Here is a 72,089-nt window from a genome sequence, read left to right as displayed (position 1 = left end):
TCTGGCAGCACCGACCTGCACCTTTTATACCTCACAGCTCACCTGCAATACGGTTGCACTTAACTTTGGTGCAACCATAACAGGTGAGTCTATCGTATCCACCAGCTCTTTGAAGGAAGCTGTTGTACCTCGATTTACTTACCCTATGAGCGCCTCTCTCACCCTTTGGCAGTTACCATACTGAGAATGAAAGATGGCAGGGGTATCTGGCAGATCCTGCGGTAACATCTGTTCCATCATGGGGTCCCCTGCTAAGTTGGAGATACCTTCAGGGGCACTGAGTGGCAAGGTTTCTATTGTGGCCCTAGGGGATGACCCTGTAATGTTGATCTGCCGGAGCGGCAACTGAAGGCCTACTATATCAGGCGCCAGTGTCTTAAGAGTGTTTCCCCCCAAAGTCTCTGCATAATGAGGGCGATGAGAGCATCTGTGCCCGTCGCATTGCATGACTGAAGCCGGTGCAGAGGGCGGGGAGGCCGATTGCAGCGAGGCCCATGTGCCGGAGGTGTAGGTGAAAGAGGCCTTTGCAGACACCATCGGGGCCCCATCGGAGATCCGGTCTGTGATGACAGGAGAGCCGGAGAGCCGGTTAGCAGGGGCATTTTTCAACTGTAATCGCGGCTGTTCCCGCGCGTACGGCCCCATCGCTTCCATCGGCGCCATCTTGGTGGTGCTGGCGTGTGGCATGGGCGGTGGCTGCTGGGAGAAATACCACGCTATCTGCGTTTTTGCCGGCACGAAGCAGGTCCCTCGGCGTCCAGAGCGTCTCACCATGCCCAAAAGAGGAGAAAAGGGCCACTAAGAGACTTGCAAAAGGTATTTAAGAGGGTCCAGGGTCCGGGAGCTCTGTACACAGGCTGCTCACACGTCCATGCTCAGGCCACGCCTGTAAAGCAACTTTTTATGGAAAAAAAATTTCTTTTTTTTTTTTCACAGCCAAGCATTTCCTAATTCTGTGAAATTCCTGATGGGTCAAAATGCTCACTACACACCTTGAAATATTCCTTGGGGTGTAGTTTCTGGAATGGGGTAACTTTTGGGGGGTTTCCACTCTAGGGCCACCTCAGAGTGCCTTCATATGCGACATAGCTCCCAATTACCATTCCAGCTAAATCTTCTCTCCTAACCGCTATATGGTCCTCCTTCCACTCTGAAGCCTGCTGTTCGGCCATACATTGTCACGGATGGTGTTGCAGAAAACTAGAAGACAACAAATGAAGATCCGACTGACTTGATGTCACGGCGGACAAGCACTCAGACACACAGAAAAACCAACAACCAGGCTCTGAGCGAGAAGCAGGGGAAGGGTCACCTCCTAGCTAATCCCTGACCTCTCTCCCTGCACTGCTCAGCCCACAGGCAGACCTTAGTGGTAGGAATGCTGTGTCCTCGTGCCTAGGCTAATACACCCTAAATTCCCTGAGATGGTGGAAAGGGGAAATATGAGCAGCCTGCTCGCACAGAACCTGGATGGGAGAGAAGATATCAACAAACTAAAACAGCAAACAACAAGAACAGAACCCACACTTGAATGAGAGCCATTTAAACTAATGACCCCACCCAGTGCACCTGATGGGAGGTGGATCCAGCACGACTCCAAAACAAACACTAAAGACGTGCTGCTATTCTGGCCGACCTCCGCACATAGTCAGAGCCGGGCATGACTGTACCTCCCCTTCTACGGGTGACCTCCGGACACCCCGGACCAACCTTATCCGGATGGGATCTATGAAAAGCCCTCACCAGTCGGCTGGCACTGACATCCCGTGCAGGAACCCACATCCTCTCCTCAGGGCCGTATCCCCTCCAGTGTACCAGATACTGAAGGGAACCCCCGAAGAACTCTAGAGTCGAGATCCCTGGAGATCTCGAACTCCAAATTTCCATCGACCAGAACAGGAGGAGGAGGCAATGGCGATAGTTCCACCGGTTTCACATATTTTTTCAGTAAAGACCCGTGGAACACGTCATGAATCCTCCAAGTTTGCGGAAGATCCAGCCGAAACGCTACTGGGTTGATCACTGCAGATATTTTGTACGGACTGATAAATCTTGGACCCAGTTTCCAAGATGGCACTCTCAACTTAATATTTTTAGTGGACAACCATACCAGATCACCCACACACAGGTCCGGACCAGTCACATGTCTCTTGTCAGCCATTCGCTTATACCTCTCACCCATCTTCTCCAAATTCCCTTGGATCTTCCGCCAGATGGAAGACAAGGCAGAAGAAAATCTCTCCTCCTCTGGCATCCCAGAGGAACCAGTCCCAGAAAAGGTACCAAACTGAGGATGAAAGCCGTATGCGCCGAAAAATGGCGACTTACCCGTGGACTCCTGCCTACGGTTATTCAAAACAAATTCTGCTAGAGACAAGAATGAGGACCAGTCCTCCTGATTCTCAGCCACAAAGCACCTCAAGTAGGTCTCCAGGTTTTGATTAGTATGCTCCGTCTGTCCATTCGACTGCGGATGAAAAGCCGAAGAGAATGAAAGTTGAATGCCAAGCCGAGAGCAGAACGCCCTCCAAAACCTGGAGACAAACTGCGTGCCCCTATTGGAGACCACATCCGAAGGAATACCATGCAATTTCACAATATTATCCACAAAAATCTGTGCAAGGGTCTTGGCATTAGGCAGACTAGATAAAGATATAAAGTGAGCCATTTTACTGAAACGGTCAACTACCACCAAAATTACTGTTCTCCCGGAGGAACTCGGTAGATCCGTAATAAAGTCCATAGACAAGTGGGTCCAGGGACGAGACGGAATAGACAATGGAAGAAGTGAACCAGCCGGTCGAGTATGAGCAACCTTTGACCGAGCACAAGTTTCACAAGCTGCCACGTAATCCTCAATGCTCTTACGTAACCCAGGCCACCAGAACACAAGATCAAGGGTCGACTTACCACCAGGATGCACAGCAAGGACAGTATCGTGATTTTCCTTAAATACCTTGTATTGCAGGCCCTCAGGAACAAACAACCTCCCTGGGGGACAAGAACCAGGAACCCCCTCCTGGGCTCCCAACACCTCCATCTCCAATTCGGGGTACAGAGCGGAGACAACCACCCCATCCGCCAAAATCGGAGCAGGATCCTCTGAATCACCTCCCCCAGGAAAGCTGAGAGACAAGGCATCTGCCTTGACGTTCTTAACCCCTGGGCGAAAGGTAACCACAAAATTGAACCTGGTAAAAAACAGGGACCATCTGGCCTGTCTAGGGTTCAGACGCTTGGCAGACTGCAAGTAAGCCAAATTCTTATGGTCTGTATATACCGTAATGGGGTGAGACGCCCCCACCAACCAGTGACGCCATTCCTCAAAGGCCAACTTGATAGCAAGCAACTCTCTATCTCCAACATCATAATTCCTCTCGGCGACCGAGAGCTTCTTGGAGAAAAAAGCACACGGGACCCATTAGCCAGGAGATGAACCCTGCGACAGTACCGCTCCAACCCCCACTTCAGATGCATCAACCTCCACGATGAATGGCTGAGACACATCGGGCTGCACCAGAATGGGAGCAGACGCAAAACGCTCCTTAATAGCCGAAAAGGCCTGCAATGCCTCATCCGACCAGGCAGAGACGTCAGCACCCTTCTTAGTCATATCCGTGAGAGGTTTTACATTGGTGGAATAGTTCGAAATAAATTTCCTATAATAATTAGTAAACCCCAAGAACCGCATCAAAGCTTTCTGATTCTCTGGTCGGTCCCATTCCAGAACCGCCCGGACCTTTTCGGGGTCCATACGAAAACCAGAGTCAGAAAGCAGATATCCCAAGAACGGAAGCTCCTGCATCGAAAATAAAAATTTCTCCAATTTAGCATACAATTTATTCTCCCGAAGGATCGTCAAAACCTGTCTCACATGATCCTGATGGGTCTTCAGATCAGGAGAATAAATTAAAATGTCATCCAAATAAACCACCCCCGAACCTCCCCACCAGGTGATGAAAAATGTCATTGACGAATCGCTGAAATACTGCTGGCGCATTCGTCAACCCAAAAGGCATAACCAGATTCTCAAAATGACGCTCGTGCGTATTGAAGGCCGTTTTCCACTCATCCCCCTCCTTGATCCTGATCAGGTTGTAGGCCCCCCCTCGAATCCAACTTGGAGAACACCTTGGCTCCCGCAATCTGATCAAAAAGGTCAGAAATCAAAGGCAGGGGATATGGATCCCGGACCGTAATACTGTTCAATTCCCGGAAATCCAAAAACATCCTTTTTCTTTACAAAGAACAAGTCTACTGCCACCGGAGACTTAGATGGCCTAATATGACCTTTTGCCAAACTCTCGGCGATATACTTTCGCATGACCTCTCTTTCGGGTTGAGAAAGGTTGTAAAGCCGAGATTTTGGCAATTTAGCCCCAGGGATGAGATTAACTGGACAATCATAGTCTCGATGGGGGGGTAATTCCTGAGCCCCACCCTCCGAAAAGACATCTGCAAAATCTGAGAGATACTGAGGTAAAATCGTAGTGGACACCCCAGAGATATACAGACGTGGACAAAATTGTTGGTACCCTTTGGTCAATGAAAGAAAAAGTCACAATGGTCACAGAAATAACTTTAATCGGACAAAAGTAATAATAAATTAAAATTCTATAAATGTTAACCAATGAAAGTCAGACATTGTTTTTCAACCATGCTTCAACAGAATTATGTAAAAAAATAAACTCATGAAACAGGCATGGACAAAAATGATGGTACCCCTAACTTAATATTTTGTTGCGCAACCTTTTGAGGCAATCACTGCAATCAAACGCTTCCTGTAACTGTCAATGAGACATCTGCACCTCTCAGCAGGTATTTTGGCCCACTCCTCATGAGCAAACTGCTCCAGTTGTGTCCGGTTTGAAGGGTGCCTTTTCCAGACTGCATGTTTCAGCTCCTTCCAAAGATGCTCAATAGGATTGAGGTCAGGGCTCATAGAAGGCCACTTTAGAATAGTCCAATTTTTTCCTCTTAGCCATTCTTGGGTGTTTTTAGCGGTGTGTTTTGGGTCATTGTCCTGTTGCAAGACCCATGACCTGCGACTGAGACCAAGCTTTCTGACACTGGCTAGTACATTTCTCTCTAGAATTCCTTGATAGTCTTGAGATTTCATTGTACCCTGCACAGATTCAAGACACCCTGTGCCAGACGCAGCAAAGCAGCCCCAGAACATAACAGAGCCTCCTCCATGTTTCACAGTAGGGACAGTGTTCTTTTCTTGATATGCTTCATTTTTTCGTCTGTGAACATACAGCTGATGTGCCTTGGCAAAAACTTCGATTTTTGTCTCATCTGTCCACAGGACATTCTCCCAGAAGCTTTGTGGCTTGTCAACATGTAGTTTGGCATATTCCAGTCTTGCTTTTTTATGATTCGTTTTCAACAATGGTGTCCTCCTTGGTCGTCTCCCATGTAGTCCACTTTGGCTCAAACAACGACGGATGGTGCGATCTGACACTGATGTTCCTTGAGCATGAAGTTCACCTTGAATCTCTTTAGAAGTCTTTCTAGGCTCTTTTGTTACCATTCGGATTATCCGTCTCTTAGATTTGTCATCAATTTTCCTCCTGCGGCCACGTCCAGGGAGGTTGGCTACAGTCCCATGGATCTTAAACTTATGAATAATATGTGCAACTGTACTCACAGGAACATCTAGTTGCTTGGAGATGGTCTTATAGCCTTTACCTTTAACATGCTTGTCTATAATTTTCTTTCTGATCTCTTGAGACAGCTCTTTCCTTTGCTTCCTCTGGTCCATGTCGAGTGTGGTACACACCATATCACCAAACAACACAGTGATTACCTGGAGCCATATATATAGGCCCAATGGCTGATTACAAGGTTGTAGACACCTGTGATGCTAATTAGTGGACACACCTTGAATTAACATGTCCCTTTGGTCACATTATGTTCTGTGTTTTCTAGGGGTACCATCATTTTTGTCCATGCCTGTTTCATGAGTTTATTTTTTTACATAATTCTGTTGAAGCATGGTTGAAAAACAATGTCTGACTTTCATTGGTTAACATTTATAGAATTTTAATTTATTATTACTTTTGTCAGATTAAAGTTATTTCTGTGACCATTGTGACTTTTTCTTTCATTGACCAAAGGGTACCAACAATTTTGTCCACGTCTGTATGTGCCAAGACAATTATCCGAACAAAACTCACTCCAACCATTGATTTGTCTCGCTTGCCAATCTCGCTTGCAACCCCAAAACTATAGGAGCTGGCAAATCCTTCATGACAAAACAAGAAATAATTTCAACATGTGCATCACCCACCCTTAAGTGAATACCATGAACAATGTGAGTAAGACTCCTTTGAGAAAGAGGAGAAGAATCAATTGCAAAAACTCGAATCTCATTCTCTAAAGTGCAAGTACTAAGTCCTAGATTTTGAAGAAAAAGAGAGTCAATTAGGTTTACCCCAGCACCACAATCAAGGAATACTTCAACAAAAAATATTCTTGACTCTAGCGCCACCACAGCTGGAAGGAGAAAACGGGAACTGCAGGGAGCTTGCATACCTGCCTGCTCCACCACACCATTCACACTACCAAGTGACAGGAAAGTTTTTTTTTCTTTCTTTTTCTCTTCCACCTGCGGTTTAACATAAGGACAAGCAAAAAGAAAATGACCACTCTTTCCACAATAGTAAAACAGTTTGTGCAATTTCCTAAAGTCTCTACTATTAGAATAGCAAGAAACCTGACCCAGCTGCATGGGTTCCTCCACTATCCCAGAGTTACCTGTAACATCACCCGGGGAGGTAGTAGAGACGAAACCACTCGCAGAAGTGATCCCTTGCGCGGAGGGAGCCCTACACCTTTCTCTGATACGTCTATCTAACCGTACTGCTAAAGACAAGGCATTCTCCAAAGAGTCTGGGTATTCATGAAAAGCAAGGGCATCCTTCAATCTCTCAGATAACCCTTGACAAAACTGACTACGTAACGCAGGATCATTCCACTCTGATTCCGTAGCCCATCTCCTAAACTCAACACAGTAAGCCTCAGCAGTATGTTCACCCAGAAATAAATTACGTAACCTCGATTCTGCCAAAAATTAACTTTGATGCATATGTAAATGAGGGCTTGCAAGTGCCCAGGGCGGCGTCCACCGCATTGGAGCCCAGGCAGCTCTGCCTCTTCGTCTCTTATCCCTGCCCAGCCTCTTCCTCTGCCCGCCCATCTGTTTTCTCTCCCCCTCAGCGAGATCCATCGCCTACGCGATAACTTCCTTGGCCGGGGCATGCGCACTGCGATGCCCATTGCTGGCACGGCATCGCAATAGCTTATGCGCATGCCCCGACCAAGGAAGTCATTGCGTAGGCGCGGTATCTCGCTGAGGAAATGAGAGCCATTTAAACTAATGACCCCACCCAATGCACCTGATGGGAGGTGGATCCAGCACGACTCCAAAACAAACACTAAAGACGTGCTGCTATTCTGGCCGACCTCCGCACATAGTCAGAGCCAGGCATGACACTTGATCCCAAACTAAGGAACATAAGGGTGAGCCCTGTAAAAGCCCTAGCTCTCTCCCTGACTTCTTAGCCCATGCAAAGATCTCTATGATAGATAATTGCATGCCTTCGTGCCTCGACTGTATGACACCTGAACACCCTATAATAGTGAGGGGACACGACCACCGGCTCCCTACACTTAATACGGAGGGAGTCAGGGTCACCTAGGATCAAGCCAACAGGAAAACACAAATAAAAGAACAGACTTATCTGTAGAAGCATCAGTTGCAGCATCCAGCATGCGCACAATCCAGGAAGTTGTATAAACCGCAAAGTGATGCAGTATGGGAGGGGATTTAAAGGGAAGCAATCAGTGCAACTAGATGACAGCTGAGAGAGGGAAACGAGATGACAAAACGAAAGCAAAACAAAAGAACCTCAAAGCAAGAGGTTCTGAAGAACGTCTGTCAGAGCTTCTCAGATATCTGGCGGTGACATACATAATTTTTTGAGCATATATTGGGTGTTGGCATATTTGGGGTAAAATGGGTAACAAGATGTGGGGGTGCATTTTGTCCTGTTACCCCTTGTGAAAGTGAAAAATGTGGGTGTAAAGCAACTTTTTTGGGAAAACTATTGTAATTTTTCATTTTCACATACAAGCGTTTCCTAATTCTGTGAAACGCCCAATGGGTCAAAGTGCTCACTACACACCGTGCAATATTCCTTGAGGGGTGTAGCTTCCATAATGGGGTCACTTTTTTGGGGTTTCCATTGTAGGGCCACCTCAGGGTGTCTTCATATGCGACATAGCTCCCAATTACCATTCTATCTAAATCTGCTCTCCAAAAGCCATATGGTGTTCCTTCCACTCTGAAGCCTGCTGTGCGCCCATACTTCTGTTTTTGAGCACACATGGGGTGTTTTTGTAAACTCCAGATTCAGGGTAATAGATTTTGAGTTTTGTTTGCCTGTTAACCCTTAATGTGTTGAAGAAAAAAAAGATTCAAATGTAAAATCTGCTAAAAAAATTTTTTTTACATTTTATTCCCATTTTCATTTAATTCTCACGGGGCACCTAAAGAGTTAATAACGTTTGTAAAATCAGTTTTGAATAGCTTGAGGGGTGTAGTTTCTAAAATGGGGTGATTTTATGTGTGGTTTTTAATATGTAAGCCCCAGAAAGTGACTGCATAACTGAACTGGTCCTGAAAAAATTGGGGTTTGGAAATGTTCTTAAACATTTTAAGATTTGCTTCTAAACTTCTAAGCCTTCTAACTTCCAAAAAAAATAAAATGTTATTTTCAAAATGATTAAAACATGAAGTAGACATATGGGGAATGTAAAGTAATTACAATTTTTTAAGGTATTACTATCTATTATAAAAGTAGGGAAATTGAAATTTGAAAATGTTTTCTATTTTTTGGGTAAATTTGGTATTTTTTTTATAAATAAATATGACATTTTTTTACTCAATTTTAGTCTTGAAGTACAATATGTGACAAGAAAACAATCTCAGAATTGCCTGGATAAGTAAAAGCATTTTAGCGTTATTACCACATAAAGTGACACATGTCAGATTTGCTAAAAATTACCTGGTCCTTAAGGTGAAAAATGGCAGGGTCCTTAAGGGGTTTATTGCATGTTTTGTATGTCTGGAGTTTTTTTCATAGCAAAGTGTGCCCATGTGTAATGTCCCTTCCTCGGTAGAGGTGTATGTGAAAAAAGGATTGGTAAAAAAAATACCATACAAAAACTCCATTAGAAAAACACCAAAACACATTGCACATTTTAAAATAGGGGGAATTTATACACTCTTTTCGACACCTTGCTACCATTTCCTATGTGCTAACGTATAATATCTAATGCAGGGGTGTCCAAACCTTTTTCAGAGTGCCAGATTTGATGAAGTGGACATGTGCGAGGGCCAACCATTTTGCCTGACATTCTTTGAACCATTAAAATTAAATGCAAATTAACATTTTCATTTGACTCACAGGCTCTTGTAAAAAATTGCTGTTGTGACATTAAAACAGCTGCAAGTTGCTTCAACTTTTCACTGCTGTCAGGCCCTGTAAGCTTGTCGTATGTGCTATGTCTCGACTGGTAGTGTCCTGTAACGGACCGTTTCAGCAGACAAGGGGTTAAAATCCGTTTAGGCGATATGCCCCTTTCTAAGAGACAGGCAAAGCTACTGCAGAACACCAACCTCCCGAACTGGATACAAAATAGCACTCCAAACTGGAACCTCGCAAATAGCTGCTGGCAGACGAACAGGAAAAGCGTACAGTCAGCTTACACTCCTGGCAATCAGTCTCTAACAGCATACAGTGAATCCCCCCAATAACGAGACAAGGCTCCGTGTTGAGGGTCAGCAGTGGTCTGACTGTACTTCAGATACAGCCCCTTTTATTCATAAAAAACAAACATAGTACTGCCCACAGGGTTTTGAAATCCAACCAATCAATATCTTACAACACACACAATGCAAGTACAGCAACCAATCGTTCCCGCCCCCTAGAGGACCAGAAGGGAGACTGCGACACAGAACAGATACAACACATCCCCACAATGCATCATGGTTTCCTCCTCTCTGTCCCAGAGACAACCGAGGGCAATCCAATTATCTCTCAGGACAAAGGGGAGATCGCCAATACACATGTGGAGACAACAGGACAGACATCAACATTTAAACACACAATGGGACAATAGAACCACACCCAGCATATTCCTCCCAAGCTGACAAGTTACACTTATTATAAATTGTTACAACTTTGTGAGGTTACATTGTCCATACATATAACTTACATCAATTTAAACAGTATAACTTGGGGACAAACCTATCCAAAATTCACTTGAATAGGTTCAGGGGTTTAAAAGTTAGCAAAAGGGCCGTAATCCTGGGGCAGGAGGCTGGCAAACAGCCCCCTCCAAAACACCGTGGCGAGGTTGGTTTCGCCACATGTCCCTTGACATTAAATTCCTTATAAACAGCCACAGTCTCTTGGCATATCAGACATACATAGCGATTCTGTATTTCAGTGAAAAAATATTCCACTTTCCACCTGTCCTGGAAGCAGCATCCCCCACTGTCAACTTTTCGTTTCTTATTTGTAGTTGCCATTATAAAAATTGCCCGGAAGGGGAGAAGTTATGGGGAGAGTACTAGGAGCACAATAAGATAATCAAATTATAGCACAGTGACGGATAGTGAGGGGTTAATGAAGGGTATGACAGCTTGCTACCACAGATTCCTATAATGCTACCTTGTCTGCTTTATTATACAATTATTCTGAGTTCATAGCCCTGCCTGCCTGTCAATATCTTTTTTTTTCTTCAATAGGCTCAATAGCCCTTATGGTCACACTTGTGGCTATGTAAGGGTAGAAGGAAAGCCCAAATATAGATCTTATGGACCCCCAGTGAGTCCCTGAGCGCTGCTTAGGACCTTGGATCTCTCTCAGCGGGACTTGATGTTATCAGCCGGCGCAGGGAGAAGGAAAGCCCACATACAGTATATGTCTTACAGCCGCCCCCAGTGAGTCCCCGAGCACTGCTCAGGACTCCTTTGATCTCTTACCACGGGACTTGGCGTCATCAGCCTGCGCAGGTAGAAGGAAAGCCCAAATCTCGCGACGTCCGAGATCTCGCAAGATTAGGGATTTCCTTATCCCTGAGCCCAAAGCTCAAATCTCGCGATATCTCAGATGTCACGAGATTTGGGCTTTCCTTCTCCCTGAGTCGGCTGATGACATCAAGCCCCGCGGTGAGAGATCAAAGGAGTCCTGAGCAGTGCTCGGGTACTCACTCCGGGGGCCATAAGATCTATATTTGGCCAACTTAGCTGTGGGGCCTTATCAATCCCGAACGCGGGCCGCAATTGGCCCGCAGGCCGGACTTTGGACATCCCTTATCTGATGTATTTTATGTCATCGCCTGATAATGTGCATATTTATTCATGTGTATTGTCAATCCGATACTGCTGCTATTCCATCTTCACCAAAATTCTGGATACTTCAGCTGCTATATTATTTTTATTTATTATATCCGCACCAATTGGGATATTTTTTGCCACCGTATTGATTGGTTTGCTGTGTTATTTGCTGTATACTATTGCTGCTATTTTATTGAATACCATACATATTAGATTTTAAGATTAATATTGTATTGCCTGTGTTTTGAACTTAACTGAATTAAATTGTTAGTATACACTCCAGAAAGTGGTGTGCCTATTCACGTTTTTTCTGCATATTTATTCATGAAACTGTTATGTTCAAGTGTAATAACATGGTCTACAGGCAGATGGCGGCAACATTGGCAGTATTAGTTTCTCTGGAGAGGAACCTTCTGTTTCCTTCCAGCCCTCTGTAGCTAGAGGGAGGAGTTCTGTGTTAGGGAGAGGTTAGTCGCAGTTCAGCCTTCCCCTCCTTGAGGACAGGTCGCGTTTAGTCTACCCTCCTTAAAGAGAGGTTGTGTGCTGGCTAGCACTGCCTGCGATATCTACATGGTTGCTTGACCCCTCCTGGGCTTGCATTGCTTTCACCTAAGCTGAGCCGAAGCTTGAGGTACTCTAAATCCAGGACAAGAAGTTCCTAGGAATACAAGTAAGAGACAGACTACAGCTAACTTAATTTCCAGCAAAAGAGGAAGAGTTTCCTAATTATCCAGCCAAGCATAGCAGTGCTGAGATTGTTGCAGAGAAGTATTTGTATGCCAAAGTTAAGCCAATACCTACGGATGATTAAGGCCTCTTTCACACTTGCGTTGTCCGGATCCGGCGTGTACTCCACTTGCCGGAATTACACGCCGGATCCGGAAAAACGCAAGTGTACTGAAAGCATTTGAAGACGGATCCGTCTTCAAAATGCTTTCAGTGTTACTATGGCAGCCAGGACGCTATTAAAGTCCTGGTTGCCATAGTAGTAGTGGGGAGCGGGGGAGCAGCATACTTACCATCCGTGCGGCTCCCGGGGCGCTCCAGAATGACGTCAGAGCGCCCCATGCGCATGGATGACGTATCCATGCGATCACGTGATCCATGCGCTTGGGGCGCCCTGACGTCACTCTGGAGCGCCCGGGAGCCGCACGGATGGTAAGTATGCTGCTCCCCGCTCCCCACTACACTTTACCATGGCTGCCAGGACTTTAGCGTCCCGGCAGCCATGGTAACCATTGAGAAAAAGCTAAACGTCGCATCCGGCAATGCGCCGAAACAACGTTTAGCTTAAGGCCGGATCCGGATTAATGCCTTTCAATGGGCATTCATTCCGGATCCGGCCTTGCGGCAAGTGTTCCGGATTTTTGGCCGGAGCAAAAAGCGCAGCATGCTGCGCTATTTGCTGCGGCCAAAAAACGTTCCGTTCCGGAACGGAAGACATCCTGATGCATCCTGAAGGACGGACTGTCCATTCAGAATGCATTAGGAAAATCCTGATGAGTATTCTTCCGGCATAGAGCCCCGACGACGGAACTCTATGCCGGAAGACTATAACGCAGGTGTGAAAGAGCCCTAAGATATTGTTTGGAAGCTGTTTGGATTACCAATTTATGCCAAGTAAAAGCAACTGTTCAACGTTACTACAAAGTCTGGACTCCATTTATTCTACTCATCCACCATCCAAGTTCACCTACCCCTTTTGCACTGCTTCAGACCACATCACGTCTGTAATCCACGGATATCCAGGTAGGAACACCATGACACATGTACATAACATCTACAGAGACTGTAGGCCACCCTGCACCACTCTAGCAATCCTACCTCTGGGAAACAACATTACCATCTACAGAGGGAGCCTTGTGCTTCCCCTGCTTAACCGCAGCTGGCGTCACATTTACTTGCTCTATAAGAGGGACATATTTAATAGAAACCTCCTAAGGGGCAAGGGATACACCAGGCGTTGTCTTAGTGGGCCCGTTGCATGATGAGTAGATAAATTTATCATCATACTCTCCCATGAATAAATTAGCAAAACTGCGGGCAAACCGGGTGCCCATCGATTTATGCAGATACACTTTTGATTGAAATTGGAAGACATTGGCTCAGATATACTAACCCTAAAGATGGCAAACGTTCAGACAGAGGCTCAGGCTGCATGATAAATCTGGTGCAGGGAGACGTTTTTCTCTGACTTTGTACCAACTATCAGTTGGCTTACTTTCAGACAGATGTTTACTCCAGAATTGTGGTGCAATTTTGGTGCAAAATGGTGCATCTCAGCCCTGCCCCTTCCAGTGAAGCTTTACCCCCTTTCAGCAAAGCCTGACCCTCATGTCTTGCTAGTCAGAATGCTGACCATTCACCTTTTATTCTGAGCTCTTGTCTTGCTAGTAAGAAAAAAAAGGTAGAAACCCTAGATGTGCCAAATTTGTGCCACTTTAGCTTTTTGGGACATTATGCTGAAGGATATATTCATACCTTAAAAGGGTTCTCCGGGTAGTAAGAAAATGTAAATACTTAAATATTATTTTATAATAAATATATTCACAAATACCTTTCATTAGTTCTAATGGCTCCTTTTGTCTAGAGAGCAATCATCAGGGGACATAAAATGTCCGCCGTCCCATTAGTACGAACAAAACCTGTCCTAATCACACAGGAGAATAAGTTATTTCACAACACTGAGCTATAGTGCTGCCTCATCCTCTCTGCTCTGCTTGTCAGGAATCATGATCCTGAATACAGGTGAATCTCTGTGGGAATGGAGATGATGAGGAGACATTAGAGGAGGTGAGGTGTGGCTAATGGGCAGCAGCACTTGTATACAGTCACCATTACCACAGCAACACATTACCACAGCCTGTCCTGTCTGTCCTCTCTGTACTTCATTTGTTCTCATGAACTAAATTCCCCAGAGATTCAGCTAAAGTTCTTATCATCTGTATTCAGGATTATAATCCCTGACAAGTAGAGAGGAGGAGGAGGCAGATCTTTACCTCAGTGATGTGAAGTAACTTGTCCTCCTGTCCGATTTTATTTCTCCTAATGATTGCTTACCAGACAAAACAAGCCATTATAAATAATGAAAGGTATTTCAGAATATATTTATTATAAAGTAATATTTAAGTATTTTCATTTTCTTAATTCCTGGAGAACCCATTTACTAAAACTAAATAAATACTTTCTGGCATGACAGTATGGAGGGATCCTGTTACAGATAAGTAGCTACAGATGCAAGACCTTTGGTATGTGGAATGTCAGAATATAAAGTCCAACCAGGGAATAGATTGTAGTGCACTCAACAGACTGGTGGATAGGATGGAGGATCCAAAACATACAGTATTTCTGAAGTTGGATACCTATGTATTGCAACAGGTTGCAAGTAAGTACATTAATGCAGGAAATTATCAGGCAACCTGGTGGATCAATGGTATAGTGTGTTTTAGTGAGGACTGTTTTTCAGGCTAGAATGCTGTACTCAGAGTTAATTAGCTGTTTAACCCCTTAGATGCCGCTGTCAATGCTGACCGTGACACCTATATAGTTTTACAGAAAAGTTAAAAATTAACTTTGCCCACGTATACAATCTATTATGGAAAAAAAGCTATAAAAACATATGCCACATCCGTAAGCACCCATAAACATGTGCATTATCTATCAGTCACAGATCACATGGTAGAAAAAAAAATCTAAAATTATTGTAATAATACAAACCGCGAAAATATGCCCATGCATACTGTTTAATTGGGGGTCATATCTCCCCAGCACCATATTGGAAAGGGAATGGCTAAATAACAGTAGTACTTTGAAACACCATGGAAACACCTTAGGGTGGGTTCACATCATGTTTTATGCCTTCGTTTGACGTACAAGTTAGAAAAAAAATGGTACAAACAGCAGCACACCTCGTTCTTGTATACTGGAGAGTCTGGTAAAAAAAAAAAAGTATACATATTTTTTTACAATGGTCCTCTATGACATCATTCTGAGGCATCCGTTTAACGTTTACGGTTTTTGTATGGGAAAAACGTGATGTGAACCCACCCGTACATAAAGATAATATATGTGTCAACCACATTTAAAGGCACAGTAATATATATCTACTCTATCTATCTATAATGTATTAAAGAGGTTGGCCACTGTATGCCATTGTTTAAAAATGCAGCATTAAACTTCCTACTACAGCCCTATCTGTGCAGCACTGGACCCCTTGTGCTAATAGCAGGATCCTGTGTAATCATGATTCTGTCCACAAAATCACCGCTGATGGAGGGGCAAGTATCTGATCACCAGCCTCCCTTGCATAATACTCTGCAGTGTCAGGGTAGCTGGTAAGTACACAATGCCATGCACAGTGATACTTGATGGAGGCCACTGATGGACGGGTCTATTCATCTGTCCATACATCATCAGCCATGTTGGGGGCAGGTTTGTTGTGTTTACAAAGGAGCTGGCTCTCAGCACAAGGCGGCCAACCCCATTACAATATCAGTAACTGGTCTTCTGCGTAGGACCTTTAATGGTTAGGAAAAACGTACCACAATTCACACCTGACAACAAGACACAATATCAACAGAATATATACTGTACCTAGCAAAGGAATGGTGACCTATATGCTGCTGGATGACTCTGTAGACTCTTTTGAAGGGTGCCAGCAGAGTCGGTCACATACCACTTCTGCTTTCCACATAGGAGCTGTCAGATCAATATAGCACATTCTTGGAGCATGCCGCAGGTGAGAACATAAGTCCTGAAGACACTGTTAATGTTATAAAGCTCACCGAGATAGTGGAACCTTTATGCTGCGACTGGTTTGGTACTGATTAACCAGGGCATGGAGTCTAATCAACCCTCATATACCTCACTCTTAACTCCCTTCACAGAGCTACGAACTTTCCTGGTAGAATCCTTAGTGTGTTGCCCCCAGATTGGTCACTAATTGGAGTTAAGTGTGCTGCAAGGGATAGCTATGCATTATTACTGGGAAGAGAGCCCGAGTAAGAATGAGCTGAGGTGGATGCCAAGGCAAAGAACAAGGCAAGAGTGTAATTAGGTTGTAGCATATTAGAAGTACAAATTGGCGGTAAAATGCACAAGAAAACTTTGTATAGCTGAAGGGTGATTTCAACTAGATGTGTCCACTTCAAATAACCACAAAATTGCATTGCCAAAACACAAAGAAAGGATGGAGTCATTGGGGGGATCAGGACTGTGGAGAGGTGAGTACTACTATTAGGTAAGAGGGAAATTACTGTAGTACTGTGGGACCTTTCAAATGTGCTGTGACTCCCAAGAAAAAATTAAACTTACCACAACTTATGGAATTTTCCTTCCACCTGAAGGCAGCTTAAAAAGGGCCTATCACCACAAGTAGGTGGAGCTGAGAAAATTGATTTGAAAATTATGGGAAAAGATTCAGTAAAACTTGTCATGTATACATTTAACATTTTCCACTTCCATTTACAGTTATCAGTGAGTGAAAGCTATGTACAGTATGTGTACACACTTACACGGGGAATGCCATCAATGACTGATAACACCTCCCTTGTGTACAGCTGAGATCAGAAATAGCTGAGAATTAAATGTATAAGTTATATGCTTATCATGGTTCTGTTTCCTTGGGAGATAACTCTGCATATTATTTTGCCATGAAGCATAGCCTGTAAGTCTCCATACACAGCTGGTCTTTTTAAGGATACCTAGCACATTACCTAAGCGGCATCCAAGGCATCACACTTAGCCAGCCAGAATCCTACTCCATACTGATGAGGGGCAAGCACCCCAAAACAGTTTACAGATGGACATCTTGCTTAGCTATTTTCCCTTGTCATGGTCCAAAGCTTGTTCAAAAGTCAGATTGTAACTCATAGTAGGGAGCCACTTTCAAGAGGTGACACTAGTGAGATGGTTCCCTTTCCATTGGAGATACCTCTTTGGATATCCGTAACATTTGCAAATCCTGTGCTCCTTAGTGAATTTGTAGGTTCCATCCAAGCCTGCAGACTTGTTTACCTCTGCATAGCATTTTCCCTCATATGTAGTTTAATTGATTAATGGTTTAACCACCTCCCGACCGCTATACACACATATGCGTCCGGGAGGTGGTTGCTTTACTCCTCCTGGACGCATATACGCGTCATCTCGCGAGATTTCCTGTGAACGCGCGCTCACAGGAACTGAAGGTAAGCGAGTGGATCTCCAGCCTGCCAGCGGCGATCGCTCGCTGGCAGGCTGGAGATGTGATTTTTTTTAACCCCTAACAGGTATAGTAGACGCTGTTTTGATAACAGCGTCTAATATACCTGCTACCTGGTCCTCTGGTGGTCCCTTTTGTTAGGATCGACCACCAGAGGACACAGGTAGCTGTGTAAAGTAGCACCAAACACCACACTACACTACACCCCCCCCCCGTCACTTATTAACCCTTTATGAACCACTGATCACCCCATATAGACTCCCTAATCACCCCCCTGTCATTGATCACCCCCCTGTCATTGATCACCCCCCTGTAAGGCTCCATTCAGAGGTCCATATGATTTTTACGGATCCACAGATACATGGATCGGATCCGCAAAACGCATACGGACGTCTGAATGGAGCCTTACAGGGGGGTGATCAATGACAAGGGGGTGATCACGCATATAGACTTCCTGATCACTTCCCTGTCATTGATCACCCCCCTGTCATTGATCACCCCCCTGTAAGGCTCCATTCAGACGTCCGCATGATTTTTACGGATCCATGGATCGGATCCGCAAAACACATGCGGACGTCTGAATGGAGCCTTACAGGGGGGTGATCAATGACAGAGGGGTGATCACCCATATACACTCCCTGATCACCCCCTGTCATTGATCACCCCCCTGTAAGGCTCCATTCAGACGTCCGTATGATTTTTACGGATCCATGGATCGGATCCGCAAAAAACATGCGGACGTCTGAATGGAGCCTTACAGGGGGGTGATCAATGACAGAGGGGTGATCACCCATATACACTCCCTGATCACCCCCTGTCATTGATCACCCCCCTGTCATTGATCACCCCCCTGTAAGGCTACTTTCACACTAGCGTTCGGGCGGATCCGTTCTGAACGGATCCGCCCATAATAATGCAGACGGAGGCTCCGTTCAGAACGGATCCGTCTGCATTATATTAGCTAAAAAAAGCTAAGTGTGAAAATAGCCTGGGACGGATCCGTCCAGACTTTCAATGTAAAGTCAATGGGGGACGGATCCGCTTGAAGATTGAGCCACATTGTGGCATCTTCAAACGGATCCGTCCCCATTGACTTACATTGTAAGTCTGGACGGATCCGCACGCCTTCGCACGGCCAGGCGGACACCCGAACGCTGCAAGCAGCGTTCAGCTGTCCGCCTGTCCGTGCGGAGGCGAGCGGAGCGGAGGCTGAACGCCGCCAGACTGATGCAGTCTGAGCGGATCCGCCTCCATTCAGACTGCATCAGGGCTGGACGGCTGCGTTCGGGTCCGCTCGTGAGCTCCTTCAAACGGAGCTCACGAACGGAAACCCGAACGCTAGTGTGAAAGCAGCCTTAGGCTCCATTCAGACATCCGCATGTGTTTTGCGGATCCGATCCATGTATCCACGGATCCGTAAAAATCATACGGACGTCTGAATGGAGCCTTACAGGGGGGTGATCAATGACAGGGGGGTGATCACCCATATACACTCCCTGATCACCCCCTGTCATTGATCACCCCCCTGTAAGGCTCCATTCAGATGTCCGTATGATTTTTACGGATCCATGGATCGGATCCGCAAAACACATGCGGACGTCTGAATGGAGCCTTACAGGGGGGTGATCAATGACAGAGGGGTGATCACCCATATACACTCCCTGATCACCCCCTGTCATTGATCACCCCCCTGTCATTGATCACCCCCCTGTAAGGCTACATTCAGACGTCCGCATGTGTTTTGCAGATCCGATCCATGTATCCATGGATCCGTAAAAATCATACGGACGTCTGAATGGAGCCTTACAGGGGGGTGATCAATGACAGAGGGGTGATCACCCATATACACTCCCTGATCACCCCCTGTCATTGATCACCCCCCTGTAAGGCTCCATTCAGACGTCCGCATGTGTTTTGCGGATCCGATCCATGTATCCATGGATCCGTAAAAATCATACGGACGTCTGAATGGAGCCTTACAGGGGGGTGATCAATGACAGGGGGGGTGATCACCCATATACACTCCCTGATCACCCCCTGTCATTGATCACCCCCCTGTAAGGCTCAATTCAGACATCCGCATGTGTTTTGTGGATCCGGTCCATGTATCCATGGATCCGTAAAAATCATACGGACGTCTGAATGGAACCTTACCAGGGGGGTGATCAATGACAGGGGGGTGATCAGGGAGTCTATATGGGTGATCACCCCCCTGTCATTGATCACCCCTCTGTCATTGATCACCCCCCCTGTAAGGCTCCATTCAGACATTTTTTTGGCCCAAGTTAGCGGAAATATATATATATTTTTTTGTTTGTTTTTTCTTACAAAGTCTCATATTCCACTAACTTGTGTCAAAAAATAAAATCTCACATGAACTCGCCATACCCCTCACGGAATCCAAATGCGTAAAATGTTTTAGATATTTATATTCCAGACTTCTTCTCACGCTTTAGGGCCCCTAAAAAGCCAGGGCAGTATAAATACCCCACAAGTGACCCCATTTCGGAAAGAAGACACCCCAAGGTATTCGCTGAGGGGCATATCGAGTCCATGAAGGATTGAAATTTTTGTCCTAAGTTAGCGGAAAGTGAGACTTTGTGAGAAAAAAACAAAAAAAAAATCAATTTCCGCTAACTTATGCAAAAAAAAAAAAATGCTATGAACTCGCCAGGCCCCTCATTGAATACCTTGGGGTGTCTTCTTTCCAAAGTGGGGTCACATGTGGGGTATTTATACTGCCCTGGCTTTTTAGGGGCCCGAAAGTGTGAGAAGAAGTCTGGGATCCAAATGTCTAAAAATGCCCCCCTAAAACGAATTTGGGCACCTTTGCGCATCTAGGCTGCAAAAAAGTGTCACACATCTGGTATCGCCGTACTCAGGAGAAGTTGGGGAATGTGTTTTGGGGTGTCATTTTACATATACCTATGCTGGGTGAGAAAAATATCTTGGTCAAATGCCAACTTTGTATAAAAAAATGGGAAAAGTTGTCTTTTGCCAAGATATTTCTCTCACCCAGCATGGGTATATGTAAAATGACACCCCAAAACACATTCCCCAACTTCTCCTGAGTACGGCGATACCAGATGTGTCACACTTTTTTGCAGCCAAGGTGGGCAAAGGGGCACACATTCCAAAGTGCACCTTTCGGATTTCGCAGGCCATTTTTTACATTTTTCTCACACATTTGGGCCCCTAAATTGCCAGGGCAGTATAACTACGCCACAAGTGACCCCATTTTGGAAAGAAGACACCCCAAGGTATTCCGTGAGGGGCACGGCGAGTTCCTAGAATTTATTTATTTTTGTCTCATGTTAGCGGAAAATGATGATTTTTTTTTTTTTTTTTTCTTACAAAGTCTCATATTCCACTAACTTGCGACAAAAAATAAAAAATTCTAGGAACTCGCCATGCCCCTCACGGAATACCTTGGGGTGTCTTATTTCCAAAATGGGGTCACTTGTGGGGTAGTTATACTGCCCTGGCAATTTAGGGGCCCAAATGTGTGAGAAGTACTTTGCAATCAAAATGTGTAAAAAATGGCCTGCAAAATCCGAAAGGTGCACTTTGGAATATGTGCCCCTTTGCCCACCTTGGCTGCAAAAAAGTGTCACACATCTGGTATCGCCGTACTCAGGAGAAGTTGGGGAATGTGTTTTGGGGTGTCATTTTACATATACCCATGCTGGGTGAGAGAAATATCTTGGCAAAAGACAACTTTTCCCATTTTTTTATACAAAGTTGGCATTTGACCAAGATATTTTTCTCACCCAGCATAGGTATATGTAAAATGACACCCCAAAACACATTCCCCAACTTCTCCTGAGTACGGCGATACCAGATGTGTGACACTTTTTTGCAGCCAAGGTGGGCAAAGGGGCACATATTCCAAAGTGCACCTTTCGGATTTTGCAGGCCATTTTTTACACATTTTGATTGCAAAGTACTTCTCACACATTTGGGCCCCTAAATTGCCAGGGCAGTATAACTACCCCACAAGTGACCCCATTTTGGAAATAAGACACCCCAAGGTATTCCGTGAGGGGCATGGCGAGTTCCTAGAATTTTTTTTTTTTTTGTCGCAAGTTAGTGGAATATGAGACTTTGTAAGAAAAATAAAAAAATAAAAAAAATCATCATTTTCCGCTAACTTGTGACAAAAAATAAAAAGTTCTATGAACTCACTATGCCCATCAGCGAATACCTTAGGGTGTCTACTTTCCGAAATGGGGTCATTTGTGGGGGTTTTCTACTGTCTGGGCATTGTAGAACCTCAGGAAACATGACAGGTGCTCAGAAAGACAGAGCTGCTTCAAAAAGCGGAAATTCACATTTTTGTACCATAGTTTGTAAACGCTATAACTTTCACCCAAACCATTTTTTTTTGCCCAAACATTTTTTTTTATCAAAGACATGTAGAACAATAAATTTAGCGAAAAATTTATATATGGATGTCGTTTTTTTTGCAAAATTTTACAGCTGAAAGTGAAAAATGTCATTTTTTTGCAAAAAAATCGTTACATTTTGATTAATAACAAAAAAAGTAAAAATGTCAGCAGCAATGAAATACCACCAAATGAAAGCTCTATTAGTGAGAAGAAAAGGAGGTAAAATACATTTGGGTGGTAAGTTGCATGACCGAGCGATAAACAGTGAAAGTAGTGTAGTGCCGAAGTGTAAAAAGTGGCCTGGTCATTAAGGGGGTTTTAGCTAGCGGGGTTGAAGTGGTTAATTAGCTAAATTACCCCTAGATCTAAGCACACACTTTACTATAAATGTAGCCATAGTGTAAAGGGTAGGCACTCATGCAGGAGTAGGTACGAGTCAAATTGCCATCTTTGTCAAGGAGCCATCTGCAGTAAGCACCTACAGATTCTGTAGGCAATTGTCGGGAGGGAAGTGTTCCTTCCTGATAATTGCCTGCTCGCTAGTGGAGGAGACTGCTGCTATTACATGCAGCCATCCCATCCTCTGTATGGGGACAAGCGAACGCTAATGCCATCACTCGTTCCTATACTGAAACTGATCTATAGCCTGCAAACAAAAATTTTTAAACATGTTGAAAAACTCTGATTACCCGATGAACGAGCTTGTTTATCGGGTAATTGGCAGCAGTATTACACTGCCAAACCATCGCTAACGAGCGTTCATACAAACACTTTTTAGTGATGATCTTAGAGATTATCTGTAGGTGTAATAGGACAGGAGACAGGGATGCCATGTGAGCTACACAAAGTTGTTCACAGCTCAAAGTATGTTGCAGTATTGTCTTACCCTGTTCACTGCTTCTGTCTTCATCCACAACTTTGACCCTTTATTCCTTTTATCCACATCAATCCATCTCTTCTTCCTTCACCCATGTACAGCACACATACAATTTTTACTTTTTTACATCAACTTGATCCATCTTTCTCCATGGTACATCACAAACACATGCTCACAAATCACTTAACCATCTGCTTTCTCTTTCTATTCTCCTGCTACTAACTACAGATTACATCTCAGAAAACCCTGGTCCATCTTCTGTTAATCTTAGCTTCTCACTTTCCACAATGAGAAACTCTGGAAATCTGATGAACATTCACTGTATGTCTTCACCTGTCTCTGTGAACTGTGCTCTCTGGAACTCTCGGTCAGGGTGCAACAAACTTCCTATCATCCATGACTTCTCTCAACTTGCTGGCTCTCAAAGAAACTTGGTTACAACATTCTGACACAGTGTCCCCTGCTGCTCTATCCTATGGTGTACTACACTTTTTGCATACCCTAGACCTGAAAATAGGCACAGTGGAGTAGTAGGCATATTACTTTCCCCATAGTGCACATTTCAGGTCAATCCCCCTATACCTTCTCCCACATTCCCACTGAGTGTTCCCCTGACTCAAGCCACAAGTTCTTGGCTCCCTTTGTTGCTTGGCTTCCTCATTTTCTATTGTGTGAATTACCAACTCTTATGGATGATTTTGATAATTCAATCTCATCATCAGCCTCTCACTTTCCTTCTATAACGTCCTCTCTTTTACAACTTACTTCCTCTGCTACACACAAAGACGGAAATATGCTTGATCTAGTCTTCCGCCTCTTCTCAGTGTCTCATCTAACATATCACCCTCCCCTCTTTCTGACCACAGTCTTCTTTTACTATAAAGATGTCTTATTATGATAACATTCCAACCTTTTGCACATTCAGAAACCTACTGTCACGATCTTTCCTGTGACGGGTCAGAAGATATAGGAGACTGGCTGCACGTGATGTGATCTGACAGCCTCTCTGGTTTCACTTGTTTCTGTGTTGCTGGGTATGACCACAACTCTGGTCTCAGGTGTAGCTTAAGTGGTCATTCCTACTCCTCTATTTAGTCTGGCCTCACCCATCATGCTATGTGGTTGATAGCTCCTTTCTGGTTGTGAAGAGCTGGGGTCTGGTTCTCCTGTGAGTTCCTGCTCATCTGCATACTTTGGAGTTAAGTGTCTTTCCCTATTTCTTGTTCGTGGTTTTCACCTACCTTTTGGTATTAGGCCTGAGGGAGTCTCCTGCTCCTTCAGCTGAGAAGGAAGAGGTCATCTCTTGTCCTGACACAATTTCCAGGGCCCTTTAGGGTCAGATGGGGCCCTAGGTTCCAGCATATGAACATTTCTACCATCAAGGTCTCTTCATACTTATAGTAATCAGGGCTTGGTTTAGGGATTCACTAGGTGGTGACCTTTACCCTTTCCCTAGTGTCCAGGCCTAGTAACTTTTCACTTCCCTTTTGTGGTCTGTGTGGATTTATCTACCCACACCGCGCCGTGACATTATCAACCACCAAAAACCGTCAATTTTGTTTGTGTCAGTGAGGCTATGGATCCAATTGCTGCATTGGCTGGACAATTGCAGGTTCGGTCTATAGAGGTAGCTCACCTCTGCACGCAGATCCAGAGATCACAGGCACGGTAGTAGTTACCAGTCTTGTCCTGAACCTAAGGTTGCACTTCCGGACAGATTTTCGGGGGGAAGCGATAATTTCATTCAGTTCAGAGAATCGTTTAAATTGTACTTTAAGTTATGTTCGCTCTCATCTGGGGATGAGAGTCAAAGAGTGTCTATTATCATGTCATTGCTTAAAGGGGACGCTCAGTCTTGGCCTTTTTCTCTACCGACCGGATAACAGTCCCTCCGGTCGGTAGATTAGTTTTTTAGAGCACTAGGGTGTCACGACCCTTGGTCATGGTCGTGACTTCTTGGGTGCCGCATGCTGTTGCCCGCGGTTTTCCGTTGTCAACCGCAGCTGGGAGCACTTCGTTGTTGCCTCAGGTGCGGTTGCCGCGGACAATAGGCATGCGTGTGGTTGCCCTTGACAACGTGTTTTTGTGTGCACTCCCTTTGTCTGTTTGTTGTGCACGAGATGGTGTTTGTTTGCACTTGGACTCCTCCCTTCACCTGCGGTTGTCCGCGGCAACATCTGGTGATGTTTGCATGCTGTGGAAGTGTCTCGGCCCGTTGGCTGTTCTTGAGGACACGGTTGCCACACATGCCGTTGCCGTCGGAGACAGGTGAGTGAGTTTGTGTGCTTTCCCCTTTATGTGTGTTTTCCCTTCTGTGGTGTAGAAAGGGTTAACTCCCTTCCCAGTGTGTCTGTGAGTCACTGGGTGTGTCTGACCGTGGGTGTGGCCACCTGGCCTATAAAGCCTCAGTCCCTGGCTTGGTTCAGTAGGTTGCTCTCAGCCATGCTGGCTGGAGCAGCCTCCTGTCTCCTCCATCTGCTTGGTGGGGACCACCCTTCTGTTCATAAATATTCATTAGTTATATTCATGTTTGGTGTTCAGAAGATGTTTGTGTGGTCTCTTTGTTGGTGCAGCATATGGTTTCCTGGGTTCCCGTGTGATGTCTGGTGTGTGCTGTGTCCTTTATGTTGCTGTGGACATCAGCACTTGTTCATGGGTTCCAGGTTTGTGTGTCTGTGGCAGGTAAGTGCAGGACTAGTCTCACTTACCTGTCATTTCCATATGTCTGTTGATTTTCCCCCTGTGTTGCTTGGCCGTTGAGACTCCTGCTCCTCCGTGCCTAGGAGGAGTAGGGCGTCTGACTCTGTCCCCTAGTTCAGGGCCGACTTGAGGGCTCGTAGGGACTTTTAGGTTCCGGCGTATGAGCCCTCCTACCACCAAGGTCGGCTCATACTGACAGGAGACAGGGTCAGCGTTAGGGACGCAATAGGAGGTGACCTGCTCCCTAACTCTGTGGTCCCGGCCAAGGGGTAACCCTATCATCTCCTGGCACCGCACGGCTGGGGGTTTCCCCCACCGCCAGCCGTGACAGTATGAACAGAAGGATGGTCCCCACCAAGCAGATGGAGGAGACAGGAGGCTGCTCCAGCCAGCATGGCTGAGAGCAACCTACTGAACCAAGCCAGGGACTGAGGCTTTATAGGCCAGGTGGCCACACCCACGGTCAGACACACCCAGTGACTCACAGACACACTGGGAAGGGAGTTAACCCTTCCTACACCACAGAAGGGAAAACACACATAAAGGGGAAAGCACACAAACTCACTCACCTGTCTCCGACGGCAAAGGCATGCGTGGCAACCGTGTCCTCAAGAACAGCCAACGGGCCGAGACACTTCCACAGCATGCAAACATCACCAGACGTTGCCGCGGACAACCGCAGGTGAAGGGAGGAGTCCAAGTGCAAACAAACACCACCTCGTGCACAACAAACAGCCAAAGGGAGTGCACACAAAAACACGTTGTCAAGGGCAACCACACGCATGCCTATTGTCCGCGGCAACCGCACCTGAGGCAACAACGAAGTGCTCCCAGCTGCGGTTGACAACGGAAAACCGCGGGCAACAGCATGCGGCACCCAAGAAGTCACGACCATGACCAAGGGTCGTGACATAGGTCTTATCTACGATGATCCGGATCGGATCTCCCTGGCCGAGACCAAGTTGCGTAGTGTACAGCAGGGAGAGCGTTCTGCAGAGATCTACTGCTCTGAATTTAGGAGATGGGCTATGGATACGGAGTGAAATGATGCAGCTCTCCGTAGCCAATTCTGTCAGGGATTATCCGAGAGGCTAAAGGACACGTTGGCCTTTCATGAAAATCCTGAGTCATTGGAAGCAGCTATGTCCCTTGCTGTAGATATGGATAGATGCCTGAGAGAGAGATCTAAGGTCCCTCACTCTCAGGACGAACTATCATATAACGTGGCGGCTTCCTCTGACACCTTGGGTGGATAGACGCCTGAGTTTATGCCTGGTGAAGAACCAATGCAGTTAGGGGGAGCTACCCCTGGGCCTGCTTGCAAGAGTGTTAGTTATAAGAAGGGAGTATGTTTGTTTTTTCTGTGGAAAAAGGGGGCATTTTGGTAATCTTTGTCCTTACGTTCAACGTCAAGGCAAAAACAAAAAAAGACGTTTAATTCCCATCTTACTCTTGGTGGTTTGGGTGGGGAGTCAGAGAACTTACTTTTGTCATGTACTGGTAGTACCCGATTTCTCCTGTCTGCTGAGGTGGCACTAGAGTCCAAAACTGTGGGAATTGAGGTGTTTATTGACAGTCAGGCAGGGGTTAACCTAGTTGTCCGTTTGCATGGATTGATGACAAGTGCATTCGAGAAAAATATTTTGGTGTTTGCAATAGACTCCGCACCAGTTTCTCAGAGAAGCTTGTCGCAGATGGTGCAGGCCATCCGTTTAATAGTGGGTGATTTTCATCAGGAACCCATTTCGTGTTTTGTACTGGAGAGTCTGCCTGCTCCATTGGTTCTGGGTTTACCATGGTTGAACAAACATAATCCTACCATTTACTGGCAAGCGAGACAGATTCTTGATTGGAGTGATTATTGCATAGAGAACTGTCTTAATACATCTCTTTCTGTCTTGACTACTAAAGCTGTTCCCTCTTTCATTTCAAATTTTTCTGATGTATTTTCTCAGCTTGGTTGCCAGGGTTTACCCCCACACCGGGAATATGATTTTCCTATTAATCTTATTCCCAGAGCAAAGTTGCCCAAATCTAGGTTATATAACCTTTCTGAACCCGAAAAAGAGCGGCCATGCGAGAAGGTCCGCGGAATCAAACATGAACGCCGCTTATCCTCCTCCTCCCCCTCCTTCTTATCATCCCGCCTATCCCTGTCTAAATTAAAACGTTCCAGGGGAAGCAGCGAAAATATATCCACGTACTCCCCTTTCCAAATTTTTTCCCTAACCTCATGCTTCAATTGCGCTCCCAGGGGGCCCTCAAAACACACGTAAACCTCCCCTTTTGCCGGGTCGTCCAAATGCGGATCCTCCCCATCCTTCTCCTTGGCACTATCTGCCTCCCTTCTCCCGTCCTTATCCGCCCCCCCCTTGCGGTGTTGCCCCAAGCATGTCCCCAGCCCCCGCACCGACCTCTCCAACGTCTGCCCCACCAAAACCCCCAGCCGCACTTGTCCCCGTCAACCCCGAGCGTTGCACCCCCCATGCTGCCAATGGCGACCCCCCTACCAGCCCCACACCTGCCAATCCCGCCACCAAATCCCGCAACCCCGACAACAAATTCCCCTAGCCCCCCTGCAACGGACACCCCAGAGCCCCCCACAACCCCCAGGGTACATCCCTGCACATCTCACCTAGCAGCCGGAACGTGAGACACCAAAACTTGACTTTCGACGTTCATCCTTCTGGTCGTCCACCGATTCTTGTCGTCTCCCACACTTCTTACGGCGTCCACCGATTCGGCAGCTTGAAAATCCGCAGCCGCACCACTTGATGAAGCTCTTGAAGCACTTGCAGACACTAAGTCCCGCAGTACCGAAGTCCCACCACCAGATGGCACCCACGTCTCATTTGAATCTCCAAAGGCCTGCAATTCCACAGCCCCGCCACAGCCCGTCTTCTGTCTTCAAGATCCGACACAGAGCTAGCGCCGTGCTGCTCAGGTAAGGAAACCAGCACAGGGCCCCCCACATGACCCCGCCGTCTTGCCAATGCTTCCTGCAGCGCACTCCCACGCCGGGCGAGGGAACCAGGGCCTGGCCCCCCCGCCGCACCAGCTCCGGATCTAACGTTGCCTGCATCAGGGAAGGGGGGGTCCCGCACCCCCCTCCCAGGGCCCTGCCGCACTACAGGATTCCTCCCAGCACGCGACCGCCTCGAAGCCCTGTTACTCACCGCGGTGCGTGCTGGAGGGTCCACAGAGGGGCTCCTTAACCGGCGCCAGACCCTCGGGGTCACATCTGGCCTAAGGCGCACCGGAGGCCTAGTCCTCCGCGGCCATCTGGAGGGAAGAACCGAAGCAGCAGTCTCCCCGGACCCCGGGAACAGGCCCTGGACAGTAGCCTGCAGCCATCCCACTCCCCTGCTCTCCGCTGCTGCACGGAGCTGCGCCAGGAGCGCTTCCACCTCAGACATCGTGGGACAGGATCGACCGCAAAAAATAGGTACTGCTCAGACCTGGGCTGCTGCCACACTGCTGTCCCTACAAAATGGCCTCTTTTCCCGCCCTTGCTAACCCTCTTAAGCCTTAAAGGGAGTCTGTCATCAAAGTTTCACCTTTTTAACCCTTCCCATAGCTTTCTAGCAGCCTTATAAAAAAGTTACCTTTATGAGCAATCCTGGACTTATAAAATTGGCAAAAAACATCTTAGCAGCATATGCAAATGAGGGCTCGCAAGTGCCCAGGGGCGGCGTTACCCTCGTAGGTGCCGAGCTAGCTCAGTCTTATCGCCGCTTCTCCCCGCCCATTCTTTCCCTCTGCCCGTCCATCCTTTCCCTCTGCCCGCCCATCTACTTACTTTTTGTTTTGGCGAGATCCCGCGCCTGCGCACTCAGTCCGTCGGCCGGCGCATGCGCACTGCGATGACCATTCCTTGTACGGCATCACAGTAATTAATGCGCATGCGCCGGCTAACGGTGCGAAAAACACCACATAGGAGGCGGTCCATCGGCGCATGCACATTAATTACTGTGATGCCGTACAAGAAATGGGCATCGCAGTGCGCATGCGCCGGCCGACGGACTCAGTGCGCAGGCGCGGGATCTCGGCGAAACAAGAAGTAAGAAGATGGGCGGTCAGAGGGAATGGATGGGCGGGCAGAGGGAAAGAATGGCCGGGGGGAAGCGACGATAAGGCTGAGCTAGCTGGGCACCTACGAAGGTAACGCCGCCCCTGGGCACTTGCGAGCCCTCATTTGCATATGCTACTAAGATGTTTTTTGCCTGTTTTATAAGTCCAGGATTGCTCATAAAGGTAACGTTTTTATTAACTGTAAGGCTGCTAGAAAGCTATGGGAAGGGTTAAAGAGGTGAAACTTTGATGACAGACTCCCTTTAACCACCTCCCGACCGCTGTACGCGTATATGCGTCCGGGAGGTGGTTGCTTTATTCCTCCTGGACGCATATACGCGTCTTCTCACAGGCGCGCGCTCTCACAGGAACGGAAGGTAAGCGAGTGGATCTCCAGCCTGCCAGCGGCGATCGCTCGCTGGCAGGCTGGAGATCCGAATTTTTTAACCCCTAACAGGTATATTAGACGCTGTTTTCATAACAGCGTCTAATATACCTCCTACCTGGTCCTCTGGTGGTCCCTTTTGTTAGGATCGACCACCAGAGGACTCAGGTAGGTCAGTACAGTCGCACCAAACACCACACTACACTACACTACACCCCCCCCGTCACTTATTAACCCCTTATAAACCCCTGATCACCCATGATCACCCCATATAAACTCCCTGATCACCCCCCTGTCATTGATCCCCGCCCTGTCATTGATCACCCCCCTGTCAGGCTCCGTTCAGACGTCCGTATGATTTTTACGGATCCACGGATACATGGATCGGATCCGCAAAAAGCATACGGACGTCTGAATGGAGCCTTACAGGGGGGTGATCAATGACAGGCGGGTGATCACCCATATACACTCCCTGATCACCCCCTGTCATTGATCACCCCCCTGTCATTGATCACCCCCCTGTAAGGCTCCATTCAGACGTCCGCATGATTTTTACGGATCCGAAGACAACTTTTCCCATTTTTTTATACAAAGTTGGCATTTGACCAAGATATTTTTCTCACCCAGCATGGGTATATGTAAAATGACACCCCAAAACACATCCCCCAACTTCTCCTGAGTACGGCGATACCAGATGTGTCACACTTTTTTGCTGCCAAGGTGGGCAAAGGGGCGCATATTCCAAAGTGCACCTTTTGGATTTCACCGGTCATTTTTTACACATTTTGATTGCAAAGTTCTTCTCACACATTTGGGCCCCTAAATTGCCAGGGCAGTATAACTACCCCACAAGTGACCCCATTTTGGAAAGAAGACACCCCAAGGTATTCTGTGAGGGGCATGGTGAGTTCTTAGAATTTTTTATTTTTTGTCGCAAGTTAGTGGAATATGAGACTTTGTAAGAAAAAATAAAAAAAATAAAATCATCATCATTTTCCGCTAACTTGTGACAAAAAATAAAAAGTTCTATGAACTCACTATGCCCATCAGCGAATACCTTAGGGTGTCTACTTTCCGAAATGGGGTCATTTGTGGGGTTTTTCTACTGTTTGGGCATTGTAGAACCTCAGGAAACATGACAGGTGCTCAGAAAGTCAGAGCTGTTTCAAAAAGCGGAAATTCACATTTTTGTACCATAGTTTGTAAATGCTATAACTTTTACCCAAACCATTTTTCTTTTTTTGCCCAAACATTTTTTTTTAATCAAAGACATGTAGAACAATAAATTTGGCGAAAAATTTATATATGGATGTCGTTTTTTTTGCAAAATTTTACAGCTGAAAGTGAAAAATGTCATTTTTTTGCAAAAAAATCGTTACATTTTGATTAATAACAAAAAAAGTAAAAATGCCAGCAGCAATGAAATACCACCAAATGAAAGCTCTATTAGTGAGAAGAAAAGGAGGTAAAATTCATTTGGGTGGTAAGTTGCATGACCGAGCGATAAACGGTGAAAGTAGTGTAGTGCCGAAGTGTAAAAAGTGCTCTGGTCATGAAGGGGGTTTCACCTAGCGGGGCTGAAGTGGTTAAGCTGCCCCCCTAACCCCTCCCATCGCCATTCCCCTTCCTTAACCCTTCCTATCACAGGAATCAGCTCCCTCCAAAACCCGCTCATGCCAGGCCTACATCCAGGCTTGCAGCCCCAATTCCGGCCTGCAATGGAGGATAATATTAACCCCATAGTGACCAAGCCTGTTTGGGCCTGAATGACCAGGCCAAATTTTGGAAACCTGACATGTGTCATTTTAGCTTAGAATAACTTTGTAACGGTTTTGCACATCAAAGTAATTCTGTTTAAATTCTTTTTTTATTCAAATTTTGAAAGTTCAAAAAGTAATTCTGATTTACAATAAAATGATAATGAAAATCTATATCATAAATGTAAATAATATTGGTCTACATAGCATTAAATGTCATGACATGTATTACAATGAAATAATACAACAATCAAGTATTAACGTAAAAAGAAAATATATCTAGTTATTAATATCTAAGTTATTGAACCTATAGCAATTGACGCTGTGGTGACAATCAAATAGCAGATTAGGACCGAGGTCTTTATTAACCACATAATATTATGCTTGCCATTTGTTTATGTGCCTATACTACTACAGTATCCTTAATACTTGGAATTGAACCAACTTCTAAATTACTGAGTGTAACAATCTAGTCGAGTCATCCCAGCTACATCTCAAAAAGAACAATAACTTGGGGGGAGAACAATTTAACAGGGGAAACATGGGGAAAGGGGGGGGGGGAGGGGAATCAGGCTTAATTTAACCTTATGAGTACAGGGTCAGGATGATGAAGCTGAATAATTAAAGATGTTCAGTTATGGCATCTTTTTCTAAAAGTTTGATCCAAGGGTCCCATGTTTGATGGTATTTAGGCTTATTATCGTCTCTAGTTAATCTTAGTTTCTCATAATTGTGTAGGATATGCATCTCTTTCAACCACTCTGAGATGGATGGGGATTCTTTTTCCTTCCATAGTTTAGGGATAAGTAGCTTGGCTACGTTTAACATGTGCAGTGTTAAAGGGTGCCTAATAGAAGATGTTTGTATATCGAATATACTGAATAGAATCAGGTTTGGGGGAATTTTAGCTGTCGTGTTAAAAGTTTTATTGACTATCATGGCAATGGATTTCCAAAAGGTCTCTAGTTTTTTGCAGTGAACCCAGATATGGGATATAGTACCCTTTTCCGCTTCACATCTCCAACACAACGGGGATATGTCTGGGAGCATGGGATTAAGCATAATAGGGGTTCTATACCAACGTGAGGCTATTTTAACCCCTTAAGGACACAGGGCGTACAGGTACGCCCTTGTGCCCTGGTACTTAAGGACACAGGGCGTACATGTACGCCCTGTGCATTTTCGATCACTGCCGTGCGGCTGGCAGTGATCGGAACCCGGTGCCTGCTCAAATCATTGAGCAGGCACCTAGGCTAAATGCGCGGGGGGGTCCCGTGACCCCCCCATGTCGGCGATCGCGGCAAACCGCAGGTCAATTCAGACCTGCGGTTTGCTGCGATATCTGCAGTTTATGATCCCCGCGGTCCCTGACCGCGGGGATCAGAAACTTTAGGTTTCAAAACGTTGTCCAGTATTCCTCCCCCTGCACCCCTGAGTTATTTGGGCACGGTGGGAGGTGCAGGGGGAGGGTTGCGGGCGGTGCGGGCGGTGCGGGAGGCGGGCGGTGCGGTAGGCGGGATCGCGATCCCCCGCCCGCCTCCCATTGCGTAATCGTTGGCGTCTAGTGGGTATACCAGGGTGCCAGCACATTGCTGGCACCCTGGTATAAACGGCTGACATCGGTGATGCGATGTCAGCCGTTTAACCCTTTCCATACAGCGGTCCGTACGGACCGCTGTATGGAAAAGGTTAACAGTAAGAGGGAGCTCCCTCCCTCTCCCATCGGGGGGCTGCTGTGCCTTTGCAGTCCCCCGAATGGAGAGGGAGAGAGCCCCCAGACAGCCCCCCCAGAGCCCCGTCCTTACCCTTCCCCGTCTGCGCAGCTCTGGCCACTACTGAGCAGACGGGGAAGGTTCCCATGACAACAGGACGCCTGCTCAGGCGTCCTGCTGTCCATGGTGCTGAACAGATCTATGCTGAAAGGCATAGATCTGTTCAGACAAAGTGTAAAATACAGTATAGTACTATATATTGTACTGTACTGTATTATGTAGACATCAGACCCACTGGATCTTCAAGAACCAAGTGGGTCTGGGTCAAAAAAAAAGTGAAAAAAGTGAAAAATAAAGTAAAAATCAAAAAACACATTTATCACTGATTAAAAATGAAAGAAATAAAATTCCCTACACATGTTTGGTATCGCCGCGTCCGTAACGACCTGATCTATAAAACGGTAATGTTACTTTACCCGAACGGTGAACGCCATAAAAATAAAAAATTAAAAACTATGATGAAATTGGAATTTTGCCCACCTTACTTCCCAAAAAAGGTAATAAAAGTGATCAAAAAAGTCGCATCTATGCCAAAATTGTAACAATCAAACCGTTATCTCATCCCGCAAAAATCATACCCTACCCAAGATAATCGCCCAAAAACTGAAAAAGTTATGGCTCTTACACTATGGAAACACTAAAACATGATTTCTTTTGTTTCAAAAATGAAATCATTGTGTAAAACTTACATAAATAAAAAAAAGTATACATATTAGGTATCGCCGCGTCCGTATTCACCGGCTCTATAAAAATATCACATGACCTAACCCCTCAGATGACCACCGTAAAAAAATAAAAATAAAAACGGTGTAAAAAAAGCCATTTTTGTCATCTTCCGTCACAAAAAGTGTAATAGCAAGCAATCAAAAAGTCATGTGCACCCCAAAATAGTGCCAATCAAACCGTCATCTCATCCCACAAAAAATGAGACCCTACTTAAGATAATCGCCCAAAAATTTAAAAAACTATGGCTCTTAGACTATGGAGACACTAAAACATTTTTTTTGTTTTAAAAATGAAATTATTGTGTAAAACGTACATAAATAAAAAAAATTGTATACATATTGGGTATCACCGCGTCCGTGACAACCTGCTCTATAAAATTACCACATGATCTAACCTGTCAGATGAATGGTGTAAATAACAAAAAAAAAAAAACGGTGCCAAAAAAGCAATTTCTTGTTACCTTGCCGCACAAAAAGTGTAATATAGAGCAACCAAAAATCATATGTACCCTAAACTTGTACCAACAAAACTGCCACCCTATCCCGTAGTTTCTAAAATGGGGTCACTTTTTTGGAGTTTCTACTCTAGGGGTCCATCAGGGGGGCTTCAAATGGGACATGGTGTCAAAAAAACCAGTCCAGCAAAATCTGCCTTCCAAAAACCGTATGGCATTCCTTTCCTTCTGCGCCCTGCCGTGTGCCCGTACAGCAGTTTACGACCACATATGAGGTGTTTCTGTAAACTACAGAATCAGGGCCAGAAATAATGAGTTTTGTTTGGCTGTTAACCCTTGCTTTGTAACTGGAAAAAAAATATTAAAATGGAAAATCTGCCAAAAAAGTGAAATTTTGAAATTGTATCTCTATTTTCTATTAAATCTTGTGCAACACCTAAAGGGTTAACAAAGTTTGTAAAATCAGTTTTGAATACCTTGAGGGGTGTAGTTTCTTAGATGGGGTCACTTTTATGGAGTTTCTACTCTAGGGGTGCATCAGGGGGGCTTCAAATGGGACATGGTGTCAAAAAAACCAGTCCAGCAAAATCTGCCTTCCAAAAACCGTATGGCATTCCTTTCCTTCTGCGCCCTGCCGTGTGCCCGTACAGCAGTTTACAACCACATATGAGGTGTTTCTGTAAACTACAGAATCAGGGCCAGAAATAATGAGTTTTGTTTGGCTGTTAACCCTTGCTTTGTAACTGGAAAAAAAATATTAAAATGGAAAATCTGCCAAAAAAGTGAAATTTTGAAATTGTATCTCTATTTTCTATTAAATCTTGTGCAACACCTAAAGGGTTAACAAAGTTTGTAAAATCAGTTTTGAATACCTTGAGGGGTGTAGTTTCTTAGATGGGGTCACTTTTATGGAGTTTCTACTCTAGGGGTGCATCAGGGGGGCTTCAAATGGGACATGGTGTCAAAAAAACCAGTCCAGCAAAATCTGCCTTCCAAAAACCGTATGGCATTCCTTTCCTTCTGCGCCCTGCCGTGTGCCCGTACAGCAGTTTACAACCACATATGAGGTGTTTCTGTAAACTACAGAATCAGGGCCAGAAATAATGAGTTTTGTTTGGCTGTTAACCCTTGCTTTGTAACTGGAAAAAAAATATTAAAATGGAAAATCTGCCAAAAAAGTGAAATTTTGAAATTGTATCTCTATTTTCTATTAAATCTTGTGCAACACCTAAAGGGTTAACAAAGTTTGTAAAATCAGTTTTGAATACCTTGAGGGGTGTAGTTTCTTAGATGGGGTCACTTTTATGGAGTTTCTACTCTAGGGGTGCATCAGGGGGCTTCAAATGGGACATGGTGTCAAAAAAACTGTCCAGCAAAACATGCCTTCCAAAAACCAAACGGCGCACCTTTCACTCTACGCCCCGCTGTGTGGCCGTACAGTAGTTTACGGCCACATATGGCGTGTTTCTGTAAACGGCAGAGTCAGGGCAATAAAGATACAGTCTTGTTTGGCTGTTAACCCTTGCTTTGTTAGTGGAAAAAATGGGTTAAAATGGAAAATTAGGCAAAAAAATGAAATTCTCAAATTTCATCCCCATTTGCCAATAACTCTTGTGCAACACCTAAAGGGTTAACAAAGTTTGTAAAATCAGTTTTGAATACCTTGAGGGGTGTAGTTTCTTAGATGGGGTCACTTTTATGGAGTTTCTACTCTAGGGGTGCATCAGGGGGCTTCAAATGGGACATGGTGTCAAAAAACCAGTCCAGCAAAATCTGGCTTCCAAAAACCATACGGCGCACCTTTCACTCTACGCCCCGCTGTGTGGCCGTACAGTAGTTTACGGCCACATATGGGGTGTTTCTGTAAACGGCAGAGTCAGGGCAATAAAGATACAGTCTTGTTTGACTGTTAACCCTTGCTTTGTTAGTGGAAAAAATGGGTTAAAATGGAAAATTAGGCAATAAAAGGAAATTCTCAAATTTCATCCCCATTTGCCAATAACTCTTGTGCAACACCTAAAGGGTTAACAAAGTTTGTAAAATCAGTTTTGAATACCTTGAGGGGTGTAGTTTATAGAATGGGGTCATTTTTGGGTGGTTTCTATTATGTAAGCCTCGCAAAGTGACTTCAGACCTGAACTCGTCCCTAAAAATTGGGTTTTTGTAAATTTCTGAAAAATTTCAAGATTTGCTTCTAAACTTCTAAGCCTTGTAACATCCCCAAAAAATAAAATATCATTCCCAAAATAATTCAAACATGAAGTAGACATATGGGGAATGTTAAGTCATCACAATTTTTGGGGGTATTACTATGTATTACAGAAGTAGAGAAACTGAAACTTTGAAATTTGCAAATTTTTCCCAATTTTTGGTAAATTTGACTTTTTTTTATGGAAAAAAAAATATTTTTTTAACTTTATTTTACCAGTGTCATGAAGTACAATATGTGACGAAAAAACAATCTCAGAATGGCCTGGATAAGTCAAAGCGTTTTAAAGTTATCAGCACTTAAAGTGACACTGGTCAGATTTTCAAAAAATGGCCTGGTCCTAAGGTGTAAAAAGGCTGTGTCCCTAAGGGGTTAAAGTGAGTTTCTTGTATTTTGGGGCTAATTGATTTAGATCTCGCATTTGCAATGATGTCCTTTATCTCAGAGTTATTGAACTCCCTACCTAGTTCTGCTGTCCATTTTCCAAGGTACGAGGGGGGAGAGGTGGGATTGTTGATTATGTTGTAAATAGAGGAGCTTTTTTAACAGGGGTATTTGTTCTGATGCATTTTTGTATGGTCGTTAAGGGGTTGACAGAACAATGATAAATTTCCGACAGCGGGGCCCGTGCAGTGACTGTATTCTACTACACGGGCCCCGCTCACTGTATATAATCGTATCTGTAATTGTTATGTATATAATCGGGTAATCAGTGCCTGTATACTTACAAGCGCTCGGTAGCAGAGAGGAGGGAGGAGGCAGGCCGGGAGGACGGGCGCTGGCAGCGTGCATGAAGCAGGCGGCGCAGGCGCATGATGTAGAAGACTCACGCTGCCAGCGCCCGGCCTGCCTCCTCCCTCCTCTCTGCTACCGAGCGCTTGTAAGTATACAGGCGCTGATTACCCGATTATATACATAACAATTAACAATTACAGATACGATTATATACAGTGAGCAGGGCCCGTGTAGTAGAATACAGTCACTGCACAGGCCCCGCTGTCATTATAAAAGCTGATGCGACCCCCACCCCCTGAATTGGGGGTCATTCACACTAAAGGGACACTGTTAAGGAGGGGATCTGTTGATGACACATAGCATAAGATGCTATATATGTGTCATCCACAGATCTCCCCCATAACAGTGTCATCCACAGATCCCCATAACAGTGCCATCCAGAGACCCCAATAAGTTTCACCCCCATATCCCCCATAACAGTGTCACCTACAGATCCCCCATAACAATGTCACCCACAGATCCCCCATAACAGTGTGTCATCCACAGATCCCCCATAATAGTGTCATCCACAGACCATCATTAGTTCAAAACCCACAAAAAGCACACCTTTTGGTTCAAAATATTTTTTTTCTTATTTTCCTCTTTAAAAACCTAGGTGCGTCTTATGGGCCGGTGAGTAGGGATGAGCGAACTCGAACTGTATAGTTCAGGTTCGTACCGAATTTTGGGGTGTCCGTGACACGGACCCGAACCCGGACATTTTCGTAAAAGTCCGGGTTCGGGTTCGGTGTTCGTCGCTTTCTTGGCGCTTTTGTGACGCTTTCTTGGCGCTTTTTGAAAGGCTGCAAAGCAGCCAATCAACAAGCGTCATACTACTTGCCCCAAGAGGCCATCACAGCCATGCCTACTATTGGCATGGCTGTGATTGGCCAGAGCACCATGTGACCCAGCCTCTATTTAAGCTGGAGTCACATAGCGCCGCCCGTCACTCTGCTCTGATTAGCGTAGGGAGAGGTTGCGGCTGCGACAGTAGGGCGAGATTAGGCAGATTAACTCCTCCAAAGGACTTGATTAACTGATCGATCTGCAGCTGTGGATCATTGAGCTGCTGATCCTCAATTGCTCACTGTTTTTAGGCTGCACAGACCGTTTGTCAGTCTCATTTTTCTGGGGTGATCGGCGGCCATTTTGTGTCTTGTGGTGCGCCAGCACAAGCTGCGACCAAGTGCATTTAACCCTCAATGGTGTGGTTGTTTTTTGGCTAAAGCCTACATCAGGGTGAAGCTGTCACACCAAGTGCATTTAACCAGCAATAGTCTGTTCATTTTTTGGCCATATACAAAATCAGGGGCAAGCTGCGCCTGTCACCAAGTGCATTTAACCCTCAATGGTGTGGTTGTTTTTTGGCTAAAGCCTACATCAGGGTGAAGCTGTGACACCAAGTGCATTTAACCAGCAATAGTCTGTTCATTTTTTGGCCATATACAAAATCAGGGGCAAGCTGCGCCTGTCACCAAGTGCATTTAACCCTCAATGGTGTGGTTGTTTTTTGGCTAAAGCCTACATCAGGGTGAAGCTGTCACACCAAGTGCATTTAACCAGCAATAGTCTGTTCATTTTTTGGCCATATACAAAATCAGGGGCAAGCTGCGCCTGTCACCAAGTGCATTTAACCCTCAATGGTGTGGTTGTTTTTTGGCTAAAGCCTACATCAGGGTGAAGCTGTCACACCAAGTGCATTTAACCAGCAATAGTCTGTTTATTTTTTGGCCATATCCCAGTCTAATTCTGTCACTAAATCCATACCGGTCACCCAGCGCCTAAATACTAGGCCTCAAATTTATATCCAGCTAAATCTGTCCCTAGTGCTGTAGCTGGGCGAGTTATTTAGTGTCCGTTCAAGCACATTTCTTGTTCTGGGTTGAAATACAATTCCCAATTTAGCAATTTCATAATTTAGTGGTTCCTGCTATATCAGAGCTATTTGAAATCTATCCCAAAAAGGGTATATAATATTGAAGGTGCACATTGGGTCATTCAGAATAACTTCACACACACCCGCTACTGTGTATTTCCAAGTCTAATTCTGTCACTAAACCCATACCTGTCACCCAGCGCCTAAATACTAGGCCTCAAATTTAAATCCCTCTAAATCTCTCGTTACCGCTGTACTGTTGTTGCTGGGCAAGATATTTAGTGTCCGTCAAAGCACATTTTTTGTTCTGGGTTGAAGTACAATTCCCAATTTAGCAATTTCATAATTTAGTGGTTCCTGCTATATCAGAGCTATTTGGAATCTATCCCTAAAAGGGTATATAATATTGAAGGTGCACATTGGGTCATTCAGAATAACTTCACACACACCCGCTACTGTGTATTTCCAAGTCTAATTCTGTCACTAAACCCATACCTGTCACCCAGCGCCTAAATACTAGGCCTCAAATTTAAATCCCTCTAAATCTCTCGTTACCGCTGTACTGTTGTTGCTGGGCAAGATATTTAGTGTCCGTCAAAGCACATTTTTTGTTCTGGGTTGAAGTACAATTCCCAATTTAGCAATTTCATAATTTAGTGGTTCCTGCTATATCAGAGCTATTTGGAATCTATCCCTAAAAGGGTATATAATATTGAAGGTGCACATTGGGTCATTCAGAATAACTTCACACACACCCGCTACTGTGTATTTCCAAGTCTAATTCTGTCACTAAACCCATACCTGTCACCCAGCGCCTAAATACTAGGCCTCAAATTTAAATCCCTCTAAATCTCTCGTTACCGCTGTACTGTTGTTGCTGGGCAAGATATTTAGTGTCCGTCAAAGCACATTTTTTGTTCTGGGTTGAAGTACAATTCCCAATTTAGCAATTTCATAATTTAGTGGTTTCTGCTATATCAGAGCTATTTGAAATCTATCCCTAAAAGGGTATATAATATTGAAGGTGCACATAGGGTCATTCAGAATAACTTCACACACACGCTTCTGTGCATTTCCAAGTCTAATTCTGTCACTAAATCCATACCGGTGACCCAGCGCCTAAATACTAGGCCTCAAATTTAAATCCCTCTAAATCTCTCGTTACCCACCGCTGTACTGTTGTTGCTGGGCAAGATATTTAGTGTCCGTCAAAGCACATTTTTTGTTCTGGGTTGAAGTACAATTCCCAATTTAGCAATTTCATAATTTAGTGGTTTCTGCTATATCAGAGCTATTTGAAATCTATCCCTAAAAGGGTATATAATATTGAAGGTGCACATAGGGTCATTCAGAATAACTTCACACACACGCTTCTGTGCATTTCCAAGTCTAATTCTGTCACTAAATCCATACCGGTGACCCAGCGCCTAAATACTAGGCCTCAAATTTAAATCCCTCTAAATCTCTCGTTACCCACCGCTGTACTGTTGTTGCTGGGCAAGATATTTAGTGTCCGTCAAAGCACATTTTTTGTTCTGGGTTGAAGTACAATTCCCAATTTAGCAATTTCATAATTTAGTGGTTTCTGCTATATCAGAGCTATTTGAAATCTATCCCTAAAAGGGTATATAATATTGAAGGTGCACATAGGGTCATTCAGAATAACTTCACACACACGCTTCTGTGCATTTCCAAGTCTAATTCTGTCACTAAATCCATACCGGTGACCCAGCGCCTAAATACTAGGCCTCAAATTTAAATCCCTCTAAATCTCTCGTTACCCACCGCTGTACTGTTGTTGCTGGGCAAGATATTTAGTGTCCGTCAAAACACATTTTTTGTTCTGGGTTGAAGTACAATTCCCAATTTAGCAATTTCATAATTTAGTGGTTTCTGCTATATCAGAGCTATTTGAAATCTATCCCTAAAAGGGTATATAATATTGAAGGTGCACATAGGGTCATTCAGAATAACTTCACACACACGCTTCTGTGCATTTCCAAGTCTAATTCTGTCACTAAATCCATACCGGTGACCCAGCGCCTAAATACTAGGCCTCAAATTTAAATCCCTCTAAATCTCTCGTTACCCACCGCTGTACTGTTGTTGCTGGGCAAGATATTTAGTGTCCGTCAAAGCACATTTTTTGTTCTGGGTTGAAGTACAATTCCCAATTTAGCAATTTCATAATTTAGTGGTTTCTGCTATATCAGAGCTATTTGAAATCTATCCCTAAAAGGGTATATAATATTGAAGGTGCACATAGGGTCATTCAGAATAACTTCACACACACGCTTCTGTGCATTTCCAAGTCTAATTCTGTCACTAAATCCATACCGGTGACCCAGCGCCTAAATACTAGGCCTCAAATTTAAATCCCTCTAAATCTCTCGTTACCCACCGCTGTACTGTTGTTGCTGGGCAAGATATTTAGTGTCCGTCAAAGCACATTTTTTGTTCTGGGTTGAAGTACAATTCCCAATTTAGCAATTTCATAATTTAGTGGTTTCTGCTATATCAGAGCTATTTGAAATCTATCCCTAAAAGGGTATATAATATTGAAGGTGCACATAGGGTCATTCAGAATAACTTCACACACACGCTTCTGTGCATTTCCAAGTCTAATTCTGTCACTAAATCCATACCGGTGACCCAGCGCCTAAATACTAGGCCTCAAATTTAAATCCCTCTAAATCTCTCGTTACCCACCGCTGTACTGTTGTTGCTGGGCAAGATATTTAGTGTCCGTCAAAGCACATTTTTTGTTCTGGGTTGAAGTACAATTCCCAATTTAGCAATTTCATAATTTAGTGGTTTCTGCTATATCAGAGCTATTTGAAATCTATCCCTAAAAGGGTATATAATATTGAAGGTGCACATAGGGTCATTCAGAATAACTTCACACACACGCTTCTGTGCATTTCCAAGTCTAATTCTGTCACTAAATCCATACCGGTGACCCAGCGCCTAAATACTAGGCCTCAAATTTAAATCCCTCTAAATCTCTCGTTACCCACCGCTGTACTGTTGTTGCTGGGCAAGATATTTAGTGTCCGTCAAAGCACATTTTTTGTTCTGGGTTGAAGTACAATTCCCAATTTAGCAATTTCATAATTTAGTGGTTTCTGCTATATCAGAGCTATTTGAAATCTATCCCTAAAAGGGTATATAATATTGAAGGTGCACATAGGGTCATTCAGAATAACTTCACACACACGCTTCTGTGCATTTCCAAGTCTAATTCTGTCACTAAATCCATACCGGTGACCCAGCGCCTAAATACTAGGCCTCAAATTTAAATCCCTCTAAATCTCTCGTTACCCACCGCTGTACTGTTGTTGCTGGGCAAGATATTTAGTGTCCGTCAAAGCACATTTTTTGTTCTGGGTTGAAGTACAATTCCCAATTTAGCAATTTCATAATTTAGTGGTTTCTGCTATATCAGAGCTATTTGAAATCTATCCCTAAAAGGGTATATAATATTGAAGGTGCACATAGGGTCATTCAGAATAACTTCACACACACGCTTCTGTGCATTTCCAAGTCTAATTCTGTCACTAAATCCATACCGGTGACCCAGCGCCTAAATACTAGGCCTCAAATTTAAATCCCTCTAAATCTCTCGTTACCCACCGCTGTACTGTTGTTGCTGGGCAAGATATTTAGTGTCCGTCAAAGCACATTTTTTGTTCTGGGTTGAAGTACAATTCCCAATTTAGCAATTTCATAATTTAGTGGTTTCTGCTATATCAGAGCTATTTGAAATCTATCCCTAAAAGGGTATATAATATTTAAGGTGCACATAGGCTCATTCAGAATAACTTCACACACACGCTTCTGTGCATTTCCAAGTCTAATTCTGTCACTAAATCCATACCGGTGACCCAGCGCCTAAATACTAGGCCTCAAATTTAAATCCCTCTAAATCTCTCGTTACCCACCGCTGTACTGTTGTTGCTGGGCAAGATATTTAGTGTCCGTCAAAGCACATTTTTTGTTCTGGGTTGAAGTACAATTCCCAATTTAGCAATTTCATAATTTAGTGGTTTCTGCTATATCAGAGCTATTTGAAATCTATCCCTAAAAGGGTATATAATATTGAAGGTGCACATAGGGTCATTCAGAATAACTTCACACACACGCTTCTGTGCATTTCCAAGTCTAATTCTGTCACTAAATCCATACCGGTGACCCAGCGCCTAAATACTAGGCCTCAAATTTAAATCCCTCTAAATCTCTCGTTACCCACCGCTGTACTGTTGTTGCTGGGCAAGATATTTAGTGTCCGTCAAAGCACATTTTTTGTTCTGGGTTGAAGTACAATTCCCAATTTAGCAATTTCATAATTTAGTGGTTTCTGCTATATCAGAGCTATTTGAAATCTATCCCTAAAAGGGTATATAATATTGAAGGTGCACATAGGGTCATTCAGAATAACTTCACACACACGCTTCTGTGCATTTCCAAGTCTAATTCTGTCACTAAATCCATACCGGTGACCCAGCGCCTAAATACTAGGCCTCAAATTTATATCCCGCTAAATCTCTCGTTACCGCTGTACTGTTGTTGCTGGGCAAGATATTTAGTGTCCGTCAAAGCACATTTTTTGTTCTGGGTTGAAGTACAATTCCCAATTTAGCAATTTCATAATTTAGTGGTTCCTGCTATATCAGAGCTATTTGAAATCTATCCCAAAAAGGGTATATAATATTGAAGGTGCACATTGGGTCATTCAGAATAACTTCACACACACCCGCTACTGTGTATTTCCAAGTCTAATTCTGTCACTAAACCCATACCTGTCACCCAGCGCCTAAATACTAGGCCTCAAATTTAAATCCCTCTAAATCTCTCGTTACCGCTGTCCTGTTGTAGCTGGGAAAGTTATTTAGTGTCCGTCAAAGCACATTTTTTGTTCTGGGTTGAAGTACAATTCCCAATTTAGCAATTTCATAATTTAGTGGTTCCTGCTATATCAGAGCTATTTGAAATCTATCCCAAAAAGGGTATATAATATTCAAGGTGCACATTGGGTCATTCAGAATAACTTCACACACACGCTTCTGTGCATTTCCAAGTCTAATTCTGTCACTAAATCCATACCGGTCACCCAGCGCCTAAATACTAGGCCTCAAATTTATATCCCGCTGAATTTGAATACAATACATTGGGCCAAATAATATATTTGTTGTTGTGGTGAACCATAACAATGAGAAAAACATCTAGTAAGGGACGCGGACGTGGACATGGTCGTGGTGGTGTTAGTGGACCCTCTGGTGCTGGGAGAGGACGTGGCCGTTCTGCCACATCCACACGTCCTAGTGTACCAACTACCTCAGGTCCCAGTAGCCGCCAGAATTTACAGCGATATATGGTGGGGCCCAATGCCGTTCTAAGGATGGTAAGGCCTGAGCAGGTACAGGCATTAGTCAATTGGGTGGCCGACAGTGGATCCAGCACGTTCACATTATCTCCCACCCAGTCTTCTGCAGAAAGCGCACAGATGGCGCCTGAAAACCAACCCCATCAGTCTGTCACATCACCCCCATGCATACCAGGGAAACTGTCTCAGCCTCAAGTTATGCAGCAGTCTCTTATGCTGTTTGAAGACTCCGCTGGCAGGGTTTCCCAAGGGCATCCACCTAGCCCTTCCCCAGCGGTGAAAGACATAGAATGCACTGACGCACAACCACTTATGTTTCCTGATGATGAGGACATGGGAATACCACCTCAGCATGTCTCTGATGATGACGAAACACAGGTGCCAACTGCTGCGTCTTTCTGCAGTGTGCAGACTGAACAGGAGGTCAGGGATCAAGACTGGGTGGAAGACGATGCAGGGGACGATGAGGTCCTAGACCCCACATGGAATGAAGGTCGTGCCACTGACTTTCACAGTTCGGAGGAAGAGGCAGTGGTGAGACCGAGCCAACAGCGTAGCAAAAGAGGGAGCAGTGGGCAAAAGCAGAACACCCGCCGCCAAGAGACTCCGCCTGCTACTGACCGCCGCCATCTGGGACCGAGCACCCCAAAGGCAGCTTCAAGGAGTTCCCTGGCATGGCACTTCTTCAAACAATGTGCTGACGACAAGACCCGAGTGGTTTGCACGCTGTGCCATCAGAGCCTGAAGCGAGGCATTAACGTTCTGAACCTGAGCACAACCTGCATGACCAGGCACCTGCATGCAAAGCATGAACTGCAGTGGAGTAAACACCTTAAAACCAAGGAAGTCACTCAGGCTCCCCCTGCTACCTCTTCTGCTGCTGCCGCCTCGGCCTATTCTGCTGCTGCCGCCTCGGCCTCTTCCTCCGCCTCTGGAGGAACGTTGGCACCTGCCGCCCAGCAAACAGGGGATGTACCACCAACACCACCACCACCACCTCCGTCACCAAGCGTCTCAACCATGTCACACGCCAGCGTTCAGCTCTCCATCTCACAAACATTTGATAGAAAGCGTAAATTCCCACCTAGCCACCCTCGATCCCTGGCCCTGAATGCCAGCATTTCTAAACTACTGGCCTATGAAATGCTGTCATTTAGGCTGGTGGACACAGACAGCTTCAAACAGCTCATGTCGCTTGCTGTCCCACAGTATGTTGTTCCCAGCCGGCACTACTTCTCCAAGAGAGCCGTGCCTTCCCTGCACAACCAAGTATCCGATAAAATCAAGTGTGCACTGCGCAACGCCATCTGTAGCAAGGTCCACCTAACCACAGATACGTGGACCAGTAAGCACGGCCAGGGACGCTATATCTCCCTAACTGCACACTGGGTAAATGTAGTGGCAGCTGGGCCCCAGGCGGAGAGCTGTTTGGCGCACGTCCTGCCGCCGCCAAGGATCGCAGGGCAACATTCTTTGCCTCCTGTTGCCACCTCCTCCTTCTCGGCTTCCTCCTCCTCTTCTTCCACCTGCTCATCCAGTCAGCCACACACCTTCACCACCAACTTCAGCACAGCCCGGGGTAAACGTCAGCAGGCCATTCTGAAACTCATATGTTTGGGGGACAGGCCCCACACCGCACAGGAGTTGTGGCGGGGTATTGAACAACAGACCGACGAGTGGTTGCTGCCGGTGAGCCTCAAGCCCGGCCTGGTGGTGTGTGATAATGGGCGAAATCTCGTTGCAGCTCTGGGACTAGCCAATTTGACGCACATCCCTTGCTTGGCGCATGTGCTGAATTTGGTGGTGCAGAAGTTCATTCACAACTACCCCGACATGTCAGAGCTGCTGCATAAAGTGCGGGCCGTCTGTTCGCGCTTCCGGCGTTCACATCCTGCCGCTGCTCGCCTGTCTGCGCTACAGCGTAACTTCGGCCTTCCCGCTCACCGCCTCATATGCGACGTGCCCACCAGGTGGAACTCCACCTTGCACATGCTGGACAGACTGTGCGAGCAGCAGCAGGCCATAGTGGAGTTTCAGCTGCAGCACGCACGGGTCAGTCGCACTACAGAACAGCACCACTTCACCACCAATGACTGGGCCTCCATGCGAGACCTGTGTGCCCTGTTGCGCTGTTTCGAGTACTCCACCAACATGGCCAGTGGCGATGACACCGTTATCAGCGTTACAATACCACTTCTATGTCTCCTTGAGAAAACACTTAGGGCGATGATGGAACAGGAGGTGGCCCAGGAGGAGGAGGAGGAGGATGAGGAAGAGGGGTCATTTTTAGCACTTTCAGGCCAGTCTCTTCGAAGTGACTCAGAGGGAGGTTTTTTGCAACAGCAGAGGCCAGGTACAAATGTGGCCAGCCAGGGCCCACTACTGGAGGACGAGGAGGACGAGGATGAGGAGGAGGTGGAGGAGGATGAGGATGAAGCATGGTCACAGCGGGGTGGCACCCAACGCAGCTCGGGTCCATCACTGGTGCGTGGCTGGGGGGAAAGGCAGGACGATGACGATACGCCTCCCACAGAGGACAGCTTGTCCTTACCCCTGGGCAGCCTGGCACACATGAGCGACTACATGCTGCAGTGCCTGCGCAACGACAGCAGAGTTGCCCACATTTTAACCTGTGCGGACTACTGGGTTGCCACCCTGCTGGATCCACGCTACAAAGACAATGTGCCCACCTTACTTCCTGCACTGGAGCGTGATAGGAAGATGCGCGAGTACAAGCGCACGTTGGTAGACGCGCTACTGAGAGCATTCCCAAATGTCACAGGGGAACAAGTGGAAGCCCAAGGCCAAGGCAGAGGAGGAGCAAGAGGTCGCCAAGGCAGCTGTGTCACGGCCAGCTCCTCTGAGGGCAGGGTTAGCATGGCAGAGATGTGGAAAACTTTTGTCAACACGCCACAGCTAACTGCACCACCACCTGATACGCAACGTGTTAGCAGGAGGCAACATTTCACTAACATGGTGGAACAGTACGTGTGCACACCCCTCCACGTACTGACTGATGGTTCGGCCCCATTCAACTTCTGGGTCTCTAAATTGTCCACGTGGCCAGAGCTAGCCTTTTATGCCTTGGAGGTGCTGGCCTGCCCGGCAGCCAGCGTTTTGTCTGAACGTGTATTCAGCACGGCAGGGGGCGTCATTACAGACAAACGCAGCCGCCTGTCTACAGCCAATGTGGACAAGCTGACGTTCATAAAAATGAACCAGGCATGGATCCCACAGGACCTGTCCGTCCCTTGTCCAGATTAGACATTAACTACCTCCCCATAACCATATATTATTGGACTCCAGGGCACTTCCTCATTCAATCCTATTTTTATTTTCATTTTACCATTATATTGCGATGCTACCCAAAGTTGAATGAACCTCTCCTCTGCCTGTGTGCTAGGCCTAAATATATGCCAATGGACTGTTGCAGTGGTGGCTGACATGAAGCCTGATTCTCTGCTATGACATGCAGACTAATTCTCTGCTGACATGAAGCCAGATTGTCTGTTACGGGACCTCTCTCCTCTGCCTGGGTGCTGGGCCTAAATTTATGACAATGGACTGTTGCAGTGGTGGCTGACGTGAAGCCTGATTCTCTGCTATGACATGCAGACTGATTCTCTGCTGACATGAAGCCAGATCCTCTGTTACGGGACCTCTCTCCTCTGCCTGGGTGCTGGGCCTAAATTTATGACAATGGACTGTTGCAGTGGTGGCTGACGTGAAGCCTGATTCTCTGCTATGACATGCAGACTGATTCTCTGCTGACATGAAGCCAGATCCTCTTTTACGGGACCTCTCTCCTCTGCCTGGGTGCTGGGCCTAAATTTATGACAATGGACTGTTGCAGTGGTGGCTGACGTGAAGCCTGATTCTCTGCTATGACATGCAGACTGATTCTCTGCTGTCATGAAGCCAGATTGTCTGTTACGGGACCTTTCTCCTCTACCTGGGTTCTGGGCCTAAATTTATGAAAATTGACTCTTACAGTGGTGGGTGACGTGAAGCCTGATTCTCTGCTATGATATGAAGACTGATTCTCTGCTGACATGAAGCCAGATTGTCTGTTACGGGACCTTTCTCCTCTGCCTGGGTTCTGGGCCTAAATTTATGAAAATTGACTCTTACAGTGGTGGGTGACGTGAAGCCTGATTCTCTGCTATGATATGAAGACTGATTCTCTGCTGACATGAAGCCAGATTGTCTGTTACGGGACCTTTCTCCTCTGCCTGGGTTCTGGGCCTAAATTTATGAAAATTGACTCTTACAGTGGTGGGTGACGTGAAGCCTGATTCTCTGCTATGATATGAAGACTGATTCTCTGCTGACATGAAGCCAGATTGTCTGTTACGGGACCTTTCTCCTCTGCCTGGGTTCTGGGCCTAAATTTATGAAAATTGACTCTTACAGTGGTGGGTGACGTGAAGCCTGATTCTCTGCTATGATATGAAGACTGATTCTCTGCTGACATGAAGCCAGATTGTCTGTTACGGGACCTTTCTCCTCTGCCTGGGTTCTGGGCCTAAATTTATGAAAATTGACTCTTACAGTGGTGGGTGACGTGAAGCCTGATTCTCTGCTATGATATGAAGACTGATTCTCTGCTGACATGAAGCCAGATTGTCTGTTACGGGACCTTTCTCCTCTGCCTGGGTTCTGGGCCTAAATTTATGAAAATTGACTCTTACAGTGGTGGGTGACGTGAAGCCTGATTCTCTGCTATGATATGAAGACTGATTCTCTGCTGACATGAAGCCAGATTGTCTGTTACGGGACCTTTCTCCTCTGCCTGGGTTCTGGGCCTAAATTTATGAAAATTGACTCTTACAGTGGTGGGTGACGTGAAGCCTGATTCTCTGCTATGATATGAAGACTGATTCTCTGCTGACATGAAGCCAGATTCTCTGTTACGGGACCTCTCTCCTCTGCCTGGGTGCTGGGCCTAAATTTATGACAATGGACTGTTGCAGTGGTGGCTGACGTGAAGCCTGATTCTCTGCTATGACATGCAGACTGATTCTCTGCTGACATGAAGCCAGATTCTCTGTTACGGGACCTCTCTCCTCTGCCTGTGTGTGTGCTGGGCCTAAATATATGCCAATGGACTGTTGCAGTGGTGGCTGACGTGAAGCCTCATTCTCTGCTATGACATGCAGACTAATTCTCTGCTGACATGAAGACAGATTCTCTGTTACGGGACCTCTCTCCTCTGCCTGGGTGCCGGGGCCTAAATATCTGAGAATGGACTGTTCCAGTGGTGGGTGACGGGAAGCCAGATTCTCTGCTATGGAACCTCTCTCCAATTGATTTTGGTTAATTTTTATTTATTTAATTTTTATTTTAATTCATTTCCCTATCCACATTTGTTTGCAGGGGATTTACCTACATGTTGCTGCCTTTTGCAGCCCTCTAGCTCTTTCCTGGGCTGTTTTACAGCCTTTTTAGTGCCGAAAAGTTCGGGTCCCCATTGACTTCAATGGGGTTCGGGTTCGGGACGAAGTTCGGATCGGGTTCGGATCCCGAACCCGAACATTTCCGGGATGTTCGGCCGAACTTCTCGAACCCGAACATCCAGGTGTTCGCTCAACTCTACCGGTGAGTCTTATAGGGCGAAAAATACAGTAATTTAAAGACATATTTTTCCTACAGGGCACATTATTATTGGTCCCTGATGGTTACTGTGCTGAAGGCAGATCTTCAGCACAGTAACCAGTGCGCATGTCTGCGCCATAAAAAATAAAATAAAAAATTTGATGTAGGGGGTGGGGGGTGGGCACCCTAATAACTTTATTTAAACATTCGGGGGCCATATTGCCCCGATCAGGGTGCTGGGGGACCCGATCAGGGCATAATTTGAACTTCTCTCTCCTCTCCTGAGGAGAGACCTTACTGTGAGCGGCCGCCGCCATCTTTCTTGGGGGTAAGGGGGGGTGGGGGGTGGGGATCGGGACCCAGCTTAGGGCCAGAAGCGCTGGGGGACCCAGATCGCTGCACCGGAGACTTTCTCCCTCCTCTCTTACATGAGAGGAGGGAGAAAGTTTAGTGTGGGCAGCTCCGCTGCCAGCATTTTCTTTGATCGCCGTGATAAAGTGTATCACGGCGATCATGTGATCAGAGACCGCTTGTCACGGTTTCTGATCACTGCCTAGAGCCCTCAGGTACCTCCGGTAGCTGCGGGCGCGGAGCTACAGCGATTGATTTTATCGCTAACTTGGGCTGAAGTTCCGCCGTAAAAAGGCGGCGCTCCAGCCCAAGGCCCCTTAGTGACCGCCGTAAAAACACTTATGGGTGGTCACTAAGGGGTTAAAGGTGTTGTCCAGGAATAAGTAACTTTTCACAGGGGCCCACAGCCTGCCTCCGCTATGGAAAGATTCATATTTGCTCCCGTGTGTCCATCTTATGGTCCGTGGCTTGTTTAATTCGTCCCCGGAATAGGCATGAGCATCTGCTCTGCTGCAGCCAATAACTGGCTTCAGTGGTGATGTGTCTCTCGTGTCAGTTGTGACTGTGGCATCTGAGGAAGCTTTTCCATGGAGTGCTGTGCTCCAAGGGCTGGAGCGACTTCCCTGACAGAGACAGGGGAAGCCGTTCCTTCTCTGTAAAAGCCTTTGACTCTCTGAAGAATCCGAGAATATTACAGCTGTAGTTCTTATAAAGGCCTGCAGAATATGGTGGTGCAAATAAACAAATGTAATATTTTGATATTAAACTTTTTATTTTTTTTAAGTATTAAATGTGGTATCGTTGTAATCGTACTGATATGGAGAATGAAGATAACAGGTCAGTTTTAACACACAGGTAATGAAACCCATAAAACTGTGGCAGAATTGCACTTTTCTTCAATTCTACCCCATTTTATACAATGTTAAATGGTGACATTAGAAAGTATAACTCATCCTTCAAAAAAACAGCCTGCATGTAGCTATGTGAACGGAAAAATAAAAAAGTTATGGCTCCAGAAAGCCAGAGAATAAAAAATGAAAATGCAAAAAATGAAAATTTCCTAGTCAATCCAAAATATAACAAGATTCAAAGTCGGCATTGTCCACCACGGAGGCAGTTAGGAAGAGGGTACATTATGATGGTGCTCAGTTGTATAAAGATAAGTCCATCAACAGATCCACAATTAGAACAGGGCAACATTGCACTCACCATAAAAAGTCTTCTTTTATTTATTCCACAGTGTGCAAAAGTGGAACGAGAGGAAAGAAACAGGAAAGCAGGCAGCCTACAGCTGTTTCATGTCAGTAGACTCTTTCACAAGGCCTCATGGGAGCTGACGCATGCTCCCTTTTATCAGCTTCTCTCCCATAATGACAACAGCGTGAATAAATATATGTATACAACACATATTTATAAACAATAACATACATATAGTCATTTTATTTTAAAAACAAAGATAGATCATTCCGATCATTGAGACATAGAGGTCCCAGAGCATGTGCTTTGCCTCACACCTTAAAAGGGCTCCATGTCTATCCTTGTCAGAGGCAGACTGCCATAGACTTTACAGGGAAATGTCAGATACATTGTGAGCTGATGCTCTCAGCATTAATTAATGAATACTGTGGCGTGGGTGGCAGTATTTTGTGCTGCACTGTGGTATTTAATTCTTCTGAAGCGGTATTTTATGCTGCACTGTTGTATTTGGTTATGCTGAAGCAGTATTTTATGCTGTACTGTGGTATATGGTTCTGCTGGGGTAGTATTTTATGTTGCACTGTCGTATTTGTTTCTGCTGGGGTAGTATTTTGTGCTGCACTGTGGTGTTTGGTTCTGCTGGGGCAGTATTTTGTGCTGCACTGTGGTATTTGGTTCTGTTTGGGCAGTATTTTGTGCTGCACTGTGGTATATGGTTCTGCTGGGGCAGTATTTTATGCTGCACTGTGGTATATGGTTCTGCTAGGGCAGTATTTTGTGCTGCACTGTGGTGTTTGGTTCTGCTGGGGCAGTATCTTATGCTGCACTGTGGTGTTTGGTTCTGCTGGGGCAGTATCTTATGCTGCACTGTGGTGTTTGGTTCTGCTGGGGCAGTATCTTATGCTGCACTGTGGTATATGGTTCTGCTGGGGCAGTATTTTATGCTGCACTGTGGTATTTGGTTTTGCTAGGGTGATATATGATGCTGCACTAAGTTACTGCTGGCCCCTGCCTACTCCTGTTGTCCCTGTCTACTTTTGTTGCCCCGCCTTCTGTTAGTCTGGATCCGCCTACAACATGGGGCCACTTTCAGTCTTTTTCCAGGGCCACTTTAAATTCTGTGGGGAATCGCTTTGGTAGGCAGGGTAAGCGGACGCAGTACAGAGGCAAAAAACAAGGTTTAAATCAAAGTTCAGTGTTTATTCACACATAGCCCGAAAACAAGCCAAAAGAAAGTGTTCAGTCTTGGTGCCTGTTCACACCACACAAAGTTCACAGTGCAAAAAGACGTCACCGCAGCAGTCTTTAGTGGCCTGTTTCCCCAGCCTATGGCTCACACAAACAGATCCCTCAGTGTCTCAAACCACAGACTCCTCAGCTCCTCTGTCATGGAGGATAATTTTCCACCTGAACATGCTGGCTGGGTTTTTTATATTCCAGCCAAAACCCGGCCTGGAACCGTGGGGAACAGCCACCCACCCTGCTCTTTGGCTGCTCCCAATAAGAACCGGCCCGGATTGGCTTTACAGCCATTCTAACAGTTGAAGTGTCAGATTGCACTACAGACCTGACACTTCAGGAAAAAACCCGGTTCTTACCTCACCGAGGCCAGGAACCTCGGTGACACGTATCTTCCGTCAAAGACGGCTCCTTGTTCCTTCTTACATACCTCCCCCCTTTGTTCAACCCTGAGGGGGTGAACACTTGCCAGACAGTGTACGCGGGATAGGGCATCCGCGTTTCCCTGTAACCTGCCTGCCCTGTGTTCCACGGAAAACTTAAAATTTTGCAAAGATAAGAACCACCTGGTGACCCGAGCATTCCTCTCTTTGGCCTGGCTCATCCATTTCAAAGGGGAGTGGTCGGTCACCAGACGGAACCTTCTCCCCAAAAGGTAGTAGCGGAGAGACTCGAGTGCCCACTTGATGGCCAGGCACTCTCTCTCCACTATACTGTACCTAGTCTCGGCTGGGGTGAGCTTCCGGCTGAGGAAAACAACGGGATGCTCCTCCCCGTCAATATCTTGAGATAGTACAGCACCGAGACCTACCTCTGAGGCATCGGTCTGCACTATAAACTCCCTTTTGAAGTCGGGCGTCACCAAAACCGGGGACCCACACAGAGCCGAATTCAAAGCGGAGAAAGCCTTTTCCGCCTGCTCATTCCAGTGGACCGTCACTGACTTGCATCCCTTCAAAAGGCCTGTCAATGGTGCGGCGACTGTAGCAAAATTGGGGACAAACCTCATATAGTACCCCACCATACCCAGGAACGACTTTACTTGCCGAGTAGAGACAGGTCGAGGCCAATTCCTAATTGCCTCAATTTTGTTCACCTGAGGTTTGATCACTCCGCGCCCAATGACATTCCCCCAGGTATTTGGTCTCTTCTAACCCTATCGAGCACTTTTTTGGGTTAGCGGTTAAGCCAGCCTTCCTAAGGGAGTCCACTACAGCCTGGACTTTCGGTAAGTGACTTTCCCAGTCGTTGCTATGGACAACGATATCGTCCAGGTACGCTGAAGCGTATCGACGATGTGGACGGAGTACAATATCCATTAACCTTTGAAACGTGGCGGGAGCGCCATGTAGACCAAAGGGTAATACCTTGTACTGATACAGACCCTCTGGCGTGACGAAAGCCGTTTTTTCTTTGGCAGCCTCCGTCAAGGGTACCTGCCAGTACCCTTTGGTGAGGTCCAACACAGAAAAATACCGGGCTTGGCCTAACTTTTCAATAAGCTCATCCACTCGGGGCATGGGATACGCGTCAAACTTGGACACCTCATTAAGTTTGCGGAAGTCATTACAAAACCGCAATGTAATGTCATGCCGGATTACGGACGTGCGTCCAGGGAGGTCTGAGAACACATCCGTATTCCGACTAATGAACTCCCTGGCTTCCTGAGCCTGTTTAGAGGAGAGGCTGTCAGCAATTTTCACTGTGACAGCCGCTTCCCCTGCTTCAGACTGAGGGGCCAAAACCGCTTCCCCTAGGAACCCTGGTCGTGGGCTGTCTTCCGTACAGGTTTCCCTTTTCTTCCACGGCTTGAGCAGATTCACATGGTACACCTGCTCCGGCTTTCGCCTCCCAGGCTGGTGTACTTTGTAATCTACTGGTCCAATTTTTTCTAGTACCTCGTAGGGCCCCTGCCACCTAGCTAGGAACTTACTATCTACCGTTGGTACCAGAACCAACACCCGATCACCCGGGTTAAAGTTTCGGACCTGAGCCTGCCGATTATAGACCCTACTCTGGGCTCGCTGCGCTGCCTCCATATGCTCCCTAACCAGAGGTAACACTGTTTCCATCCGTCCCTGCATCTGGGTGACATACTCAACTACACTTTTGTGCGGTGTGGTTTGTTGTTCCCACGCCTCTTTGGCGACGTCTAATAAACCACGAGGGTGTCTGCCGTATAGTAGTTCGAAGGGCGAGAACCCAGTAGAGGCCTGGGGCACTTCTCGCACTGCGAACATGAGATAGGGCAGAAGAAGGTCCCAGTCCCTCCCATCCTTAGACACCACTCTTTTCAGCATATTTTTTAACGTCTGGTTAAACCTCTCTACCAGGCCATCCGTTTGCGGATGATACACGGATGTCCGTAACTGTTTTATTTGGAGCAACTTACAGAGTTCCCTCATGACCTTGGACATAAATGGGGTCCCTTGGTCAGTTAGAACCTCCTTAGGCAGACCCACTCTAGAAAACATTTCCATTAACTCCTTAGCTATTAATTTGGCTGACGTATGACGCAATGGCACCGCCTCCGGGTACCGCGTGGCGTAGTCGAGGATGACCAGGATGTGCTGGTGCCCTCTAGCTGACTTCGGTACTGGGCCTATAAGATCCATAGCGATCCGCTCGAAGGGAACCTCAATAATCGGGAGAGGGACCAGAGGACTACGGAAATGTGGCTGGGGGCTGGTTATCTGGCAGGTTGGGCAAGACTTGCAAAACTCTTCTACCTCTCTGAACACACTGGGCCAGTAAAACCGCTGTAAAATCCGGTCCTGCGTTTTCTGCTGGCCCAGGTGTCCCCCAAGAACATGTTGGTGGGCTAATTTCAACACGAGCTTGCGATATGCCTGGGGCACCACCAGCTGTTCAATATGTTCACCCAGTAGTTTATTTACCCGGTACAGCATCTCCTGTTGAACCACAAAACGGGGGAACATAGATTCGGCCCCCAGTTGTTGCGGCTCACCCTCAACTACTACCACATTTTCCCAGGCTCGAGATAGAGTCGGATCCTGGTGTTGTGCTGTACCGAAATTATCCCTAGAGACATTGAGGTCTGCCAGCTCAGGACCCGGCGGCAAATCCTCTACGTCTCCCACCATCACACTTAACGGGGTTGTCTCCCCCTCTTCCACCGAAGTGGCGGTCACCCCTACAGCTGGTCCTTCTGACTCAGGTTCCCAAGGTTCTGGCCTCCCCCCTGAGTCAGACCACTCTGCTAGGGGTACATCTGTCTCCCGGGTAACTTTTGTATCCGGCCAGAGTGCCGGGAACCCGGGGAAGTCTCTCCCAATGATCAATTCATATGGTAGCTTTGTGGCGACGGCCACCTCATGCATCCACCTGCCGGCCACCATTGACAGAGAGACCCGGGCGGTGGGATACTCCTTTAAGTCCCCATGTATGCAAACAACACCGACTTTTCGGCCAGTATACTCAGCCGGCCGCACCAGGGCAGCTCTTACCAGGGACACCAGGCTCCCTGAATCCAGCAGAGCCACCGCCAGAGTGCCCCCCACTTCAACCTGGCACAGGTGGCTATTGTCCATAGTCTCTGAAGTTCCTGCGGCACACAACATCCTGGCATATAATGAGTGGCGGAAGCCATAGTTGGTGTCCATGGGTTCCCCCCGATGGGGACAGTCTGCCCTTATGTGTCCAGGCTCCTGACAACGCCAGCAGACCACCGGGTTTAGGTCGGCAGGGGGTACATCCCGGGCGGGTCTAGCTGGCACCGGCCGCCGGGTCTGGGGCGGAGTTTTCCGGGGTTTGACTGGCCCCCTCCCAAAAGAACCCCCCTGTAGATTTCTGGTGGCCTCATAGCGCTCCACCAGGTCGACCATCTCCAGGGAATTATTCGGAGACACCTGGCCGATCCAGTGCTGGAGAGGGTACGGCAAAGCCCTCCAAAACACATCCGCCAACAGCCGATCCAACATAGCAGTGGGAGTCAACATGTCCGGCTGCAGCCATTTTTGCAAACGGTGCAGCAGATCATAATATTGTGGTCTAGCGGGTTCAGCCGGGTTAAATTCCCACCGATGCACCCTCTGGGCCCGGACCAATACATTCACCCCGAGTCTCGCCAGGATCTCACCTTTTACTGTCGGGTAGTCGGCCGCCTGATCATCGGGGAGATCAAACAATACTTGCTGGGGACCGGACGCTAGGAACGGAGCAACGACCTCAGCCCACTGGTCTCGGGGTAACTTTTCCCTCACGGCCACTTTTTCGAAGACCGCCAGATAGGTCTCGACGTCATCCGAGGGGGTCATCTTCGGAATCGCCGCGCGGACAGCTTTCCGGGCATCGTGGACATTCTGGGACGCTCCTGACGCCTGCAACGCCATCACATGTTGCAATAGCAGCTGGTTCGTTTCTTGTTGCTGCTTGTTAGCCTCCCGCTGCTGCAAGTTAGCCTCCACGAGGGCCATCACGACCGCCTCCATTTTGTCAGGGGATACGGGTCGTAACCTTGCCGGCTTAATGTAGGACATGCACTTGTGTCCGGATAAACAAAAACTTTTCGGCCTTCAGGCCTGCCTCACTGCGTTCGCCCGCATCCTCCACCAAATGTGGGGAATCGCTTTGGTAGGCAGGGTAAGCGGACGCAGTACAGAGGCAAAAAACAAGGTTTAAATCAAAGTTCAGTGTTTATTCACACATAGCCCGAAAACAAGCCAAAAGAAAGTGTTCATTCTTGGTGCCTGTTCACACCACACAAAGTTCACAGTGCAAAAAGACGTCACCTGGTCAGCAGATGATTTTCACCCAGAGTCCGCAGCAGTCTTTAGTGGCCTGTTTCCCCAGCCTATGGCTCACACAAACAGATCCCTCAGTGTCTCAAACCACAGACTCCTCAGCTCCTCTGTCATGGAGGATAATTTTCCACCTGAACATGCTGGCTGGGTTTTTTATATTCCAGCCAAAACCCGGCCTGGAACCGTGGGGAACAGCCACCCACCCTGCTCTTTGGCTGCTCCCAATAAGAACCGGCCCGGATTGGCTTTACAGCCATTCTAACAGTTGAAGTGTCAGATTGTACTACAGACCTGACACTTCAGGAAAAAACCCGGTTCTTACCTCACCGAGGCCAGGAACCTCGGTGACACGTATCTTCCGTCAAAGACGGCTCCTTGTTCCTTCTTACAATTCCCATTCTGTCCCTGATCCTTGTCATTTAAGGGTGAAAAGATACACTGCAAACCTGCAAAAGTCAAACAATTTATATCACCGTTATGGACCTCTTTTACATGATTAATTAGATGAGTACATACCCTGTCACAATATTTGGACTGGTTCTTGAGACCCCTATTGAAGGTTATGCCATCTTTATTATTTGAGTCTTTGCAGTTTGTTTTGTCAAACAATACTATTCTGCCTCCAGCAGAGGGAGATTCATTTCAGTTCACGTCTATTTTATTTCTAATTCATTCTGCTGCAATTTCTGTACTCATGTAGTTATTAGTAGGTAACAGCACCATCTAGCGGTGGTAAAAATGTATTGCACCTTATTTTCTTGTTAATAAAGATTATTGCTTTGTGGGAGGTGCTAGGCATTGTGGGTAGTGCAAGGCATTCTGGGAAGGAGAAGCCCCAGCATTCAGTCTACATACAGACTACAGGACGTCAGCAGAGCTGTTCCATGCAGTTCTCCTTCTTAAACGCCACCATCTTTGTGCATGTATATCTGATGAGTGAGATCCACCTTTGTTTCAGGGACATCATATTTTGCAGAGCTGTTTATCTAGGAATAAGTGTCACTCAGCGAGTTATTTCTGTTAGCTAGCCATGCAATCTATGTATAGTAAGCCATTTTGGACATCTGCTTTCTCTGTCAATGTATTACTGTACATGCTATTCTATATGTTTTACTTACACAAGCCATTTGCATTCTTGTAGTTTTACCAATTCACAATCCTGTTGACCAATAAACAAGTTAGACTACAGCAAACAGTCCTCTTATTTGAAAGACGGCAATGGTTTATACTGAATGTCAGACTGCACACTGTGTGAACGTGTATGAAGACAGAACAAATACATTTAGATTTGGTGACCACTAGTATGCCCAGTGCACTGGTACAGCGATGGGCACATCAATGACACCAACTTTTGCTAATTTGGTTTTGTTCTTATGGGCAAATCTACCGCAACTAACTCACTCCTTCATAGTGAAAGTTATCATTCTGATTACATTAAAAGGTCATTACCATATGATCAGTTTCTTAGGTTAAGGCAAATACCATATTTTTTAATCCGCCAAAAGTGAAGGAAAAGTGGCAGTGTGTCTAATAGTCAGAATGCTAATGACCGCTTCTGGATAATACAGTAATAGTGAATACGATGTGTTTTTATAAAACAATCTTTAGATCTTGCTGGATGCCTTAAGGAAAGAGGGTATACAGAAGATATTATATCTGAGTCATTTACACAAGCCAGTAGATAGGATCGGGATAAATTACTATTTTGTAAAAAAAATAGACTGAGTGACACCTGAAAACCCTACAATAGTGAGGGGACACGACCACCGGTTCCCTGCACTTAATACGGAGGGAGTCAGGGTCACCTAGAATCAAGCCAACAGGAAAACACAAATAAAGGAAAAGACTTAAGGGACACTGACAGGGCCAATAAGCATATTGAGGTATATATATGGCAGTACAGGTCTTATAATGGGTATTACAATCATCTAAGTATCCCCCCTGTCCACATTATACATACAGAAAACTGAAGTTTTATAACCTGCTCCAACGGTCTTCAATCTGCCCAAGGGGCGGCGTTTCACCTCTCTTGCGCCCAGCCAGCCTCCCCCAACTGCCGCTTTGAAGCGCCGCCCAGCTCATGAATATTCAGTTTGCTGGGCGGCTTCTGCGGTCCCCGCTCTGAAGCGCTGCGCTGAACAGTGCCCTGCGCATGCGCCGGATCTTGTGAAGTCGGGGACAGTAAGCGCCGCCCAGCGAAGTGTATATTGATGAGCTGGGCGGCGCTTACTGTACTGGACTTCACAAGATCCGGCGCATGCGCCGGGCACTGTTAAGCGCAGCGCTTCAGAGCGGGGACCGCAGAAGCCGCCCAGCAAACTGAATATTCAAGAGCTGGGCGGCGCTTCAAAGCGGCAGTTGGGGGAGGCTGGCTGGGCCCCTTGGGCAGATTGAAGACCGTTGGAGCAGGTTATAAAACTTCAGTTTACTGTATGTATAATGTGGACGGGGGGGATACTTATATGATTGTAATACCCATTATAAGACCTGTACTGCCATATATATACCTCAATATGCTTATTGGCCCTGTCAGTGTCCCTTTAGCTGAGGAACCAGCAGTTGCAGCACAATCCAGGAAGTTGTATAAACGGCAAAGTGATGCAGTATGGGAGGAGATATATAGGGATGCAATCAGTGCAACTAGATGACAGCTGAGAGAGGGAAACGAGATGACAAAACAAAACCAAAACAAAAGAACCTCAAGCAAGAGGTACTGAAGAACGTCTGTCAGAGCTTCTCAGAAATCTGGCGGTGACACATAAATACTTTATAAAAACGGGTAAACAAAATACTTGTCTAATTAATCCTGTAAAATAGTTCCATAACAGCGATATAAATTTTTGACTTTTGCAGGTTTTCAGCGTATCTTTTCACTCTTAACTCTTAGGATACCGGATGTTTTTTCGTTAGAATTTTTCTTCCCTAATTTCCTTGAGCCATAACATTTTTATATTTCCGGTCACATAGCTGCATGAGGGCTTATTTTTTGCGGGACAGGTTGTACTTTTTAATGCCATCATTAATGATGGCATAAAATGTAGTGGGAAGCGGTAAAAAAGAGGCTGAAAGTGTTCAGTGCAAGTACCGATGTTCCAATTGGCCAGACGGGGCGCAAGCTTCCAGGTTTTTGTGCATTTAGATGCCATGACCTCACTTGGTCACGGCATCTGAAGCATTTAATTACTGCTATCGGCATTATTGCTGGTCACGGTAATTAACCGCAGGTCTCTGGCCATGGCGCCCGCAGCACGTGTGAGCAGGCGCCATGTTTACACATCGTTCCAGCGCTGTACATGTACAGCGCTGGTATTGAAGGGGTTAAATGGCAAGGAAAGACATGGAGCCCTTTAAAAGGCGATGTACAGCGTTTTGCTTAATGATTGCATGTTACAAATTTTGGGCCAAAAATAATTTTTTCAATTGGCCTTTATTAAAAATATTGAACTGTTCAGCCACAAAGGGTTAACTTTTTTCTAGCTGTGTGGTACTTTCACTTTGTGCCGGTGCACTGTCCCACTTCGTGCCAGAAGTGGGTCACTAAATCTTTGATAATATCATTTCATGCTAATGTCTGTTTTGTCTGAATTGAGCTGCACATTCCCAACAGCAGGTTGGTTGTCGCACTACACTTGAGTTACCACTAGATGGTGCCCTAAGATTATATATATATATAATACAGGCCTCTCACAGGAAGTTAGGAGGTTAGTTGAGGAGTGAGGAGAGGAGAGAAAGGAGCACCATGATATAGCTGCTAGGTGTCCCCTTGGCACTTGCCAGCAATGGGAACCAAGGAAAAGAAGCCAAGGCTCAGAACCTAGGATCATATTGCAGTACCACAGTCTAGCAAGGGACATAGTAGCTTTTTGTGTGTAAAGGCAACCTTTCCAAAGAATGGAGCAGAAGTTTGATGCCTGCCACTAGGGAGACTGTCCTGTAGTTTGCAGAATTCTGATAAAGATCCAGGTACCTGAAGTCTAGTTTCTACCAGCCAAGCTAAGGCCTGTTTGAGCCAGCTGAAGATAGAAGGACTTGCTGTGACGTCACCACAGGTCCTTTTGCAGGTCCTGAATAAAAGAGGATTCCGGCTGCGCGATCAAGTGGATGATTTTTTAACCCTTTAGTAGACATTTTATTTAGCATTCTGTTTTAAGAATTCTATTATTTTCCATTATAACCATGTTATAACGGAAAATCATAAAAATCACCCGAACACCGAACCCGAACTTCAGTGAAAAAGTCCGGGTTCGGGTCTGGGCACCCGAACTCGCAAAGTGCCCATATTTTGAAAAAATAAGTACAATGCAATAAAAAAAAGTACCCCAAGTTGTACATAGCCTTTAAGGTGTGAGGCAAATTGGATTATTGAAGCAGATGCTCTGGGACCTCTAGGTGTTGAGCGAATTGAAGCATACGAAGTGGAATTCCATATGAAGTTTAGGAAAAATTGGATTAGCTGCAAAGTCGAATTTCTTCGCGCTTTGTGGTAATCAAAAATTTTTTCCTAAAATGGTGGCTAAAAATAAAAAAATTATACTCACCTCATCCACTTCATTGCAAAGAGGCCATCGGCTCCATCTTGATTGAAGGAAACTCTCCATAGAACCTGCAGCGAGCATGAAGACGGCACCATGTGATCCACGCTCGACATGCTTGGTGATGTCATCAATCCTTTGGCAGGTTTTCTTCAATCAATATGAGAGTGGACAGCCTCTCCACGAGCAAGTGGATAAGGTGAGTATAATTACTTCTTTAATCCCAGATTAACCCCCTGAGCACCTGAATGTGGGTCTCAGATGCCATATGACAGGGGGGAGGTGCAATCGCCATTTCTCATCATTAAGTCTGCTCCATACAATTAAAAACGATTTGTGACAAATTTCTTGACGAAGTTCGGCGAAGCTGCTGAATCAAATTTTTCAAAACTTTACTCATTAGCAGTGGTGTGCCTAGGGGGATTGGCACCCGGGGAGGGTCCTTTCTCTGGCACTGCCCCACCAATACTTAAAAACAATTGTACCCCCTCACGGTAGTATTGCCCTCATTGTACAACCTTCACAGTAGTTTTGTACAGATGTGTGCCCTCTCACAGTAGTTATGCCCACATTGTGCCCTCTCACAGTAATAATCCCTATTGTGTCCCCTTCAAAGTAATAATCCCTATTGTGCCCCTTTATAGTAATAATGCCCACTGTGCCCCTTCATAGTAATAATGCCCATTTTGCCCCCTTGACAGTAATATGCCCATTGTGCCCCCTTAATAGTAGTAATGCCTACTGAAGAGAGGGCAGCGCTCATATAAGAGCTGCTTTCTCTGTTCTGTTCACCTTCTCGCCATAGCATTTGCATTGATGAGCAGGTAAACAGAGCAGAGAAGGCAGCACTCATACAAAAAAAAAAAAAAGCGGACAACCCCTTTAAAGACATACTTGGAGAACATTACATACAGCGCTATTGAACATACAGGGTCATACAGCACCACATACCTCTTACATCCAGTGACTTCTCTTCTCTGATGTAGATATTATCTTTCCTCTTCCTCTTCTGTTAGACCAGCCCGCCATGGTGACTTCTTTCAGCCACGCCTCGTCTCTGCAGAGTTTAACAAACAGACATGTTACTTTCCTACTTTTCCATCATCCTCCCACCTTCTCAACATCCCATCCTGCCACCCCAATAGTGTGTCCACTGTGCTCCCCAATACTTTCCTGCAGAAACAGAAAATACTGGTACCACACAGATGTACAAAAACACCCCTTTATATTGTGCGCTAGTAATAAAAAAAACACCTTCCTTTTAGATCAAACCCCCATATAAAACCCTAAGGCTTCGTTCACACAGTCAGTGTTCAGTCAGTGATTTCCATCAGTGATTTTGAGCCAAAACCAGGTGCGGCTCTAAACACAGAACAGGTGCAGATCTTTCCCTTATACTTTATATCTGTGAAGGCTCCAATCCAGATTTTGGCTCACAATCACTGACGAAAAAACACTGACCGAACACTGATGTGTGAATGAGGCATAAATGAAATCCTCCAATCTCAGACCAAACCCCCTTTAGACCTCTATGTCAGACCCCATATAAGACCCCAGTTTATACCTCAGATCAGTCCCCCATTAGACCTCCATGTGAGACCCCGACCCAATATCAGACCTCAGATAAGAACCCTATATAAGACCCCCATTAGACCTCCAGACCCACATATCAGACCTCAGACCAGACCCTCATATCAGACCCCCATCAGACCTCCAGACCCCCATATCTGACCCACATTAGACCTCCAGACCCCTATTAGACCTCCAGACTCCCACTAGACCTCCATACCCCCATTAGACCTCCAGACCCCCATATCTGACCCCCATTAGACCTCCAGACCCACCAGTCAGACCTCAAATCAGACCCCCATTAGACCTTCAGACTCCCCATTAGACCTCCAGACCCCCATATCTGACCCCCTTTAGACCTCTAGACCCCCCATTAAGACCTCCAGACCCCAATCAGACCCCCATTTGACCTCTAGACCCCCCAGTCAGACCTCCAGTCAGACCTCCTGATCCCCCCAGTCAGACCTCCAGACTCCCTCATCAGACCACTCCAAGACTGTAAAATAATAGTCACTTACCGCTGAGCTCTCCTGTCGCCACTCTCCCTGTCCTGGCTGTCTTCTCTTCTCAGGGCCTGCGCTGCAGTCACCGGACCTCCTGCAGGGTCAGGTCAGAGTGTGATCTGTACGTCCTGACGCTGCAGGCAGCCAGGACACAGCAGCGCCGGCCTTGAGAAGAGCGAGCAGGAGGATGGGTAAGTACTGTACAGCGCTCACAGCGCTTCTCTCCCCCTCCTCCTGCAGACTAGTGAGCGCATCCATTATGGAAGCGCTCACTGGTATTCCCTTTATAAGATGCACTGCATCTTATAAAGGGAAAAGCAATAAGCGCTTCTATTTGTATTGATGGAAGTGCTCATTGCTTCTGTTCTGGCACCCCCCTGAGAGCCGGGTCAGCGGTACCCGGGGCGGATCCCCTTCCCTCACTGCCCCCTGGGCACGCCACTGCTCATTAGTAATCTCAATGATCAGAATGATCTACTGTATCTCAGTTTTTAGAATAAAATTACTATATGTATGTTGTTTATATATATGTGTTGTATACATACATGAGCATGTATCCGCTCCCACGAGGCCTTGAGAAAGCGATGGGAAACAGCTGTAGGCTGCCTGCTCTCCTGCTTCTTCCCTGTGGTCCTGCTTTTGCACACTGTGGAATAGATAAAAGAAGACTTTTTATGGTGAGTGCCATGTTGTCTTATTCTAATTGTGTAAAATTTCCTTGTAATGAAGCGGCTAAGTTTCCCCCCATCAATCTGAACTCGATACCTTGTAATGAGAAAGTGAAAACAGAATTTTAGAAAGTTTTGGAAATGCATGAAAAGGGAAAAAAATCTCAAATGCTGTTTGCTCCTCAAATGCTGTCACTGATTCACCGGTTGTCTTTTCTTAAATCCCTTTTGGTGCTACTAACCACTGCATACCAGGAATACCCCTTAAACCTGCTGTTTGAAGATGATCTGTCATCTCACCATCACAATTTGGCCCTCGTTAAAGGGGTTGTCCAGGATTATAAAAGCATGGTTACTTTATTCTAAAAACAGCATCACTGCTGTCCATGGATTTGTACCTAGTATGGCAGCTCAGATCCCTTAAAATGATCTTTGCCCATTCTCTTTGCTTCCAACACATCGACAAATCACAAGGACTGACTATTCATTTGTTATCCATGGCAGATGCCACTGTTACAAAATATCCAAAATATCCACCTTTATTCACCACCTCTCACGCTGGGTTCAGACCTGAGCGTACTTGAACGTACGCTCTGTATGCGCGATTGTACGGGCGTTTGCAATCGCGCATACAGAGACAAGCGAACGCCCATTGTCGCGCGTTCCCGCTGAAGTCTATGTACGGGAACGCGCGACAAGACGCCCCAAAGAAGCTCCTGTACTTCTTGGGGCGTCGGGCGTTTTACAGCGCGATCGTACGCGCTGTAAAACGGTCAGGTGAGAACCATTCCCATAGGGAATCATTGGTTCTTGCCTGTTGAGTGTTTTACAGTGCGTAGGAACGCGCTGTAAAACGCTCAGGTCTGAACCCAGCCTTAGTGGTTGTGATATTATGGCTGATTGGTGTTTATGCTATCAAAGCTAATGATTGCACAACCTTCTTTCTAAAAAGCAGAATTGTTTTTTATTAATACTTGATTTTTTTCCTAAGGCTACTTTCACACTTGCGGCAGGGTGATCCGCCGATCTGCCGCTGACTGAAACCATTTGTGAGACGGATCCGGATGCGGATCAGTCTCACAAATGCATTGCAAGGAAGGATCCGTCTCTCCGCTTGTCATGCGGACAGACGGACCCGTCTTGTATCTTTTTTCACATTTTTACCGGTCTGCGCATGCGCAGGCCAGAAGGACGGATCCGGCATTCCGGTATTCTGAATGCCGGATCCGGCACTAATACATTCCTATGGGAAAAAATGCAGGATCCGGCATTCAGGCAAGTCTTCAGTTTTTTTCGCCGGAGATAAAACCGTAGCATGCTACGGTTTTATTTTTTGCCTAATCAGTCAAAACGACTGAACTGAAGACATCCTCATGCATCCTGAACGGATTACTCTTCATTCAGAATGCATGGGGGTATGCCTGATCAGTTCTTTTCCGGTATAGAGCCCCTAGGACGGAACTCTATGCCTGAAAAGAAAAACGCTAGTGTGAAAGTAGCCTAAGAATCAGAGGAACAGAAGTAAAAATCATCATCATAAAATTATCAGCAATAGATCTGCACGGACTGAGCCAGAGTAAAAATTTCCTCTGCAATGAAACTGGATCCAGTCACTGAGCTGATGTCTGTAGAAGTAAATCACTGCAGTGATGACATCCTTCACCTCCTGAACTGACCTTTTTTTCCCCTATTTAACAGATTCTTCATAAATACACTGGATATCCCGGTGGAATATGTCTTCCATGTCTTCCAGGTATTGATTTAAACTGCTGATTGGACCAAAGTCACCAGATGGCTGGCAGGTCAGACACTAGGACTGGCACCATAGTGGAATGCTAGCTATTAAATTAGACTCCAGTATAGTAAATTTGGCTCTGTAACACTAGCACCTCGCAGTTATATCTTTCCTTACTCTTATTTACTGCTAGCTCCGGTGTGTTTTCTACTTTGCTCACTGGAATCACACATGCAATTTTTTATTTTTTTGAGCCAAACACCCTATGCCATGGATTTGGCATTAACCCCTTAAGGACCGGGCTATTTTCACCTTAAGGCCTCTTTCACACGGGCGAGTTTTTCCGCGCGGGTGCAATGCGTGAGGTGAACACATTGCACCCGCACTGAATCCGGACCCATTCATTTCTATGGGGCTGTGCACATGAGCGGTGATTTTCATGCATCACTTGTGCGTTGCGTGAAAATCGCAGCATGCTCTATATTGTTTTTTTAAGCAACGCAGGCTCCATTGAAGTGAATGGGGCTGTGTGAAAATCACAAGCATCCGCAAGCAAGTGCGGATGCGGTGCGATTTTCACGCATGGTTTCTAGGAGATGATCGGGATGGGGACCCGATCATTAATATTTTCCCTTATAGCATGGTAACTTATAAGGGTAAAGAATAGCATTCTTAATACAGAATGCTTAGTAAAATAGGGATGGGGGAGTTTAAAAAAATAATAATTCACCTCAACTCACCTCATCCACTTGTTCGCGCTGCCCGGCTTTACTTCTTTGATGACCTGGGAGGAAAAGGACCCTTTGTGACGTCACTGCGCTCATGTGGTCCATCACATGATCCATAACATGGTTATAAGGAAAAATAATAGCATTCGTAATACAAAATGCTTAGCAAAATAGGGATGGAGGGGTTAAAAAAAAATATATATATATTTTAACTCACCATGGTGATGGATCATGTGATGGACCATGTGATGAGTGTCAGTGACGTCACCAAAGGTCCTTTTCCTCCCAGGTCATCAAAGAAGAAGACAGAAGACGATCCAGGCCGAACAAGTAGATGAGGTGAGTTAATATTTTTTTAGTATTTTTTAACCCCTCCATCCCTCCATTCTGTATTAAGAATGCTATTATTTTCCCTTATAACCATGTTATAAGGGAAAATAATAAAATTTACACAACACCGATCCCAAACCTGAACTTCTGTGAAGAAGTCTGGGTTCGGGTCTGGGTACCAAACATGCAGATTTTTCTCACGAGTGTGCAAAACGCACCCGCATCCTATCCGGCCCTCACATGCGACGCCATGTGAAAGAGGCCTAAGGACCAGACAGATTTTTGCAAATCTGACATGTGTCACTTTATGTGGTGATAACTAGAGTTGAGCGGACACCTGGATGTTCGGGTTCGATGGGTTCGGCCGAACTTCAGAAAAAAGTTCGAGTTCGGGACCCGAACTTGACCCCGAACCCCATTGAAGTCAATGGAGACCCGAACTTTTTAGCACTAAAATGGCTGTAAAAATCTCATGGAAATGGCTAGAGGGCTGCAAATGTCATAAAAATGTGGTTAAGAGCATGGCAAGTGCTCTGAAAACAAATGTGGATAGGGAAATGACTTTAAATAACATAAAAAACGTAAAAATAAAAAATAATAATCTTGATCTAGGAGGACGAGGTCCATATGAGGTAGGAGGTTGAGGAGGCGGTGGATGTGGCGGTGTAGTTGGAAGTGGCGATGGAGGAGGAGGAGGTAGCCTACACTGCTTTTTGGTTTAAAATTTATTTTTATTTTTTTAAATTAGGGTACACCCCAAAACATTGGGAAATATAACCTGTGATAACCCCCTCAGTGCTAAACACACGTTCAGACAATACACTGGCTGCAGGGCAGGCCAGCACCTCCAAGGGGTAAAGGGCAAGCTCAGGCCATGTGCCCAATTTGGAGACCCAGAAGTTGCAGGGGCTGACCCCTGTCAGTCAGTTTGTGTAGGCGTGTGCATACTTACTGCCACACATCCCCGTGATGTTCACGATCCAATTTGATATCTGCTCTATCAACTTTCGACGTTCTTTTATGCGCCTACCATGGTGATCACGAGTGGCGGGGAATCAGGGTTCCACCCCGGAGAGAGAGAGCGTGAGAAAGAGAGACCACATCCAAGGGAGGATTCATTTTTTCAAATTTAAAATTATACAGCGGAAATATAGGACAAAGTATTAAAGCGTAAAAGTGGAACAGCTTTTTAAAGTTTAAGCACTGAATGAAAGGATGTGTCGCACATCAATTAATGAAGAATTTCTTAAATTTTATTCCCTGTCAACTATGCAGAGCAGGGGATTTGCAAAATGTCACCTGACAATGTAATTGACGATTTTTTTTAATTTATGTTCCTGTCCTATGTAGCGGTGCTCCAGTGACATCCACCATCCATTTGGATATCTTCTCTATCAACTTTCGATGTTCTTTTCTGAGCCTACCATGTTGATCATGGTTATCGGCGAATCAAGGTTCCACGTCGGAGAGGGAGCATGAGAAAAAGAGACCAAATTTAGGGGAGATAAATTTATTTAAAAAATTGGGGATCGAGCAGAAATGTGGTAAAAGCTATTGAGGTGCAAATGTGGGACAAATTACAGAAGCCCAAATGTGGGCCAAAAGAGTCAAGCGGAAATGTGGGAAAAGCTATTGAGGTGCAAATGTTAGCCAAAAGAGTATAGCGGACATGTGGGACAAATTATTGAAGTGCAAATGTGGTACAACTTGTTTAAGTTTAAGCATTGAATCAAAGGAGGTGGCGCGCATCAATTAAAGAAGCATTTCAGAAATTTAATTCCCTGTCACCTATGCAGAGCAGGGGTTTATTCACGTCTAAAATAGTATAATGTCAACCCAAGAATGTAACAGAAAAATTACTGAAATTTATTAACCTGTCTACTTGGTAGAAAAAAATGGTTTATTGTCACCCAAAAATGTAAAATAAAAATTATTGAAATTTATTAAGCTGTCAACTAGGTAGAGGAGGGGTATATTACACCCAAAGATCTGTGAACTTGACCCTAAAATGTAACTGACATGTTTTTTTTTTTTTCTTTTACCGGTCTAATAGGTATAGCAGTGGTACATCACACCAAAAAATTGCAGAATTTCACCAGAAAATGTAACTGCCAATTTTTTTTTTTTTTTTACTGGTCTACTAGGTATAGCAGTGGTACTTCATACCCAAAAATTGTGGAATTTCCCCCGAAAATGTAACAGACAAATTATAGTTTTTTTTTTTACCTGTCTACTAGGTATACCCCAAAATTGGTGAATTTCAACAGAAAATGTAACAGACAATTTATTTTATTGTTTAACCTGTCTACTAAGTATAGTAGTGGTACTTCACACCCAAAAATTGGTGAATTTCAAAAGAAAATGTAAATGACAATTTTTTAGTTTTTTTTACCGGTCTACTAGGTATAGCAGTGGTACTTCACACCCAAAAATTGGTGAATTTCACCCGAAAATGTAAATGACAATTTATTTTATTTTTTAACCGGTTTACTAGGTATAGCAGTGGTACTATACACCCAAAAAATTGTGAATTTCACCAGAAAATGTAAATGACAAAGTAGTGAAATGATATAAAATAAAATACGTACAAAAAAAAAATTGATTTATGAGGTGGAGGTCCATATGGAGTAAGAGTTTAAGAAGGGGGTGGACATAGCGGTGTAGGTGGAAGCGGCGGTGGAGGAGGACGAGGTAGCCAACACAGGTTTTTGGCTTTAATTATATTTTTTAAAATGAGGGTACACTCTAAAAGAGTGTGAAATATCGAAAATACAAGAATGAGCAATTGCGCTGCAGTATAACAATGGCTGGTTAGTGCCGGTATACATGCCTATTCTGCACAAGGTACGGACAAGTCCTGTGGGATCCATGCCTGGTTCATTTTAATGAAAGTGAGCTTGTCCACATTGGCTGTGGACAGGCAGCTGCGCTTGTCTGTGATGACGCCCCCTGCCGTGCTAAACACACGTTCAGATAATACACTGGCTGCAGGGCAGGCCAGCACCTCCAAGGCAACGAAAAGCTGTCCTCTGTGGGAGGTGTATCGTCTGTGTCCTCTGTATCCCCCCAGCCACGCACCAGTGATAAGCTGGTCTGGGTGCCACCCTGCTGTGAACATGGTTTCATCTCCTCCTGCTCATCTTCCACCTCGTCATCCTCCAGAACTGTGCCCTGGCTGGACAATTGCCCTTCCTCCTCCTCCTGTGCCACATCCTCTTCCATCATTGCCAGGAGCGTTTTTTCAAGGAGGCCTTGAAGTGGGATAGTAACGCTGAGAACGGCGTTATTGGCACTGGCCATGTTGGTGGAGTACTCAAAACAGTGCAACAAGGAACACAGGTCTCGCATGTTGGCCCAGTCATTGGTGGTGAAGTGGTGCTGTTCCGCCGAGCGACTCACCCGTGCGTGCTGCAGCTGAAACTCCACTATCGCCTGCTGCTGCTCGCACAGTCTGGCCAGCATGTGCAAGGTGGGCACGTCACATATGAGGCGGTGAGCGGGAAGGCCGAAGTTACGCTGCAGCGCTGACAGGCGAGAAGCAGCAGGGTGAGAATGCCAAAAGCGCGCACAGATGGCCCGCACTTTATGTAGCAGCTCTGACATATCGGGGTAATTTTTAAGGAATCTCTGCACCACCAAATTCAGCACATGCGCCAAGGAAGGGATGTGCGTCAAACCGGCTAGTCCCAGAGCTGCTACAAGATTTCGCCCATTATCGCACCACCAGGCAGGGCTTGAGGCTCACTGGCACAAACCACTCATCGATCTGTTGTTCAAGGCCTGTCCATAGCTCCTGCATGGTGTGGGGTTTGTCCCCCAAACAGATACGTTTTAAAACTGCCTGCTGTCGTTTACCCCTGGCTGTGCTGAAGTTGGTGGTGAAGGTGTTACGCTGACC

This window comes from Bufo gargarizans, chromosome 6 (assembly GCF_014858855.1).
Source record: "Bufo gargarizans isolate SCDJY-AF-19 chromosome 6, ASM1485885v1, whole genome shotgun sequence".
Lineage (NCBI taxonomy): Eukaryota > Metazoa > Chordata > Amphibia > Anura > Bufonidae > Bufo > Bufo gargarizans.
The sequence above is the reverse complement of the archived record's forward strand: the minus strand, read 5'-3'. Positions refer to the sequence as shown.